At 48.1% G+C, this 72,089-nt stretch overlaps 1 protein-coding gene across 1 annotated transcript; it reads right to left on the bottom strand.

Moving 5' to 3' along the window:
• Positions 1-43,740: 43,740 nt before the first annotated feature.
• LOC149334402 (BPTI/Kunitz domain-containing protein-like) lies at positions 43,741-57,183 on the bottom strand. The gene is made up of 4 exons (XM_089555127.1): positions 56,928-57,183; positions 48,410-48,598; positions 47,943-47,993; positions 43,741-44,327 (listed from the first exon to the last, which is right to left on the bottom strand). The coding sequence occupies exons 1-4, from the start codon at positions 56,968-56,970 to the stop codon at positions 44,134-44,136; spliced, it is 477 nt and encodes a 158-aa protein (XP_089411253.1). The 5' UTR covers positions 56,971-57,183; the 3' UTR covers positions 43,741-44,133.
• Positions 57,184-72,089: the final 14,906 nt, after the last annotated feature.

The raw sequence follows: 72,089 nt of genomic DNA, 5'->3' as shown, positions 1-72,089 counted from the left end.
GATTCCCCTAAAAACATTTGACCAACACTTTTCCCACTTCGAGTTATTGATCAATTCGCTCTCGCCCTACCATAACCTTACCGTCCAGGTTAGCTCAGTTGGTAGGGGGACTGCTCCGGTGAAGCGGTGGTCCCGGGTTCGAACCCCGGACCAGGACGAATTTTTCTTTAACTACGAAGTTTCTGAGAAAGCTGTATAGCTTTCCTTTGTAGCCGTATGGCTGCGCTTGGGTGGATGCCAATGAGTAATTACTCCCTTATTATAAAACACATTTTGCAAGTAAACACATTTTGACATTTCGATGTCACGTGTCGGCAGATTTCACAACACGAATTTTAGTATTGCCTTCCGTGTCTACAGCTCTGTTCACTGCATTCTTGTCCTGGGGCGCTATGCCGGAAGGCCCGAGTTTGGCGCTCGCCCGAGTTTCATCCGAGTTTGCGATGACGGCAGTCAGTGAACGAAGATAGCGCGGAACGTGCGCAGGCAGCGGACAATAAAATGTAGAGATAAAGCCAGGTAAAGGCGATACAAGCGCACCCTGCGCGCCTGTTTCACACTTCAACCACAATACTCTGCGCAATACCAGACCGCAGCGCTACCTGAAGTTATCAGCGCCATATCAGCAATCGCGAAATCGTGACTTCTCTGCTATCTATCCGCACACTCGCCGCTAGCTGTTTGACACGCCTTTTCGGGCGCGTCAAAGGCGTGTCTTCTCTTTCAGGCTCTATCTGTCTCTCCATTTCCGAAGACGAACAGTGCGCACTAGGTGCACTCTTGTATCAACCCTTTCTCTTGTCTCGAATACGTTAAAAGGCAACAGATAATATTATGAACATTTTGTTCTTTTCCAAATGTATTTTAAAATCTGAATCCAATAAAGCGTTGTTGAAAAGCATAGCTTCAGGAAATTAACACAGATTTGACACTTTCTGCTGCTAGAGGCGATAGTGAGGCCATAGCTTGCAGCGTGGCTTACATACGAACTAGAGCGGCAGTCCACCGTGTCGAAAACGAGAGAGCTCCTGCGCTGACACGCCGCCGGTACCGCTGCCTTCGACTGGAAAAACTGGGCAACTACTACACGCTGAATCGGTCTTATTTTTCTGCCATTGCGGTAATATATTTTATTGTGCCGTATATCAAAATATAACAGTCATGCATCTTCTGGCTTGCATCATAAACAAAAGCAAAAAGCTGAACTTCACTGCACTCCCGCGTCACTGCTGCTCTCTGCAGTGACCTCAGGTGGAGCCCTCCTTGGCGAGTAGTAGTAGTAAAAACATTTATTTTTTTTCAAAAGGAAGAGTTAGGGAGTAGAGGGATGGGGATAGATAGATGTGGAGCTACAGTGGTCGGTCTTCCCTAGTCCAGGATACCGTTGGCCTCCGCCGCTGCCTTGGCCCTAATCTCAGCGGTAGAAATTGGCCGTGCGAGCGGCTGTGATGCGGTGTGAGAAAAAAAATTGCTGTTTGGCTGTATTCAATGATTCATTACGTATGCCTGTTGTGTATGACGCCTTTTTAGTGCACTGCGGATGCGAAGAGCGTGCTACCCAGCGACACAACTCATCCTATGTCATCAGACGCTGACTAAAAGCTGTGAAGGGGGTGGCGCGCGTATCTGCGTAGTATTTGTTAACGTCGCGCACTTCAAGGTTTTGCGGACTGGTTTGGTCACTAACGTCGATCGCCGTTGTATACGGCAGGGACATCGCATTAATATCATTCGGGCAGGTGAGGGATCCTGTTTGTAATAATGGAATCGGACATATAACAGAAAAAGGTGTTACGGTTGTGAAGTACGCAGTGCTTGCGTGCTGGAAATTACAAACACTTTATTCCACTGGGTCTGGAGCAGCGATCGTTTGTCGATTCCAGATGTGTTTGACACATTGATGCTGAGCTTTATCACTGATGAAAGGACGGCCAAGCCAAACACCTGTGATGCGATGTTGTTGGAGTAGGACGTGCTCCAAGCACCGGTTCGTCGTCGTGCTCCGTGTTTGACGCATTGCAAGCAGGTGTGACGCGCCTTCAGCGTTGTGCTGTGTCTGACGTGGTTGCAACAGGCTATAGTGTTGTGCAATCTTGGTATGCGAGCGAAGAAATCGGCGGCTTTTGCCACGTTGCGTGTCCTTCGCAGAAGTGCTTAGATTAATCAGCGATGACGTCCGTTTTGCCTGTTATATTTTGATGGTCAACATCGTCGGTGTCTGTCAGCAATCAGCACAGCCGCGCAGCATACCTGTAGCCGGCAGGGATGTTGGGAGTGGCCCACCCATAGCGCGTACGCCTATAATTTATGTACGGAACGCCGGGGGCGTGACCAATAGTTTTGATTGACAGGTGAACTCGGAGCTAAACTCGTGAACGGTGAAGTGCCCCGAATTCATCTCGGGACTGTCATGGCGGCAGCAGCAGCAGCCTGGGTAATCGCTTCCTCTGACGGCAAATGTCAGTACGGCTGGCTGGACCCGTTTACTGCCTTGGTCGACGACGAATTCCAGCGACATTTTCGCCTCTCCAAAAAATCGGTAGGATGGTTGTGTAAATAGTTAGGCGACGACCCGCGCCTGCGGAGAGTGCGTACCGGGCTTCATTCGCTTTCGGTCGAAGAGCAAGTCCTCTGCGCCCTCCGGTTCTTCGCGACCGGGAGCTTCCAGGGGAGCGTCGGCGCAGACCGCTTTATTGGACGCCCATAAAGCACTGTGAGCCGCTGTGTGAGGGACGTCTCCGACGCGCTTATCGACGCGGCTGTGCAGAAGCGGTGGCTCGCTTTGCCCACGACAGCGGCCGAGCGTGCGTATGTTGAGGAGCGTTTCCTTCTGCGCGGCGGCATCACAGACGTCGTGGGATGCGTCCACGGGACCTACATTGGCGTAAAGGCCCCTTCGAAGTCCAGCCCTGACATGATGAAGGCCAACTATTTCACGAGGAAGGCACATTATGCATTGAACATTGCAGTCAGTAAAAAATAATTGTTCTCGCCAAGTCCTTTGGGCTACTGTACAGCACAGTGCCAAAGTCGACCCTAGACTCTTTTGGCGAAGACTGGATCAGCCGCTAACCGGTTGCACAGAACAATTCATAACATGCCAGGTACCTTAAGAGAGGCCCACAAAAAAAAGTGGGCTCCTCGCCAACGGCGAAATCGAAAGTTGCAGATGGCCACTTGTTAATCGGGCCACTGCAGAGCACTCACCACTGTGCTAATTAATTAAATCCGACGAATGAATGTCATCTTTCGCACAAACCTCTCACTTGCATCTAAAAGGTATAGTCACAATGCTGCAGAATCGGGAAGATAACAGCCACTGCTGACCAAAAGCCGGTGCGAGCTCATTGACAACGAATTTCAGACAGCTCACATTAACGCGGTATGCATGAAATGAACAGATGCATGCAGTTCATTTCAGAACACGGCATAATATTCAAGTGATTCTGAACAAAACGAGTTTTCTCAATCAAGTCACGCGAAATTCAACTTGGGATGAAAAAAAAATGTGAGATAAAAAAGTTTCACCATGCGGGATTTGAACCCACGCGCTCGCATTGCCTGTCGACTCTCCGGAGCGACGCGTTAGACCACACGGCCACAGAACAGCGCGGAGCGATACACCTCTCTTTATTTTTTTTTTTGCGGACTACTTCTGTAGCCTTCACAGCGTTGCACATGTACCTAGTCGCCATTGGCGGTCAGCTGATGACGGGCGTTGCTAGCGTTCCCTCGCGGTACAAAGCAAAATTTAATAATGCATAAATCACTCCAAAGCGCTTTAAATCCAAATCTTGCGCACTATAAAATGCTTATAAAGGTGTATTAAATGCATTATAAAATTCAACAAACCTCGTTTGTCTAATTGTACACGCAGTGCACTTGGTGGAGCGACACACAAATGAAAAGTGCACCGGCGGTTGACTTACGTGACCCGTTCTTTGTAGACCGCCCAAGAAGCCGACGAGGTGGCTCTGATGTGATGATAAAGCACGGAATATATCCAGATAACCCAATGAAGTTTGAGGCGTGACGAGGGTGGAATTTTGTCTTGCTACCATTAGTTCACTCATCTGAGGGTGTCGCCAGAGCTCGGGAAGATTCCGAGTTTCAGCAAACTCGGGCCTTCCAGCATAGCGCCCCTGCTTAGACTTTGGTGATCGTCGCGAAAGGGGGGGGGGGGAGGGGTGCTTGTTGGGCGGTCACATGATGTTCAGATGCAATTGTATACCTAGGTTCTAAGCTAAAATGCGCTACTTCGCCCTTTTTTGTCCAGCGGTGGGGGATATTTAGCAATCGTACCTGGAGCCTCTGTTCCTGGCCCACTGATTCTGTCTGCCGCACTGCTATATCGCATCATAGCTTTAGTCGTCCTCAGTTTCTCTTATGCAGAATGTTCTATCAGTTCTAGGAGTTGTCTTCGTTAGGCTGGCGCAAAAAGTCTCCTCTCCGGCACTGCAAAGTGCGTTCCTCAGCAAGCTAAGTTACGTTCAAGTGGGATTCGGAATGCATGCACATTCCGTGCCATCATTACGGCAATAAGTGTTTTTTACTGATATTCGTAGGAATAAGAAGAAATTAGGCGTATCTTATAGGAGAAATTTAAGTGTAACATTGATTTCTAAGGCTTATAGTACAGGTTCTAATTAATGCGATGAATTTGACGTGTTGGTACATATTTTTCACAGAAAGCAGTGCAAGAAAGACATGGGCAAGGACGTCTTTTTCCTGTTTCGTCTTTTTCCGTGTCTCTTTTGCGTTCCTTTTTCTGGAAAATATAGCTTCTGAATTGCCTAAATTTATTTACAGATAATTGCACGAAGAAAACCCATCCCCAATACAGCATTAATCGACTGAACCTCAGCAATAAATCTTATAGCCTATCCCGCCGTCCAGAATATCTATAAGCATGAAATGTGTCCAGGAAAGGGAAGACTCATATTAGGTGAGCTCATAAATTGCGGTAATTATTGTCAGGGTAATGTTCAGAGATTTTGTCCACTGGAAAAAGTCGCAATGTCGTCACTGTCCCCGTCGTGCCGTCAAGCGCTTAAAGGTGTTTCTCAAAAGCTCTGCGCGCCTGTGGCAAAGAAATATGGTCGGATGGGACGCGCGGTCGTTTCCAGCCTGGTCCCGAGATTAAAGAAGACCCACGTCAGCGGCAGCCACGGAACAGCGTCTAAAGCTCGAGAGCATTCGATCACCGTCCTGCGCGACGGCGTCAGACATGGTTAGTGGCCCTTGAGGAACCGGCTTCGAGCCCCACCGCGGCGGCCGCGTTTCGATGGAGGCGAAACGCAAGAGGCGCCGATGTGCTGAGCAAATGCGAGTGAGTGAGTGAAAACTTTATTAGCTCTAGATTCGGATTGTGTTCGGCGGTTTTGAGATGGCTTCGTCCATCTTGCTCAAAGGTCGGTTGCCCTTAGTCCAGGGCTCCGCTGGATGCTGCTGCCAGTTTTGCTCGCCGAATCAGACCTTCTTGGTCGACCCGACGATCGCTGGAGAGCACTCCCTCCCATTGCTCCGCACTCGGGTTTGTTATCACTGGTACCACGCTTATCCTCTGGCATGCCCACGTTATGTGGTACAGCGTGGGGGGTTCTTGGCACCAAGGGCATTTGTCATTGTATTGTGTTGGATATATTTTGTTGAGTACGTGTAGGTTCGGGTAGGAGCCCGTCTGTAGCTGTCTCCACGCGACAGAGTCCTCTCTGCTAAGGGAGTTGTCCGGTGGTGGATACCGCTTTCTGCAGCCCTTGTAATAATTTAGAATCGCCGAATAATCTTGGAGTACAGGTTCGTTCCCCTCGAGGTCGCCTACGTTGGATGCTCGGTAATAAGTGTACCCTCGAGCTATCCTGTCCGCCTCTTGGTTCCCTGTTACTCCCGTATGTCCCGGCGTCCATACTATCGTATGCCTGATTGGTTCTCCGTTTGTTTGTCGTTGTGTTATGTGGCCCCCAGAGCGCAGTATGCGGAGCGCTCTGTGCCCTATTCTGCCGCGTAGGTAGTTGCGGCATGCTGTTTGTGAGTCTGTAAGGATTTTTAGAGACCGTTTAGACCGATAGCCCTCCGCTGCCGCTAGAGCGACGGCCGCTTCCTCAGCCTCGACTATCGTACAGTCTTGTAGTGATGCGCTGGTGATCTCGCGTAGGGTTGAGTCAATCACCGTTGTTACCGCATTGCTGTTGTGCTGCCCCGCTGTTCTGGTGTATGTGGCTGCGTCCACGTATACCGTCGTTTCTTGGGGTGCTAATGTCTTTTGTAGGTATTCAGCCCTTGCCTCTCTGCGTGCTTTGTGTAGGTTGGGATCCATGTTCCGGGGTATTGGCGTTACTTTTAGTGTGTTGCGATATTCGTCCGGAATTGTTTCTGTCCTCTGTATTTCTTGAATTTGATCGGCGCGGCCCAGTTTCTTTAGGAGCTCCCTGCCAGATGGGGTCTGTTGTAGTCTGCGCAGTTGGGAGACTAGTTGTGCCTCTCTCAATTCATCGAAAGTGTTGTGTAGTCCTAGGGCTAGGAGCTTTTCAGTTGAAGTGCTGTGAGGGAGGTGGAGTGCGGTTTTGTAGGCTTTGCGTAGAATCACGTCCGCCTGTTGTACCTCACTCTTGATGGGATTATAGTAGGGAAGGCTGTATGTCACTCGGCTGACTACCAGGCTTCTGACCAACTTAAGTGTGTCCTCCTCTCGCATGCCATGACGTCTGTGTGAGATGCGCGTGATCATGCGGGCCACTTGTAGAGTGGATGCTTTGAGTAGGGCGAGAGTGTGTGTGCAGCGTTGGTTTGACTGTATCCACATCCCCAAGATTCTGATGAGTGTTTTTTCCGGTATCGACGTCCCGTCGAGGTAGACGTTCAACTTTAAGTCGTCGCTAGTGGGGACTGTGCGATTTTGTTTTCCTCTCCAAACTCTTAGGAGCTCTGATTTCTCGGTGGAGCATGCTAGCCCTCTTTCTCTGACGTAGTTCTCTACGCAGGTGGCTGCCTTTTGTAATTTCTCTTCTTTCTCTCCGAGCGAGCCTGTGTTGACCCAGATGGTGATGTCGTCGGCATACATGGCATGGTGTATGCCGTCGATTGCTTTTAACTGTTTTGCCAAGCCAATCATGGCTATGTTGAAGAGCGTAGGGGAGATGACCGATCCTTGAGGTGTTCCTTTATTTGGAGTAAGAAATTTGTCTGATCTGAGCTCCCCCAGGCCAATCGTTGCCGTTCTATTTGAGAGGAAGGCTTTGACGTAGCCGTAGATTCTCCTTCCGCAGTTCAGGTCGTTCATGCCCGTAAGGATAGCCTCGTGACTGACATTGTCAAAAGCCCCCTTGATGTCCAATGCCAGTATTATGTTTTCTCCGCTCTTGGGGACGTTCCCAAGTACTTCTTCTTTGATTTGAAGTAGTACATCTTGAGTCGATAGTTTTGCTCTGAAACCGAACATGCTGTGGGGATACAGTTCGTTGTCCTCCATGTACTGTTGTAATCTCAGCGTCACCACTCGTTCGTACAGTTTTCCTAGGCACGATGTGAGCGAGATCGGTCTGAGGTTCTCAATTTGTAGTTTCTTGCCTGGTTTAGGAATCATGACAACCTCCGCATGTTTCCACTCCTCGGGGACGGTCTCCGCTTCCCAGTGTTTGTTGAGAAAGTCCGTTAATTCAGCGACTAGCTCATCACTGAGGTTGCGGATGAGTGCGTTATTGATCTTATCTGCACCCGCGGCCGTATTTCTGGCTGTGTTTCGAATCGCTGCGTAGACCTCTTCTCGCGTGATGGGTCTGTCCAAGGTGTCGTTTTCACTTCCTCGATAGCGCTCTGCGTAAGCTGCTGGGTGTGTGTCCCCGAAGCACTTAACGCGTACTTTTTCCAGGAGTGCTGAATCTGGTCCCTTGAACTGGTGGATTAACCGGTAGATGGCTTTGTTGTTTTCTGCCTTGGTTTTTGTTGGATCTATGAGAGCCTTGAGTATATGCCACGTCCTCGATGTGCTCAAAGTTCCGTTGAGGGAGTCACTGAATTGTTGCCAGTTTTGCCTTGCCAATTGCGCCGCGTACTCTTCTGCTTTCGCTGTGACTTCTGCGATCTTAAGTTTTAGTTTTCTGTTGTACTTTTGTTTCTTCCACCTCTTGGTGAGCCCGCGTCTAGCTTCCCATAGCTTGAGCAGCCTGGCGTCCACCTCGGGTGTCTGCGTCGTTCGCGCGATTTCTTTAGTGTACTTGCGCTGTTTTTCTTTCAGCATGTTTCCCCACTCTTCTATCGATTGGATCCCTTTCGCGGCGAGATTCCCGTCGCATGCCTCGCGAAAAGCGCTCCAATCCGTAATTTTTGCCGATCCCAGCTGGCGCTTTAGCCTGTCTGAGGTTACTTGTGTTTTAAGTATATAGTGGTCACTGCCCAGATTTTCTAACAGGTTCTCCCACACTGCCTGTTCCGCTCCCCGTATGAATGTGAGGTCGGGGCAGGTGTCGGTACTGACGCTGTTTCCGATTCTGGTTGGAGTGTCTGAGTCTGTGAGGAGGGTGCAGTCAGTGTTTTCTGCTGCCGCTGCTAGTGCTTTGCCTTTTGGGTTAGCTGTTTGGTATCCCCAGCTTTTGTCCATGGCATTGAAGTCTCCTAGTATGATTAGCGTGTTGTTTTTTGCTAGGTTGCGTGCGCCATGGAAAAGTTCATGGAATTTTGCTTTCCTCTGTTTTGGCAAATGCGAGTGCACGTTGAAGACCCCCAGCTGATCGAAATTGTTCCGGAGCCCTTTACTGCTCCATCAAATCCGAATTTCGATTTTTTTTAATAAGGGAAATGACGCGCTCTTTTACTTCTGGTTATACACCTCAACCGCCCCGTCAGAGAAGGGAGGAAGGGGGAGTGAAAGAAGAAACAGAGAGAAAGACGTGCTGCAATGAAGGGCGCTCGAATAATTTCGGACAGCTGAAGATCTTTAGCAGGCAATGCCATCACATAGCACACGAGCGCCTTTTGTGTTTCGCCTCCATCCAAATACAGCCGCTGCAGTCGGGTTCGAGCCAGGGTACTCTGGTTCTGTTGTAGGTGGTTCAGCGGTTAGGATAAAGATAGGCGCTACAAAACGGGTACATAAAGGTTTGTTTACTGACAACGCTTCATGTCCACTGAAGACGACACCCCACCTTCACCCCCCCCCCCCCCCAAAAAAAAAAACAGTATGTACGCATTGATTCCTTAAGTGAGGAAGCGTAAGCCTATCTCAGACTAGACCGCAAATTCTCTTTTTTTTAGAGCGCAGCTCATTGGTTCCCGTTTCTGCGTTTTGCAGCGTCGACGTCGCCGTTGTCTGTTGTAACCGGCAGTGGACACCTTAGTCATGCTTTAGCTGCGAAACCAATGAAGCGGGAGCTTAGAAAGCAGAGGAAACAATGGGTAAAGTGGTTTTTGAGGAAAAAAAATGTCGCACTATCTGTCTCGCACACCTCGGTGGACATCTGCCTCGTGGAACAGTGGAGACCTCAATCGTGTTTTCAGCTACGTGGCGGTAGGCACAGATGTGTGCTGCATGCTTTGGCATTGACAACGCTGTGCTAGAGACGCGGCGCTGAAGCCTAAGGCCGTCGGCGTTCGTTGTATTGATTGGCGTTGGCGTAGACAGCGTTTTACACTCCGATCATTTTAAGGAAAGAAAATGCGCATAAGTGGCTCCCTGGGACAGTGGACGCCTGAATGGCACTAATAGATGCGTGAGGTGATGAGAGAAAGAGATGTGGGCTAGCCGCATGCGTTAGCGCTGACAACGGCGAGCGAACTCTCGCGATTAACCATTAACTGCCACCTGCCAGGGTGGCAGGGTGGGTGGGTACTTTAATGTAGATATAAAGACAAACAAACAGAAATTCCTTACCACTCATGTGGAAGATCATCCCTTTCCTCTCGCTCGTAACGCCGCCCACGGCTGTGACAACCTCGCGAAATACTTGCATACGCCTCTTTGAGAACCAGGCTTTGGTGCAGGAAGTCGAGCATATATTTATCTATTTCTCCGACCCCAAAGCTTCCTGCATGACAATCAAGAACTGTTAGTGGAGTGTTTCTTGAGGAAGGAATATGTGTGAAAAATAGCAAGTTGTCTGCAATAGTACATATATGTCTTGCACGAATTCTCTGCCTCAATCTATCGAAAAGCTGAAACAGCTGATGTGCTGCGCTGAAATTTCGCATTAGGAAGTAACGTAATCGTCGGAAATTTTTTAGTGCCCTAACAAGTTCTAAACACTATTAGTGCTGACTTAACTAACGGATGAAGAAATAAAGAAGACGACGATTTAAAGCAGGTATCTCTAGAGGATGTCGGCATAGCTGAGAGGTGTTGGGCATGAGGAAACGAAGGTATTTGCTTGCTCCTGAGGTCGTTCGAATCTCGCAACTGGCTACGGTATGGCACAGTTTTTTTGTGTTTAAAAGCATTTGATTCGGAATTTCGAAATCTTTTTAACTCTTCCTGTTCATATTTAAGCTCAGGTCCCCGCAGTTTGGAAACGATGCTCTGTTCAGTTTCTTGAGAATCACAGCTGGAATAAGAGCTATAGTCATGCCACTATTAAAATGCTACCACCAAATTCGGTGTTACACTGTCTAGGAGGAAAGGCAGCTGGAATGTGGACGAACGTATTGGACGACGGATCATTAGCTAGCAATTTACACGACAGAGTATTACCAAGCACAAGCAATAAATGTGTGGATAAATGCTTATGTAAAGAAAGAAAGAAAGAGAGAAAGAAAGAAGGAAAGAAAGAAAGAAAGAAAGAGAGGAAGAGAGAAAGAGAGAAAGAAGGAAATAAAGAAAGAACGAAAGGAAGAAAGAAAGAAAGAAAGAAAGAAAGGAGGAAAGAAAGAAAGAAAGCAAGAAAGAAAGAAAGACAGAAAGAAAGAAAGGAAGAACGAAAGGAAGAACGAAAGGAAGAAAGTATTTATTTAGCATAAAACATGAAACACAAACACACAACTTCAGGGACCCATCAAAATTTGTTTAAGGGTCCCGACAAAGACCTGTTCTATCAACTGCACCGGAAATTTATCCATTGACCGTAATCCCAAAGGCAGAACCAAATTCCTACTCATGTTCCATGAATCTTGTGCTTAAGCAAAACAGCTGAAATGTGTGTATGATAGCTAGTCAGTGTTAGCTCTTTAGGGACAGCGACTAGAGCTCTCCTTCAACGTTTCCTCACGTAACTTAGGGGGAGTGCCGCAGGCAGGCAGCGCGAGCGGTCGCACGCCACGTCTGCTCTACCAATGATCGCTGTTATTTGCGGTCCTCAACTCTTTCCCGTAGAAAGCTTGGCACCATCGCCTCCGGCAACCTAAGCGGCATCCGTGGACACCACATTTGCCAAGGTGCGCTGAATTTTGTTCCATTTTCAGTGCTTTGAAGACCTCGCCCCATCTCTGCGGCGCTAAGCCTGACGGTGGCAAGGCCTGCGCCGGCAGCGTTCGGGGTTTCCTCTGGGATTCCTGGGCAATGGCGGTCCAAGGCCGAGTCACCGGATACGATCCCACCTCCATAGGGATCGTTAACATTGAAACCGTTCAACATGAAAAGCCTCTTCCCAGCGAGGAGGAATACCTCCAAGACATGGTCCGCGTATGGCGCGGACGCAGGAAGACTAAGGCCTCCAGGGACGCCAACACGGACGCCGGCCAGCAACGGGTGGCGGGACGCTCTGCACATGTGCATGGCGAGAACGCGGAACATGCAGCTGTGCAACAAGCAAAACAGCCCCGGTGGCGGCCGCAGCACACGCCCCGCATCGGGAAAGACGAAATCATTGTGGTGCTTAAGCCACGAGAAACCATCGACCTGAAGGCCACCTTAGGACCTGGACAAGCCGGCGCTGCCGTTCGCAGCATCCTCGGCGACGCCGCAAGTGTGGGGCTTGCAGTGTGGCCCGTGTGGGAGCAAAATGTGCTCGTGTGCACACTGAAATCAGTGGAAGCTGCGGAGAAGCTGCTCCGGGACGTCATGCTGCCGGTCGGAGGCCGCACGCTGCTATTCCGGGGCCACCCTAAGCAATCCGGCGAATTCTGCAAGGGCGTCATCACCGTCTCCCCGGACGAGACATCTGAGACTGTCAAGAAAAAACTCAGTGAGGACCCCAATGTACTATCCGTGCGCAAACTGGGCAAAACGCAGGTTGCTGTGGTCACCTTTGTGGGGACAAGGGTGCCGCGGACCGTGCTTTATAGTTGCGAGCGTCTCCCCGTCCGCTTCTATAAGAAAACGATCCCTGCCTGCCCTCGCTGTGGCACGGTGGGGCATCGGGCCGACGCCTGCCCGCGGCCGCAGCCTGGACGCTGTGAACGCTGCGGGGCTCAGGTTGTTGCTGCTCCTGACGGTGGCCCAGCTGAACATCAGTGCAGTGCTCCCCGTGCTGCCTCATCTGCGGAGGCAGCCATCCCACCGGGGCGCCTGGCTGCGCGGGCAAGCACCGCAAGGTCGTCAAGCCGGGACGCCCACCCACCCCAAAGCAGAAGCAGACGCCGGGACCCAAAAAGGCCCAGACGCCCACGGCCGGACCCAAGCAGGCTCCGGGGCCCAAGCCCGAACCCAAGAAGGCCCAGTCCGGGCCGCCAAAATTTGTGAAGTCCGGGAACCCGACGAGGCCACCGGTCCTGAAAGCCGAGGATTTCCCACCTCTGGTACCGCGCCAAAATCAGGTGAGCAGTTGGAGTGGGTTAGTCTCTGGGCCCACCCCCCCTCCCTCCCCCACCGAATCCGCCCTACAGCGGCAGGTAGAGGAGCTCAGGCGCCAAAATCAAATTCTCGCCCGTAAAATTCAAGAATTAGAAGCTAAGCAGGCCGGGCAGTCCGAGCCCATGCAGAACGCTGAGCCCGAGGATAGTGATGACGGATCCTCAGTATCATCTTGCCTAACTAGCGTCTCGCGGCAAACCGCGGACACGGTGGTCGATTCGGCCCCCGCGGACGCCGGCCGCTTCGAGGCCCTGGAGCGTAAAGCGGAGCAGTTGGAGGAGCGGGTGGCAGCGCTCCCGAACCAAATTATGATTGCGGTCCGCGAGTCCTTTCAGGACATGTTCAAGTCCGCATTTGCTGCAATGCTTCCCGACATTGCGGCCCAGGTGACTGACTCTGTCCTTAAGGCGGTGCAGCCCTGGGTCAGCTCCCAAATAAAAAATTCTCTCTCCTGCGACTCCCCGCAGCTAAAACGTAAAATAGCTCCTCGACAGGCAGCGGAAAAAAGCGGTCGCGGCCCGATAGCCGCGGCGTTGATGCAACCCCTACCTGGGGCTGCGCCGGCCCCCGAACCGAGTGGCTACCCAGCACTGTAAAATAAAAAAAAAACATCAATATGGCTGGCAAACCTTCTCAGAAAGCTAAACAATTAGACCAATTCGAAATTATTCAATGGAACTGCAGGGGTTTCAGAGCCTGCAAAAAACGGTCACATCTCCAGCTCTACCTGCAGTCCCTTGGTGACATGCCGGCGCTTCTTGCTTTGCAAGAGCCCGGCAATGATGCTAAATTCTCTGGGTATAGCTCGTTTCAGGGGGGCCCCTCGACCTGCATCCTGGTGCATAAAACATACACCGCGATTCAGGTCGATCTTGATCTGGAGACTGAGCAAGAATACACCATGGTGAGGGTTCTGCCTCTCAGGCGCCGCGACCCGTCAATACATGTGCTTAATGTGTATTGCCCCCCGCATAAGCCGCGTGTTACTTTCAGCGAAATTTTCTATCGTGCTCTCAAGTCGGCTGACAATGAACCCCTGGTGATCATTGGGGATTTCAACGCACCCAGTCTACATTGGGGCTATCACTTCGAGAAATCCAGGGGACGCAAGCTGGCGGAGCTCATATCCACCCTTCGTCTTACGTTGCTCACGGATCCGTCTTGCCCCACACGTGTGGGCAACTCGGTCACCCGTGACACGTGTCCTGACTTATCTCTGGTTAGGAACACTACAAACGCCACATGGGAGAACCTGGGGGATACCCTGGGCAGCGACCACTGCCTTCTCCGCATCACGCTTTTGGCGAAGGCAGCCCGTAAAAAATGGGGCCAGGCGAAAATAACCAATTGGCACCAATTTCTAATTCAGGACGTCCCTCCGGTACTATTCTCCGACGGCTATGCGGAGTGGGCAACACAGGTCACCAACATACAGAAACAACACACGCAAACACTTCACACCACCGACGAGATCCCCGCAGTGGACAATCACCTCCTGCATCTGTGGGAGGCGCGCCGGAGCTTAACAAAACGATGGAAGAAACACAAGACGAATCGCAAGCTTAGAGCTCGTATTGCACAACTTACGGAGCAGGCTGCGGCATATGCCGCCCAGCTCACAGACACCAATTGGATAGAACGCTGCAACTCGGCAGCGCGTCAGATGAGCTCGAAGGGGACTTGGCGTCTCTTGCGCAGCCTCATCGACCCTTCTCAAACGAAAGGGGAGACGCAAAAACAGCTCCGGCGGGCTCTGCACGGGTACCAAGGTACGACGGCGCAACTTGCGGACACTTTGTGCGACAGGTATCTCTGCCGCACAAACGACCCGGTTGGGCCCGAGTACACGTACTCCGGCAAGCCAAATCAGGATTTAGACGCTCCTTTTGAGTTGCATGACCTTAAGGCGGCCCTGGCTAAAATGCGCCGAGGTGGGGCACCGGGTCGGGATCGCATAACAGTGAAACTGTTGGCGAACCTCTCCGACTGTGCATATCTCCATTTGCTACAATACATAAATCAGATCTGGGATGGGTGTCCGCTCCCACTCGAATGGAAAACATCCCTTGTAACGTTCATCCCCAAAGCAGGTAAAGCCGTGACTACGGACAACTTGAGACCCATCTCATTAACCTCGTGTGTGGGAAAGCTCATGGAGACGATGGTTCGGGATCGCCTCTCTCCATACATGGAGGGTAAGGGCCTCTTTGCAGACACTACGTTCGGGTTCCGCCCGCACATGTCTGCACAGGATGTCCTACTCCAACTACACAGGGACATAATACGACCCACAGCCATGCAACAAAACGACAAGGCCATTCTCGCCCTCGATCTTAAGGGGGCATTTGACAATGTTAAACATGGTACCATACTCTCTAACTTGAACACCACTAACTGCGGGGCGAAGGTCTTCGCCTATGTCAGAGACTTCCTCTCTGCGCGTCAGGCACTCCTCCGGATCGAGGACGAGGAGTACGGCCCGTACTCTATGGGTACACGAGGTACACCACAGGGGGCGGTGTTATCACCGCTCCTTTTCAACATCGCCATGATGCACCTGCCCGGCCGACTGGCTCAGGTGGATGGCATAAAACACGCACTCTACGCAGACGACATTACAATCTGGACCACCGAGGGGAGCCTTGGGGAGATAGAGGACCGCCTTCAGCAGGCCGCCTCCATAGTCGAAGCATATGCTGCCGACTGTGGTCTCCAATGTGCTCCCGCCAAATCAGAGCTTCTACACGTCAGGACAAACCACAAGGACAATACGTCTCTACACATATCTCTGTCGGGCGGTCCCATCAGAGAAGTGGCGGAGCTCCGGATCCTGGGTCTGTTCATCAATAACAAACTTAGGCCGGACTCTACTATAGCGAAACTCAAGAGCATAGGTGAACAGGTAGGGCGCATGATCCGCCGTGTTTCCAACAAGCGGGGTGGTCTGCGGGGCAGGGACGCGCTATGGCTCGCCTATGCCTTCGTGACCAGCCGGATCCTCTACGCCGTGCCGTACCTACGCACCACCAAACAACAAGACGAGCGCATTGACGCCATCATCAGGAAGGCAACAAAGCGAGCACTGGACCTTCCGGTGGCTACCTCCAACGCCAAACTGAAGGCGTTGGGAGTGGTAAACTCCTATCAGGAGTTGCGGGAGGCCCACCTCGTGAACCAATATACGCGGCTATCGCAGACGGTGCCTGGGCGCCGCCTGCTAAACCGCTTACACATCCAACACACATGCATACCAGAGGGGACGGAGAACATCCCGGTGCTGTGGCGCCACATGCTCTTGGTCGCTCCGCTCCCGCGTAACATGGACATGGCTTCACATGAAGGCAGACGACAAGCGCGGGTTCGCACGCTTGAGAGGCAATATGGCTATAAAGAGGGCGTCTATTACGTGGACATCACAGGGCCGTCGCCCGCGGGATTCTTCACGGCTGCCGTAGTCCACCGGGGAATGAATGTCGATGGGCTATCTTTTCGGGCCCCAAATTCAACACGAGCGGAGGAAGTCGCAATAGCTCTCGCTGCCGCCGATCCAAAATCGAAAACGGTTATCACGGACTCTCGCCGGGCCTGTGAACATTATCTTGCAGGCGAAATATCACCTCTGGCCTCGCAAATTCTAAGACGCGCTCTCGCCGATCCAACTCGCACAAAAGTGATCTGGGCTCCTGGCCACCAGGGTCTACGAGGCAATGAGGCCGCTGATGCGGCCGCCCGAGCGCTCACACACCGGGCTCCTCATCCTAGCTCTCATGGCTCAGAAGCTCATAAACCGCTTCTGCGGTTCCGCGAAATCCTAATTTATTATTGCGACAGCCACCGTCTCTACCCGGCACCTGCCAAGGGGCTGAGTAAGGCGGAGGAGCGAACTCTGCGGCGCCTGCAGACAAGAACCCTTCTCTGTCCTGCAATAGCAAAACACTTCGATCCGAACACAGATGGGCGCTGCCCGCACTGTGGAGAGATCTGCGATATCTTTCACATGGTGTGGGCATGTACTCAGAATCCTCAACTTCCCCCCTCCCCCACCCCCACCCGAGAGGCATGGGAGACTGCCCTCCTCAACTGCTCCACACTGGAGTCCCAAAGGGCTCTGGTCAAGCGGGCGCGAGACGGGGCCTCGTCATGCGGTGTCCCGGACTAAGGATACCGACCATGCAGCAGGGTTATTTTTTTTTTAACCCTCAAGCTCTCTTTGATTAAAGTTTTTCACCACCACCATCACGTAACTTAAGACGAACAAGGTGCTCCCGTTTGGTATTAAGGCGGAAGCCTTTAATGCCTCATCGTTGTAAGCAGGAGCTGTCGACAAGAAATGTCACGCTTTTCAGTTGGTCGAAACGGTCGTTACGTCACAGTGCGCGAATTTCAAACGGGGCCAATTGTACTTCGGCTACTAACCATGCAACCAATAAAGGGATCGTATAGTGATGCTCCAAGTAAGTTTGAGTTTAGTTAATTGCTTACTTAACCAATTAGTCCAATTAACCTTTCTAGTCAGGCCAGATAAATAAATGAAACAGAGTAAGAAATTGGCCGAGCTTGGGAATCGAACTCCGGTCTCCGGAGTGCGAGTCGAGCACACTACCACTCGGCTATGCCAGCTTTTTTTTTTATTTATTGCCTGACTTCGGCAAGAACCACAGTACACAAATACACTTACAGAGCGCAATGAGCAATAATTAACAACACTATCCGCCCGGGGGTGCGTGGCTTCATCATATTAAAACTCCTTAAGCGTCACCAAAGGCTCGACTCTTTCGAGCCACTCGGGAGCTTCAGGAGCAAGTTTCTGAACTTCCATATACTTATGCATGCACTCCCGAAAATAGATCCGTGCTGGCCGTGCATCAGGATCGCAATGATATCCTGCCATTCTGGAGCGCCAAATACAATGGAGGCCCATTAGCATAATGAGGTCGAATGGTGTCCCATCCTCACTCTCTACAGGCAAGTACCGAATACCATGAGCGTCGAGCGGAAATTCCTTTTTTAAAGTCCGTTGCAAGATGTCCCAAAAGTATACCCCCTCCCAACAGTGCAAAAAAACGTGGTCTATTGTTTCTGGTTGTTTACAAATTAAACAATGTGATCCCCAAGGTAGAAATAACTGCTTCCTTTCCAAGAATTCCTTTACTGGTAGTGTTCCGGTATGTAATTTAAAGAAAAAAGTTTTTGCACTTGGCGGCACCTGCATCGCCTTCACACGCTTAAGTACGTCGCGTCCCTGGCCTCCATTGTATAAGGCCCTGTACATAGGTTGTGGAAGAACTACATCGCACAAATCTTTATACAACTTCTTCCTGCTAACAGAAGATAAATATTCATACGAAAATCGAACAGACAGGAATCGAACACTCGCGACAACCTCTCTAAAGTAACCAAAAATACGTCCCGAGAACCTTTCGGTTGTGACAACAAAGTCCGGCAGTGCATTTCCGAGCCTTAATTGGCACACAGTGCGCAAAAACGGATCGCTTACATCGCGCACAAAACAAAATCTGCTTACAATCTGCCGCAGAAATAAGTGTCCCAGACTCAGGCCGCCATCCTTCACCCGCCTAAACAAATTGGTCCGGCTACAGCGTTCCCAGTCCGCCGCCCACACAAAAACGGCAAAGATCCGGTGCAGTTTCTGTACGTTCATCCTTGCACAATGCAACACTTGCATCACGTACCACAGCCTAGACATAAAAAACAGATTGCACACTGTGGCCCTTGCGAAAATTGAAAGGTGTCGCCCTTTCCACCTTTCCACCTTTTCACGCGTGGCTTGCGTCTGTGCTTTCCAGTACGAATCGCTATCGCGATAACCGTCCAGTGGAACGCCTAAGTACTTTACTGGGGTCGTCACCCAGGACACGTTTGCAAAATTGCCGGGCTTCGTTGGCCATTCTCCGTGCCAAAGCCCCAGGGACTTTGACCAATTCACTTTACTACCGGTTATCTTGGTGAATTCTTTTACGCATGCCACGGCCTCGGTTATACCTTCCCGGTTCACTGTGAACACCGCGACATCATCCGCATAAGCCAGCAGCTTAACTTCTGCTGCCTGTAGCTGGAATCCTCGAATTTTTTCACTTTCCATGATATTCAAACACAACGCTTCAATGTAAATGCAGAATAGAAGAGGGCTGAGGGGACAACCCTGGCGCACCGAACGCTGCAGGCTAATTGGGGCCCCCAAACTCTTATTTACAATTAATCTTGTCGTGCAGCTCCGGTACGCCAAGGCCACTCCCTCACAAATAATGGACCCTAAATTCACATGGTCGAGTATGCAGAACAGGATATCGTGCGAAACAGAATCGAATGCCTTCTCAAGATCTAGCTGAAGGATGGCTACACAGCTATTTGTGTAATCACAACATTCCAGCACACACCTCGCTTTATGAATATTGGAAACAATAGAGCGTCCCTTGATCCCACACGTCTGGTGGGGACCGACTATATCCTGAATTACTGACTGTAGTCTACAGGCTAAAATCTTCATGAAAACTTTATAATCCACGTTTGTGAGGGCGATAGGACGATATGCTGTGACCTGCTTTAACTTTTCTACTCGATGGTTTCGAATGAACAAAGGTGCGTCTAGTGAATACGGTGTCTTCGTTCACTCCCATCTTCCTCCCTTCCCGTTACGGCGAGGTTCAGGTGTGCACCGAGATATGCGAGACAGATACATTTCCTTTCCTCAAAAAACAATTTACTGACGAGCAAAGGGTATTTGTCCGCGTTTCGCGCGAATTTTGACGGGTGTCCACCGAAATATGTGAGACAGTTACTGCGCAACTTTCTTTCCTCAAATACAATTTTCGACTAGTGCTACTGATATATGCGAGACAGTTAATGCGTAATTTCCTTTCCTCAAATACAATTTTCATTTTCTTCATTACGGCCCCTCTTTCTTCTTTCACTCCACTTCCTCCCTTCCTGTACAGTGCGGCTCAGGTGTCCACCGAGACGACAGAGAATTACTGCGCCATTTACTTTCCTTAAAAAGCGTTGCGTTCAAAGGGCAAGGCATCGCGCCGAACGGGTGGTGACGTTCAATGGACTCCGTGGCAGCGCTACAACACGCTGTCGCGTTCCACTCCTAAAGGCGAAGCTTAAGCGTCATTAATTGGCAGTTGATTAATGCACCAACAAAATGTGAAGTGAACAACCGTGTAGCAGAATGCAGCACTCAGGCTTTCGCCTTTAAGCACTTTAGCCGCTAAAGTTCCTCGTAATTTTTTTCTACGCGGGAGCGGTGTCTCCACCAGAAGCCAGGGCTCAAGTGGTAATCTTTTGTCACACGTTATGAACATTTAGAACTTTCAGCTCTACAGACGAACGATGCAGCGAGTAAGGGTAAATAATTTTACACTGCAGCGCTCGTCCATGGCCAAGGTATGGGCCTAAGTCAAGAATGCGTGTGAGTCGGCCAGCAATCCGGCCAGAGGTTGAATGTCTATTTTTTCGCTTTTCTGGAGCTTATACTCATGTATGTGTGCTGTCTTTGCTTTGGGTTTTCTTCAATCTTAGGTTTTAAGTTTAGGTATATGGGAGTTTAACGCCCCAAAGCGGCGTTAGTGAAGGGCTTCGGAAATATCGAACACATGCGGTTCTTTAACGTGCACTGACATAGGGTAATACACGGGTTTTCTGAATTTTGCCTCCATCGAAATTCGACTTCCGCGGCCGGGATCGAACCAGCGTCTTTCGAGTCAGCAGCCGGGCTCTATATCCACTGAGCCGCCGCTCCGGCTTTTTCTTCGAGACTTGCCTGCTAATGAGATAACGTTGCTTAGTTTGCAAGCATCGCTGATTATGGTATCAAAAAGTTAAATTAGTTCTTTACCTCCAACTATTTTTCAGGCATCACAATCTATGATGACGAAGTATGACGCTTCGCTTCTTATGCCACTGGAAAACACGTACGTGTTTCGGACCGCGCCTCTTAAAAATTTATTTACAAACCTTCCGTTTCCTAGCCCATTTGGAGTAAGAATATACTTGAAATTACTATGTCATGAGCATGTGAACGCCCAAACTCCCGGGGCTCGAAAGCTTAATTTTGTTGCGAAATTTTGCGAATGATTTCAGTCATCTAATGAATAAGGTATACGACGCACAAAAATAAGTAGGTTTCTCTCACGTCTATCATCTTTTCAGGTGTTCAACAGCTAAATTAACAAGCCGGTTAAATCGCCTAACAAAAAGCCCTTGCAGCTCTCGTTGCCGGCAACCTATTCAAACATTGCCACGAATGCGAGTGGACATTAATTGTGAAACAAAAGTGAATTTTTTATGTATCCGCTTTCATACATTAGAAAACTTCCCGGACTTTTGGAGGTGTACCCGAAACCATAACAACAGTCTGGCTTCTTGCTAGAATGGAGCTATAAGCCAACAGACCTTCGATAATTGTCTTCATAGGTCTGGCAGGGTGCAAGATTGGTGCTATAGGCTTATAGACCTTCGCTAATTCTCGTCATAGGTATTTTTTTTTTCGTTCGTTTCTGCAGAGAAATTGAGTATATGCGCAGAAGCTGAATAGAAAGCCGGTAACACATAGGTGTGTGCCCACTAACATTAAGGAATGTGTTACGCATCGACGGCGCACTGGAGCCCCGAAAGAGACGCTTTGAAATTGGCAGACAAAAGAGTGCAGTGGTAAACAATACTGAAACAATTGTAACCAGTATAGCGGATGGCCGGTTTCCGCATAAGAATGCTTTAGCGGTGGTAGCAATCGGAAAAACGTGCTTTCTTGGAAATAGTGTCTCAGCACTGGGTCTCGAACATACGCGTTTATGAAAGATCGGAATTCCTGATTGAAAAACTATGTGTAGTAGATCTTGGTTATTATAAGTTGCTGTTTCTCAGATATTTCATAGGCTGTGGCTATATAAATTAAGCCCTCGTTCGAAATCGTGTGAAAAACATCTGATTCTGAAATTAAACTCTAATGTCACGGTCAGAAGCAGTCTTCAGTTTCTTGCGGTGATGGCAGTTCCGTCGTAGCTGAAACAGGGGCAATTCTTTTTCATGGTGGTGATTCTTATATCGGTCTGCAATATTTTTTTTTTAAAAAGTAAGAAGAATGTTTTGGTGCAACGAGACAACAGCGTTTACGTAGCCTAGAATGTCGTATCCTTTGAGAAATACTGCAGACAGGGGGTTCTAATCGCATGAGGGAACTGGAAATTAAACAGCGGAGTTGGGTGCCCAAAATAACATGTGGCGCTGTTATAAGTGTGCTGGTCGCAAGGTAATGAATTAAGGTTTCCTAATAGTGAGTGTGTAAGGAACAGCAACATCTCCCGACTGTCACTAAGGTGAGCATTAATAACTATCATCATTATCACAAACCCTGCATATAATTCTGCGTTGCGGCTTTCTGTAATCGTTCTGGGAAGCTATATCTCCTTGTAAACAGCACTTGGAGGAACGTTTCCTTTCGCTAGGTATGTCACAGTCAGGAAACGTCTACATGAAATGCGACGCGAGTTTGACGCCAAGGCAGAGCCCAATTCTGGACTCCTCGAGAGCAATTCCGTCATGCGGTCGCGCGCTAACAGAAGAAGATGGCCGAATGTGTCTGCCCTGAAGGACGTAAAAAATATCGGGAAGTAAAAAAAAGGCCGAACAGAAGGACGCAGGCAAGCGCTACGCGACGCCGAGGCGCAGCGCTTGCCTGCGTTCTTCTGTTCGGCCTTCGTGTTTCCCTCGTGATATTAGTGCTATGAAATCATGCGCTCATCAGGCCTGACCGTGGATCTTGTCAGTCAATCTACGGTCTTCAGCTGCTGCCTTGACACAGCGACGTCGCATCAGGTTTCTTGCGTGTGAAATAAATAAACAATGAATATTGCTTCCACGGTGTTTCGAATCCACGGCGGCGTGAACAGATGAGCTTTGCTGGCCAGCGCAGAAGAGCAGGTAGCTATCACCGCTGACGATTGCGTCTCCTCTTAAACTGCAAGAAACTTTCGCACTCTGCATTCCACATTTTCGCCTTCATCAACTTCCATTTGCAGCGCGAGGAAATCAGAACAGCTTAACCTCGATGAGAGCTTGACCGGAGTCAAAGATCGTTGCCAGACGTGTCGGTCACCGAGCAAAGTGAACGCTAAAGTTTCATTGTCTCGAATTTTATTCTATCCGCTGAAGTTCCAATAGCGAGAATAAAACATCTGGGGGTCCGCTAGGTGGCGCCGCCCTGGTTAGCTGGCTGCCTACCGCGCTCTGCTTTAACCTGCCCCTGGCCTGGTCCAGGGCCTCGCCCGCCCCTGGATTTACACTCCATCGCTTCAGGAAGGCTCCCGAAGCACGTGGAAACCATCGGCATCACGGCCCGCTGCCGAACTGGCCCTCCAAGCGTCTCCAAAACTGTGAAGCGGCGCGGCGCCTCGCTAAATCTAACGCGCCGCGCCTCCACCGCCGCAATGCAGCGTCTGACCAAGCCCCTGCAGCCCAGACCCACCGATGCCGCCACCGCGGGGCCTGTTCCAACCACGTCGACAGCCGTCTCTCAAACGGGTACGTTCAACGCCGCCCACGCAACCGAGCACATTCCTGCCGCACTGCACGCCTTGAGCGACGCTGGGAGCACCGGATCGACGGCCGCGGCGCAGCCGGCAGCGTTCGTCGTCGGCGCAGCGTCCACACCAAGCCAACTCCACGCTACAAGGGACGCCAAGAGCTTCGGGGCCATAGACGCGTCGCAGCCGGCTGCGTTCGTCGCCGCCGCTGGAGCCGCTGCACCTACTCCAGCCAAAGGTCCCACTGACACCAAGATCTCCAGCCCGGCACCCGCGTCGCACACTGAGACTCCGGCTGAGGACTCAGACATGGACCTTACGACGTCCCCGGCAGACGACACTCCTTCCCAGGAAATCGGCTGGACCACCATCGGTGCCAACCGTAAGCCTGCCACCGCAGCCCGACCCCGCGCCGAGCTCATCACAGTTGCCATCCAGCTTCCCCCTGGAACCCTCACCCCCAAGCTACCTCTCTACGACGTACTCGCCGCAGTCGCCTCCGCTGCACAACTTTCCTCGAAGACCAGTGCCGACATCACCCTTCAGGCCAGGCCAGCCCAAAGCCTTGTGTTTCTAAAGACTCATTCTCCTCTCACCGCCCACCTCCTACTCTCTGTCACGCATCTTCAGCTTCATGGTAAGCCTGTCACCATCAAAACTTACACCCCCCATCCTCCCATCTCATGCCTCGGCGTCATCCATAACGTCGGGGGCCACTTCACTCCTGATGACCTCATGCATGACCTGGAATCTTTCAAAACAGATATTCTCGCTGCTCGCATGATGGGATCCACTCAATCAGTGCTCATAACGTTCGCTGGCACCGTCATCCCCCACTTTGTTTATTTCAAACGCGTTGCCTTCCGGTGCCGTCCTCATAAACCTAAGCCTCCCACCTGCACCCGTTGTCTCACTCTAGGCCATAGCGCCCACCAATGCCCCCAGCACAGCGTTCCGGCCAAGTGCCGTCGCTGTGCTGCTCCTCTACCCGCTGACCCTTCCGCTCATGTGTGTGCCCAGCCCTGGTGCGTTCATTGCCAGGTGAACACCCACCCCTCCCTCGACCCCACTTGGCCCTTCATCCTTGCTAAGCAACGCGAGTGTGCTAAAGCTGCATACCTCCGACGCCTAGCTTTGCGCCGGGCCACTCAACCCACCAACCCTCCCCCCTCCCCCGCCTCCTCCTACTCCTCCTCTAATCATGAATCTCCATCATCTCCGATCACGTCACCACCAGGCTCCTACGCCGCCATAGTTAAAGGATCCTCGGTGCCAGCGTCCCTCTCTTCCACTACACCACCCTCTCCATCCTTGACTGACGAGAGCCGCTCCTTCGACCTCCGGCTCGCAATGCTGGAACGCCAGCAGCGAGAGCAGCAGCGCATTTCCCACGATCTACAACAGCAGATACATGCCTTGACTCAAACTCTCCAGACAACCACCTCCTCTCTCACCTCCCAGCTTAGCAAGCTAAATGAGCACCTTGCCACGTTCACCACTCCTTCCTCCAGCGCCCAGGTCGCCCCTTTGGCTGACCTTGTAGAAACCACCACACAGGCACATCACACTCGCTTGGTTCAGCTGGAAACTTCGGTTCTCCAGATCCTTACCACCCTCCAAGCACAATCAAAGCATATTGGAATCCTTCGCATCTATGCTCCAATCCGTCCATGAGTCACTGCCCCCGGCAAAAAAGAAGGAACGCGTACCATCGCGTTCCTCTCCACTATCATAATGGCGTTTGGCGAGGACCTCGAGATTGTGCAGTGGAACTGCCGAAATCTTTGCCACAATAAGACCCCCCTCCACCAGTATCTACTCACCCGCCCCTCCCTTCCTCATTTTCTCCTTCTCCAGGAGACCCGGACGGCCCGCAATGTCCCAGGCTACCGCGCTACCATGCCACTACGGCCACACCACTTGCGTCTATTTATGTACGCAGTGACGTGCTCGTAGAGCAAATTGACATCCCCTCCACCCTCCTTAAATATTTAGTTGGTGTGGTTTATTACCACCCTTCTTCCCGCATCTCACTCGTCCTTTTGTCTTTTTACAACCCCTCTGTCACTTCCTCTTTATTCTCTGCTCTGGGCAAATTCCTTCACTCTCTTTCTTCTACCTCCCATCTCCTCTTTGGTGGTGACTTTAATGCCCCTCACACACTCTGGGGCTACCCACAAACCCTCAAACCCGGCCGCCTCCTCCATTGTCTGGCCCAGGAACGCCACCTCACCCTTCTTAATACTCCTGGCTCTCCTACTCGAGCGGGCACTGCCTCACAACGCCCTACGACACCCGACCTCACTTTCTCTCGGGGTTCACTTATCTCTGTTGCTATGACAAGTGAACCCCGAGAGAAAGTGAGGTCGGGTGTCGTAGGGCGTTGTGAGGCAGTGCCCGCTCGAGTAGGAGCACCGTAGGAGTTTTAATCGCAGCGAATGCTGCGATTAAAACATGATATCATTGACTCCAGAACCAAGGATGCAAAGGTTATCCTAGGTCTCGATCTCAAAAAGGCATTTGATAACGTCAAACATGAGGGAATATTGAAAGGACTCAGCCACGCCGGAGTAGGCCACAAAACCTATCGCTACATAAGTGACTTCCTCACAGATAGAACTGCGAGCATAAGCTTCCAGGAGATTAAATCCGGGGAAATAAAGCTGGGAAGCAAGGGAACCCCTCAAGGGTCGGTGCTATCACCCATTCTCTTTAACATGGCCATGAGAGAACTCCCGGGCGAACTTGAGAAAATTGGCAACCCAAACTTAGAATATAGCCTGTATGCGGACGACATTAATCTATGGATCAACCGAGGAAGTGATGCAGAGATTAACCAAACCCTACAGGCAGCTGCCAATATTATTTCGATGTATGCAGAAGAAAGGGGCTTAGAATGTTCACCCGAAAAATCTGAAATATTCATATATAACGATAAGGCTCTGAGGAACAAACCACCCTCGGAAATTCAGATTTCTGTAGGAGGAAAGGAGGTGCCCAAAGTGGACACAATCAGAATCCTAGGCCTTTATATGCAATCAAATGGAAAAAACATAACAACCATCAAAAAGCTTGAGAGCCACGTGATGCAGACCCTCAATCTCATCAAACGTGTCTCGAGCAAAAGAGGCGGTCTTAAAGAAAAAAACCTACTTAGGCTCATACAAGCTTTCATAATAAGTAGAGTCAGCTACGCTACGCCGTACCTAAATCTCAAAGCAGCAGAGAGGAACAAGATCGACGCTCTCATAAGGAAGTGCGTCAAGAAAGCTCTAGGCCTGCCCATGTGCACATCCTCGGAAAAACTCCTATCACTGGGCGTACATAACACGCTTACAGAGCTTGCAGAAGAAGTCTATACATCACAGCTAGAGAGACTCAGCATAACACATGCCGGAAGAGCCACACTAGCCAAAGTCGGACTCAAAACAGATAGGGGAGCTAGACAGAGGGAGGATATCGACATGGAGATTAGGAGCAATCTCAGGATTCCCCCCTTACCCAAGAACATGCACCCAGAAATAAACAAGGAAAGAAGACAAAAACGGGCACAGGTGATAGACCGCATCTACGGTGACAAGCCTGAGGAGGAGGTCGCCTACGTAGACGCAGCGGGTGATATACATAGTCAGTACACGACCGTCGCGGTAGTGAACGGAGCGGGTAGCCTCATTACGGCCGCAACCGTCTTAGGGACAAACACTGAGACGGCGGAGGAGGTCGCAATAGCACTAGCTTGCGTCGGTTCCAAAGCTAAATACGTCATAAGCGACAGCAAAGCTGCAGTCCAAAATTTTAGTAGAGGGAGAGTCTCTCCCCTCGCTGCCAAAATTTTAAGACAAGCGACATTGAATAGAACAATCAATATAATCTGGACCCCCGCGCACGAATCTGTCCGTGGCAACGAGGCGGCCCACGAGGTGGCTCGAGATCTCTACCACCGAGCTGCACACGACGGTCCACCGCTCGTAGATCACGGGAGAGAAGGGCGACTAATTTCCTGTCAGGAAGTTACAGAATATTATAGACAACATCGCAGGCACTTTCCCCCGCCTAGCATAACACTCAACAATCAACAGGCGGTGGCGTGGAGGCGTCTACAAACAGATGTCTACCCACACCCAATTCTATGCAAACATTTAATTCCTGAAATAGAAGATGATAAATGCAAGTGCGGAGCGAGAGGGTCCCTCGACCACATAATATGGGAGTGTAGCCAATCCCCAGGCAGGGCGAAGAACATTAATAGTAGAGACGCCTGGGAGACCTTGCTCCGGAGCTCGGACCCTGAGCTCCAGCTCACCGCCGTCCGACTGGCTGAAGAGGCCGCCGGGATACAAGAGATCCCGGCCAGCATCTGACGCGACTACCCCATGCGGCCGGATCTCTCCTGATCCTCCTCCCTCAACTGAGGGTATGGGACAGGGGAGGTCTGGGTGAGGTAGTCTCATTCTGTTGGACAATAAATGTTTTTCACTCACTCACTCGGGGTTCACTTTCCTTTCACTGGCAGGTGACAGCCGAAACTCTTCTAAGTGACCACTTTCTCATCCATATCACCACCTCTCTCTCCCACATCCCTCGCTGTCATCCGATTATTCACACTGACTGGCATGCTTTTCGCACTAATCTCACCTCCGACTCCTTTCAATCCTACGACGACTGGACGTCGCGCATCTCTGCAGCGCTCACGTCCAGTAGCCGTCGCGTTCGCTCTCGTTACCCAATCCAAGACCCAGATCCTCACCTTCTCCGTTTATGGCGTCACCGTAAACGTCTTCAACGCTCCTTTCGCTCCCAACCACACAATGCCCAACTTTCCTCCCGGATCACTGCTTTGCGGGCCGAGATCGTCGCCCACTGCGCCTCCCTCGAGCACTATCGTTGGAGTGCTCTTTGTGACCGTCTTGACTCTGCATTGCACTCGCGATCCACATGGTCTCTCTTCAAATCCCTCCTTGGCACTAAGCCTGCCCTTGCTCCCACTCTAGCTAAAGCCCTCACTCAAGGAACTCCCTCCGATGTTTTTGATCAGCTCGCCTCTCTCTATCTCCCGCCCCCTCTGGCACCCTCCTACCCGGTGTACTGCGGTGGACCTAACCCCGATCTGGACCAATCCTTCACTCTCCGGGAGCGCGAATCGGCTCTGGCTGCTAATGCTACACGCACGGCTCCCGGTGAGGATGCCATTACATACACCACACTTCGCAACCTTCCTGACTGCGCCAAAGAATTCCTCCTTAAAACCTACAATGATGCATGGGACAGCGGCTGCCTGCCCAGTTCCTGGACCTCCTCCCTCATTTCTATGATTCCAAAGCCGGGCAAGCCTCCCTCTCTCTCTAACCTCCGCCCAATCTCCCTGACATCATGTGTTGGTAAGACCCTTGAGCGAATGGCCCTGACTCGCCTCTCTAATTTTCTCGAGACGAGGGAGTTCTTCCCTCATTCTCTCATCGGCTTCCGACGCCACGTCTGTGCACAGGACATGTTTCTGGTTCTCCAGCACACGTTTCTGTCACCTACCCCCACTCAAATTCACGCACTTGTGACCGTCGATGTTCGCAAGGCCTTCGACGGTGTTTGCCACGACCACATCCTTTCCCAACTCGCCTCCCTAGACTGTGGCTCCCGCATGTACTGTTATATCCGCTCATTCCTCTCTAAACGTGTCGCTCGCTTTCGAGTCGACACCTATCTGTCCGACCCCCACAACCTCACCCGAGGCACTCCTCAAGGTGCTGTTCTCTCTCCTACCCTTTTCAATCTTGCTATGGCCCCTCTCGCCTCCCAGCTAGCTGAAATTCCCGACCTGCATCATATATTTTACGCCGATGACATCACTCTCTGGTGTTCATCTGGCTCTCCCGGTCACGTACAGGACACCCTGCAACGTGGCCTAGATCTCATCGACTCCTTTCTCATACACCGCTGGCCTCTCTCCTGCTCCTGAGAAATCCGAGCTTCTCCTTCTCAACCATTCCTCCTACCAGCGCTCACACAACCACTTCGTCTCTCTCCACCTTTCTGGCTCTCCCATTCCTGTCGTCACACAGTGCAAAGTTCTTGGCTTCCCTTTGCATGCGGCTAAGAATGTGCAATCCCTTCACCGCGCTGTCACCACCTGCCACTCTGTAACTCACCTCCTGCGGCGCGTGGTCACTCGACGCTCAGGTCTCCACGAGGCTCACGCGTGCCGAGTTGCCCACGCGCTGGCCCTCAACAAGGTCTTGTACTTTGCACCCTACGCTTCCTTCACTCAGACTCAACTTAACGCTCTCGAGACTACCCTTGTGGGCCTCTACAAGGCAGCTCTCAACCTCCCTATCACTACCTCTACCACTAAGCTCTTTGCCACAGGCCTCTTCCATCCTCTTCGTTCTCTTCTCAGTCTCCATCGTGACTCGCAGCTTGCCCGGCTTTCCCTTACCCGTCAGGGTCAGTGGTTATTGACTCAAGCGGGTATCTCGCCCATTCCAATCTCCCCGTTTACCTCTCCTATTCCCACCCCCGCCCCCAATCTTCGTATCCTTCCCCTCCCGACCAACATGTCCCCCGTTTTGCACGCCGGACGTCGTCATGCGGCCGCACAGCACCATTCCCCTCTCTTTGATACCCAGGGTGTAGCTTACACGGATGCCTCCTCCGTGGCTCCTCGAGGTTCCTGCGGCTACGCCCTGTACCATCCACACCTCCCTGCTCCTGAAACACACACCAGCGGGCCGTATCTACACCCTCCAGACGCATTGTCCCTCGAGGTCCTCGCCATTGCGCATGCCCTCCAGTCATTTTCCCTCCTTCCCTCTCTCCAAGAGTACACAGTCTATTCGGACTCACAAGCCGCTATACACCACATACAGAAACGCACCCTGACCCCTTCTCTCCAACAGGAGGTCGAACGAGCGGTCTCCGCACTGCAGCCTTCCATCGTTTTCCTCCGCTGGGTCCCTGGGCATTCAGGAATTGACGGCAATGAGCTGGCCCATCAGCTCGCCCGCGACACACTTTTCCGGGCACCGTTGATCCCCTGGCCCAAGCCCTCGGAGGACGGTGGGTGACTCACCCTTCGCCGCACCATAAAACAGGTCTACCTTGAGCTCCGCCTCGACAAACGCCTTTACCCTCCCCCTCATCCATCACTCACGGTGCCGGAGTCTCGCCTTCTTCGGCACATTCAGATGAATGCAGTTATCACCCCGTCCCGCCTCTTCCTCTATCGCTATCGATCGGACCCTTCCTGTCCCAACTGCCCCTGTATCTATGCGGACCTGGCCCATTGCCTCTTCTATTGCCCGGCTGCTCAGCAGTCGGGTTCCTTCCCCCCACCCTCTCTATCCATCACCACCTGGCTCGACTGGCTTGGCGCTGAAGGGGAAGAAGAACAGCGGCTTCTGGTCGCCCAGGCGGTCGAAATGCTCGGCCTGTAAATTATGGTCGATTAAAAGTCTTTTACTACTACTACTACTAAAACATCTGCTTATGCTTGGTTTGGTTCACGTACTGACGGTGAGAAAAGCCTAAAGTTGCTTAGGATTTCTTATGAATGAAAAAATTCGCGCATAAGCTTTATAAACACTGCACCCTGAGAATTAATTATATCTCCCTGGAGAAAACAGCGCTCCTTGTGAACATAACTGTGACAAAATGTTTCGAAAATATTTATAGTCATTACTCATATGTTTGTGTAGTTTCTTGCGCTAGACAGATATCTTGATATTGTACTCACTTATTAGGACGTGAACCAAATCTCTGTCCAAGTTCTGTTCTCACTTCACTTTGACTCCTTTACTTTTATGCGAAGCATATTAACGTAGGTTTCGGGCCTTGGCGCGACGCCCGGCGGTGGCCACCATTGACCTTGAAGTGAGATCACATGATGTGACGTCACGTGATGACGTCACACCGGCTGCAGATGGGGCCTCATATCGCGCCGTCGGACGTCGCCCGGCGGAGGCCTCCACGCTTCGGTTCGCGCCGTCGCGCGCGACGTGGCGGCGCCACCATCGCTGCATCACGTGATATGTGACGTCGCGCCAGGGATGAAGCGGCGCGCGTTTCTGGTCGGCGGGGACCTCGCTTCGCAGAAGGGCCTCCCAGGCTTCTCTACTCTTAATATTGTCCTCAGCACCCGGGGATCCAGGGCATTGCCAAATTATATGATCGAGGGTCCCCTCGCTCCGCAGGTCTTACATTTGTCACCTTTTTTATCGTCTAACGTGGTTTGAAATAACCAGGCAGGGTTAACGAAATTTCCGGCCTGTAATCGTCGCCAGGCGATGGCCTCTGTATTGGCTAAGTTTGGATCTGGTGGTGGCATTAGACGCCTGCCTAATCCTGTAGTGCACGGCGATTTCCGCGTATGTTTGCAAACGTTCGTCCATCCCCTGGGGGTCGGGTGGCTCTACAGTTACCCGGAAGTAGAGATCTCGGGCTGAAACGAGCTGTCTGCCTGGCGGCTGAAGCCGCGAAGAGACAATGTATCTTCGCCAGTCTTTAGTCGCGGAGGTCCCGTCCCCCGTCCCCTAGGCCTGCGTGCCAGGGACGGGGAGTAGGGGGCCTCCTACATCGGTGGAAATAAAAGTTGTTATCATCATCATCATCAAGCGGCGCGCGCCCGCCGTCGCGTCAGTCTTTGTGCCCGCAACCGCGCCAGCGTCTTTGCGCCGGGCGTGTATGCGGTCAAGATGCCTCCAAACGCTAAGGACGTTAATAATAAGAATGCAAAACGAAGGCTGCTTCGCATCCACTGGGGCTTAACCTTGATAAGCCTCCAACTTTTTGTGTTTCTGTTAACGTTTCTTCTGCAGCAACAAACGGTTTTATTGCTGGAAATCTTGGTTTTGACTCTTTTCTTTCAGTTTCAAGGTGTGCGCATATAATATTTGTCAGCCAATAATTGAAAACGTTTACTTCATTGAGAACGTCCTAATGTAGCTAATATAATTTGTTGATACCACCAATAAAAACAAACAGCATATATGTCACTTCTAGGTCGTGTTGGTAAAGAAAGAATCTTTGATTAAAAATTGAAGACCCGCACAAAAAGCCTGGAAAATGTTGAACATATCCAGTCAAAAACAGTAAAATCCTGACATTAATTTTTTCGTTAATATGCCAAAAATATGTGCTGAAAGTTACAAAACTCTCCTTATTATACTATCCAATGAACAAAAAAAAAGAAAACCAGTATCTGGTGCGTAGTGCTTTCGGCTGCTTCTGTTTTTGATAATGATGAATGTTTATGGCGTGTTAAAGATCAGGTAGCATGGTCGGGCCGGAAAGGGATTGAGGGAGGTCGGAGACGAGGATGCCGGAAAAGACAAGGAGAAGAAACTTTATACAATTAAATTTACATTATTTACAAGGGAGCTCGATGACAAGACGCTCAATCCTGAAACGCTGCATGAGGAGAGCACATGATGAGACCATCTGATGAAAAGGCTCTCGGCCGTACCGCTGCCGATGTTTGAAAGTGTTTCCTTTCCCTAGGTTCCCTAGATGGGGGCCGGGCCTGCCGAGGAAGGAAGTTCTCTGTGGCACCAATCACACACACACACACTCCTGAGGGATCACACCACCGTCCCGTGTTGTGAGAGGGAGAAAGATGCCATCCACGTAGCGCAGACGCTGGAATGTCCACGAGTGGCGTTCCCGTTCATTTCATGCGTACGAACGTGCGTTCGCCCGCGGTGTAGGGGAGACGCTCGCTCAAAACTTCATCCGGGCAGACGGACGCGGCTTCCTGCTGGTAATCAAGGCCTTCATCCAACATGCGTTTCGGGGCTAGTCGGCGTTCCGCTGCAGCCACGCCGTTTTCTTCCACCCGACGAAGGCGAAACGTAACAGGCGCTAGACCATCTTTCGCCAAGGAGCGTCATGGCACAGTTTTTTGGCCTCGGCAAGGTTTGCCGGAGGCCTATCTTCCAAGCTTATCATCTCGGATAAGCCGAGCACTAGACCGCGAGAATGCTTTTACCCATTGCATCACGTTTGTGTGTACGACGGCACTGGTGACTGAACCCCTGTTCGAGGCAAATGCTCAGCCCATTACTCCACAGCTTACATCATTGCTTTGGGCTACTCCACGGTGTAGTACGTGCCAAGACAACCGCGGCCCAGGTTGCACAGAACTTTCCGGTACAGTGCTTGCGGCACGGAATCTTCGCGGGATATTCACAGAGACCCTGAAACCAGTGAACTTCCTCGTTAACAGCGTAATTGAAAGTTAAAAAACGGGCGTCTGCCGAGAGTCCGAGCTGTAAGAACGAATCATCTAAACCGGATTTAAAATTAGGTGACCGGAGTTCATCACGTAGCAAAAAAAAAATGTCAACTGCACCAAAAGGTTGAAGTGTCAATGCTGTGAAATCGCGAGAGCAACGTCGTAGCTGAGGAAAGTCATTACGTGAAGAGGACGCCACCTTGGGCTTCATGTTTGCGCAATCGCTTCGTTTTGATAGATTTCGCGCTAAGTGTAAAAATACTCCTTCAGGCCACAACGAACATATTGACCTCAAAACCCTTTTAAAACATACTGAATAGCAGCGTTTCTTGACCAGAAGCGGCCCGGATAGCTCCAAATTGGTCATTTTTCTTGAACGTGCTAATCGAACTATTTGAATAGGCGCTCCAAGAGAACAGTTAACACAGAACGCATTTCTACTGGCTACTCAGTTGTTAACGATTGCGTATATGCTGATAAGGCCTCAGTGACCTTTAAGTGGAAGGTGGGTAGCGTGCTTGACCTTTAGTGGTTCGCACGGAGAGTAGTTCATTGAACTCACCGCAAGGAATGAAAACGGCTTGTGGCAGAGATGTCTCTATTTGGTACTTTGGCCTCTCCTAGCTCTTGCCAGCCCCGGTCACCGTGCGAGTGGTATCTTTATCGTCCGAGAGGTCTTTTTTTTTAGGTAGAGAAAATTCTGTGAACGCTTGTGCAAATTATTAATCTTGCTGCTGGTTGTTTCTTTCGACTGTTTACTGATTACCAGCCTCATTTGCATTTTTAGGTAATAAAAAACGTGGTAACCTACTAATGCATATGTGTTTAACTTTCTGTTCGCTGCCCAGTAAGGTCACATGTTTTGTGGCGTCTTTGCACGGCCTGTCCAGACAGGGTCCGAATCATTCGCTGCGAAAGGTGAAACTGCTCCTCTAGGATCTGTAGTGACGAAACCCTAGAAACCCAAGCCTAGGTTACACCGGATGCTAGACATGACTGGAAAGACTGCTGAGCACAATGGCCCGAGAAAAACATAGAGATAATGCTACGGGGAATTCATTGCACACAGTGCGATGAAACCACCTGTGATGTGCTGCCAAGAGATAGCTGAGGATAAGGTATTGCAGTGGGAATAGAGTATCCAAGCATCGCTATGATGGCGGAGAACATGAGAGGTGGGGATTGGCTCATCTGCTATCTCATCGAACAAAAATCTAGGAAACCAGTACCCTAAGAAAAAAAAAACGTTTTTTATGCTGCTCACGACCAGAGCAGCAGTATGCTTCTATTCGGCATCCTATATCCGCCATGGTTCATTTTCTGTAGTTGGCATGTACACATATGTTTTAAGGCCGCACTATAACAGATACATAAAAATGCAGCAAAGGGAATATTGCAGAAAGATCTGCGTGATTCCGGTATATTCCTTGCTAAATTGAAGAGTTGGATGAGCGAGTACATTAAGCACAAGTCAATGTTAGTTGATTGGTTCGACATGAACCCTTGTTCATCAGCCAGGAGCGGAGAATATCTAAAATGCCGGCCACTTTGTATAACTTTTGGGCCACGAGGTGAGAGTAGGGAATTACCTGAGGGCTTTCCTTGTTCTTACTTTCATTACCTTCCTTAACTAAACCATCCACTGCTGGCTCCTTGTTCTTAATTTTTCGCAACACTGTTTCTGCCACTGCAGATAAAAGGGTTAAAATAAAGCCGGGAGAGTGTGCCTTGGTTTTGTGTTCACCATGCGGATATGAAATAACTTACATCCTTCCCAAGCTTTTCTTAAATTACTCGGTCTAATCCCTTTAATAAGCCCAAAATGGAAGTCACCTAAAGAAATTCGCTTGCAGAAGAGGCCATGTTGTGCTCAGCATGGAAGGTATCATGAAGTGCAAGTTTAGGTTAATAAAAAATGCACATTAAAATGATTACATCCACAGACTTTTGTAAATCGAATTAGTTGTAACAGACATTAGTGCTTCATGAAAAAAAATGTGATCTAATGGTTTGTTTTGGGACTCGAAGAAATTGGGCGAAAAAAAATAAGCACAATTATAAAGCTGCATTCCACTGCCGAACCCCCCGTTTCAGTCATGGGGCATGGAGACACCATAGACGACTACCTTTAGTTCAGCAGGAAAGTTTTTCATTTATTTACCGATTTTTTCCCTTGTATTCTATGATAACCAACGAGTTTAGCCGACAGAGTTTGTTGGAGCGGGCAAAAGGCTGGAAAAGAATTCAGTGCTCGGAATGCATAATCATAAATTATGTAAAAATTGTTCTTGCAAAGTGGGTGTGGCAAAAGTCGCGAAATAAAGCAACCGATATGATGATTGCGACTCCATTGTTCCTCGATCGCTCCTAATGTTTTCCAAGCTAGAATTAAAGAATCATCGACATTTCACATCATTTCACATCGACACGTTCAGTTCTGCAAGTCTCTCTATAACAAGAAACTTCCAATGATTGTTCTTTTGTTAATTAATAGAGGTGAACATCTAAAATGGAATAAAAATCATATGTGTGTGGGCCCTCACATAAATATTTGTTGCGGACGAAATTATACGGAGCACGGTGTTGCCTTGTAACATCTGAGGCATTGCCCGATTGAAACTGACAGCTGTGGTACACGCAGGCTAGTGGTACTGGCTAGTCTGCTTTCTCATAGACAAATTACGCTTTTTTTATGTCCGATAAGAAAAGCGTGATTGCAGTTAGAACGAAACAGCCCGCTGCGTTTAATTATCTCTGTACATGCACTTGTAGCTGCACTTACATCTACATTCTCTCCGATTCTCTGAAATATATTTGAAGTTTTTCAGCTAAACCTAGACATCAAAACGCGTTGGTGTCACTGTGCCTTTGGGGACTGGAGAAGTTTATTCGTACTTTCTTTGACTACAAAAATACCTATTTCAGTGGTGGATGCGTCTGCATTGTCATTGAGGTCTGAAGTTTTCTTCCCCTGACATATCTGGCAGCTGGCTGTCCGCGCCTCTCTTTCTCTAGACGTTCGCTTCATTTACATCCCGCGGTTCTACTACGATACTGAGGAAAAAAAGAGCCATTCCGGCCATTAGTGTACATCGTGGTCCACAGCAACGGCAGCAACATCGAGAAGCAGCGTCAGGGCATGGATGTCTGCAAGTCGGCGGCACCTGGAGATCGCGTGCCATCGGCAACCTAGGCACATGCTTTGAAAATTCGCGTTCGCTTGATAGTGTGGGTTAGGAGAGGGCCACGAACTTGTACTTTTATTATCCTACTAATAAGCATATAAATTACATCTGCGCTAACTGGCCAGCATAGGGCAAAAATGAAGGATTGAGGGTGAATCTAACCTAGCTGATATTGTTGTGCTATACGACCTAACTTATTAAAGATTGTCTCGCTGCCGAAGCTGAAGAAATATTCACATGTATCAGAGTGCTGTGTATATGGAATCTTCTTGAAAAGCACTTTGTGGGAAAACCTCAAGTTACTGTGTTGAATTCGCGCGAATAATAACCGCCAGGGCCGTTTTTCTCTTATAAGAAAATAAAAATGAACAAGTTTCTGGAGTGAAATTGTTTTACAGCCGATCGCATTCATTTCTTGAGTTAATAGTTTTCGCAACAACATTCTATTCTCCTTTCGGCGGTGGTAAAACATGTCTTTCTTATTCGTGACACTCTGATAAGTTTTTAACGCACGAAGCCTTCAGGTTACGAGAAACCTATCTTCAGCGGGCTTTAAAGAACGTCCTTCTGCTTGTGTGCGTTGATATTTTTCTTACAGCTGCCCACCATTCCTCTAGCGCGGCAGTGTAGCGATTGCGGATGGCCGAAAACGTCCTCGAAAACGTTAGGTGCCAAATGAAAACACAATGCTCAAGACTGTTTGTAACTACCGGCCACTTCTGAGAACCGGGATTACCCTCGGCAACCGGCAGTAAGTAAACATTCCTTCTTCATTTCCATTAGGGAAAGGGTGACGCGCCGCTTCTTCAATGGCTGCAGATATACTGCGTGGTTGTTCCGCCCACACGATCCCTGTTTTGTTTCTATTTTATACGTTTAAGTCTTTCCCGAAAGATCTGTTCATTAAAAGTCTTTTATGCCCGGCTCAAGAAGACTCTCTCCTATGGCTGGAAATTCTAGACTTGCGGAAATTAACTAATCGAGAAGCGTGGCAGGAACAGTAACCGGAGCCTTTGATGCGTAGTTCTCTAGCGTTGGAAACGGGAGCGCTTCGTATAAGACCACGACAGCCGAACCAACAATATGGGAACTAGAACGCACCTTGTTTAGCACCAACACAAAGAAAAAAACTACCATGGGTATCTTCCGGAGAGCACAGGATAGACGCGAGGAGGGCGCGAGCTTCCACCTCGCCTTGAGGACGTGCTTTTTTTTACATTTAAATTCACGCGGCTGATGTAGACTAATTCAAGCATTTGTGGGTTGGCTTCGAACTAAGCTGTGAGCGTTGAAAATGGCCTCAACAATAAAGACATTGTAGCCTGAACTAAATATCCCGCCCCTTTAAACACTACGCACTGACACAGCTGAAGTAACTTGAGATATGCAAGTCGGCTGAACGGTGACACCACAGGGCTGAGCGAAATCAGCAGCAAGTGGATGACCTCATTAACAGTGTTTTCAGTTCTGGCATAGAGACTTTGGTCGCTATCGCACAAAGCAAGATTTAGGCGCCCAAGTTCACAGTCGTTTGTCGCACGCTCTCTTGCTTGCGTTCGCGATATCTACAAATTTATACCACTTCCTATGCAGTGGGACCGGGGATGCTAGCATGTTTAGTTTTTATTTCGGGGTCTGCCCTCCTTTCGAGATCAGACGCAGCGGGCATGATTCGCGCACTTGCGCGGGACGTAACGAGTGCCGCGTGGAATTACGGCCAATTTGCCAATTCACGTTTAAAATCTTTCCACCATGATGTGAAGCTCCGGCTACCATCCGGCCTACCACGACGTGAAGAAACTTTACTGTGTCGCCTGTGGCTTGGTGTAGCTTTCACCAACCATTACTCTTTCTTAATCGGTATGGATGATAGCCCTGCATGCCTCATTTGCAGGTATGACGAGACTATATCCCACCTTTTTTGGGACTGCCCTGCCTCCAACGCCGAAAGGCAGTCTCTCAGCCGTGCGCTGGAGCGCCTAGATCCACGCCCACTAACGGAAATGAAGATCGTCGGCAAATGGCCGCGGCGATCATCGGTGCTGAAGGCCTCCAAGGCACTGCTCCGCTTCTTGCGAACTTTTGGCCTGCACAATAGGCTGTGACTTAACGACCGTTGACTTGCCATGTGACTTCAATTTTTGCTACTCTCTTTCTCTTTCATTTTTTTACCCCCTCAACCCCTTCCCCCCGTGTAAGGTAATTCCCGATAATTCTTCCGGTTAACCTCCCTGCCTTTCCTCTTACTCCTCCTTCTCCTCGGGGTCTTCCCAAATTATGTCTTCTTGCCGTGGCATTCTTCTCTCTGCGGTGCAACGCCGCTTTAGACAAACAGGATCATTTTGCTTTCTAGTGTCGATGGAGCAAGGCTTGAAATGGTCGGTTACAGATAGTTTTATCATGTACTCCGCTCACTCCACTAATCCAAAGTGTTCTTTGTTCTTGGTGAGAATTCTCGTTGCGGTTTCCAGATTTTCTCCTTCGAGGGCCGAATTACAGTTTGCGCCGAAACTGCTCCCTTGCGACAATCTTTTGTTCCGTAATTTTTGGGACAGCAGTGTGAAAAAATGAAGAAGAACTGCACAATATTTCTGCCGTGCGATTGAGAAACCTGGCATCTTGTTTTAGGGCACTGACAGCGCGTGCGTAAAAACTGCATCACAAATATTGCCGGACGAAATTGATTGTGGATTCAGCCTAAGTAGAAATACTCCTGTGATGCCTGCTCGGAACCGATTTGGACTGATGCCGCTGGGTCGTTTATGCCAGAGGAGGAGGAGGAGTCTTAAAAACTTTCGTTGAGTATATATCTTGAGAAAAACAGCGCTTGCAGACAGAGGACCAGAACAAGAAGGACACACAACTGCGTTTTTTTCAAGATGTACCCCAACCAACTCGCCCAGCAACACACGTTGTTGAGCATATATTCTCTTTCTTCGTAGAATCCTCAGTCCAGGGCTGCATGTGCCAAAGTGATCCCGCAGGCCCCCTAGAGCAGGTGTCGCTGTTCCTGCGGGTTTGCGCTGGTCTGAGCGGTCCCAGGTACTTTAAACGAGAGACTATTTTTTTGGTACATGTCATGTTGAGAAGTGTTCGAAAGTATTCTGAACGCCGAATCTTCACAAAATTGTTAGTAATGGCTGGTAATGAGCTGTTTCTTGCCACTGCTGCTTCTTCCAGCGCCTAGCAACACATTTGGATTCCCTGTCATGCTTCCAGGGATGAACTGTGAATAAAGCGACGATGGGCTTCTTAAACGTAGGGGGCGAAGGAGGACAGCCGAAATTTTTAAGTTCCCACATTTCTGCCTTTAGTTGTTATTAGCTCTTACTCCAGCGTTGCAGCGTACGACCTGCGCAGATAGAACCCGCGCCCCTTCGGAAATTTTTATGTCGATTTCTTCTATGCATAGGTAATAAACCCAGCGTAAAAAGAACTTGATGTTACCAGAACTTATATAAACACCTCGGCAGAGACAAGAGGCAGCGGGCCGTTATCAAGGACACCGAGCACATACGTACTTTATTCTTCCATCCGCAGAGATCGCGTTTAATAAGTGGTTAGAACATCGCGGATTGGCAGCAACCATTTCTGCTACCTTCACATATATTGTTAGTAAAGCAAGCAGATAGAGGGCGAAAAAACATGATGGCCTGCAGTGTAGGGCAATAGCATTCCCTCAGTCATTACAAATTTAGGCCAATTAGAGTTGCCTGCTTTGAGGTTGTTGTTTTTTTTTGAAAGACACCATAGGAGAGTAGCAAACATAATTTCCTCTCTTAGACCATGATTTCCTTCTAGGCGCTGAAATGCGGTCCTGCCAAACTCGTTGCTGTCTTCGGCTTAGCGTTGAGTGACCAAGATTCACGTTTTCCTTGAGCTGCGAGGATAAGAGACTAAAGACAGAGATAAATATAAAATACGTTGGTTCGAATCATATATAGACTGACGGCAAATCTTTGGAGCTATTTCAGAAAAGAAAACATTCAAGCGCTGGAAATATCAGTTACAGCGTAGAAGATAATGGAAAGAGGTACACGTTAAGACCTAAATGGCAGAAGCCAACAGTAACTGAAACCAAGGAGCATAGGGGATATTTTTCATTTCGTAGTTTATATGTATTATACATATAACGACAAAATTTAAAAAAGACATCCATTATTTTCCTTGGTTCCGGCGACTGTTGGCTTCCGTCATCAGTTGCAGCGGCCTAACAACGCATATACAATTCGTGCATGGCTGCTAAAAAGACTTAAAATTGTTTCAGAATATTCCTCAGAACAAGAACCGTCTAGTGTTACGCGCACGCATACACAAGTGTGGAAGCACGCAGCAACTACACCACGAACTGAAAGAAAGGCAATCCAAACTCGTGAAGTAACGTTGGGTAGCAAACCAAACCAGTGAATACGTCGCACCAGCTTGTTTTTGATAATCCACTGTGCAATAAGAAAACTCTATTAAGCCCGCTGACTCTTCCTAATACATTCACTGCGGCCGCTATATTTAGAGCCCTGACCATTACTCTGCATGACCCTTGAGTGAGTCGCCGTTAAATTTCCTTAGGTTTTGCCTACCTGTGGGCCATTGGCTAAGCCCGCATTTTTTAGCCATCAGGAGAACGTAATGGCTACGTAGCCCGCCTGCATTTCACGGGCTGTCTGAAAAATGCAGCTTTCCCACGGCTTCATCGCATCGCTCAGTAATCGTGGTCGCACACCTACCACGTGATCCACCGGTGGCCCACAAGGCAGTGAGCGTATAACTAAGCATTAACTCACTCACAATCATATAAACATTCTCGGTCATTCAGAACAAAATTGTTGGTGGCTTTCGTACACAGCCCCAGTATCACACTGTATCTTTTTTTATCGCAAGGAATAAAGTGCTCACCTCGAGGACGTCGCCTGGGCTCAAATAAAGGGGCACTTAAAACGCTAGCTGTTTTGGCGAGTTTCTCTCCTGGCTGTTCGTATGAGTTCCAAGCGTCAACTAGATCATGAATAGGGCTTATGAATATGTCGCGCAAAAAGGAAACTCTTATAATGCCAGCGTTTCCAGCGTCTGAATTCTCAACCGTCTGAAGGTTTCGAGACTTGGCATCAGTTGAGCTGGGAGCGAACTGTTTATTCAGATTGTGTGTAGAATTTATCACAATGAATGAGGAAAGCAATGATGGAGGCCTAGAACAAACTTTTCGCCACGGGGGCTCATTAACGCTCACTGGTACTTCAGAGCACACAGCAGTTCTGGAATTCCGTCTCCATCTGAAGTCGACTCAGGAGCTTGGATTCCATCCCGCTTCGGCAGCCAAACGCCAGTACCATTTAACCTCCGCTGCAGGTAAGCTCAGGTTGAAGAAACTTACGAATTGAATCATGTGTGTATCTAGTGCGTCCATATGGTGGTCATTCATGAAACTCCCTTAATGAAATTAAGATGTTGCGAGTGCTGTCGAAAGCTCCCCAAAGACGATCTTACACCTGCGTATTACTGCGCAATTGTTTCTGAGTTTGCTTGAAATTTTCTTTTCATTTCACTCTGAGCGCTTTTTTATCGCCTTTATAAATTAAAGGCGACAGTGACAGTACGGTATACCGACACGCAGCTCTTTCACTTGTCTGACAATCAGCTTAGAGGTGAGAGAATACTGATAGGCATCACATCCACAGGAACGCAGAAGTAACTGCAACAAGTAGAGTTTGCACTGAACGCTTTCCCGCTCTCCATGAAGAAGCGTACCGTCGTCAGCATGCTTAACACGAACGCTCGAGCGCTTATCTTCCATTGACATTAGTAATTCTGGGGGTTGGCAGTTGCGTCTGAGATAATATTACGGTGGAAACAGAGCACAAGCTGTCTTCAACCGATGCAAACACGCCGTGCAGTGTGGTCTCGGACTCGGCGCCTAGAGCCCAGGGGCTGTAGTATCTGTGCAGGACGCGCACTTGAGCTTTCGTGTTAAGCGTGATGCCGACTCAACACTTACCCTAGGGTGGCTTTGGCCTACGCGAATGTTTTGTCAACGAAGAGCACCTCCTCGACGAAGCACGCATCTTGTCACTCCTTGAAGAAACATTCCATGGGCGAGAAAGTGAAAGAAGAGGTATCGGTCTCTAAACGCCGCGCCAGCGATGGAAATAAAGGTCATTTCTTCGAAATAGTGGTGGGAGTAAATAGGACGTCAGTGCACGTTAAAGAACCCCAGGTGGTCGAAATTTCCGGAGCCCTTAACTACGGCGTCCCTCACAGCCTGAGTCGCTTTGGGACGTTAAGCACAGAAAAACAAAAACGATTATTGTTAAATGGTAAAGAAATCACTTTACAGCGCCCCATGTCCAACATTCTTAGACAAAAATTTTGATAACTGAAAAATTGTAAGATATTATTACAAAAATATTGAAGATAATGGTCCATTCTTCTGATATTTAGCAAAATAACTTTTTATAATATTTTCATCGATCGCATCGAACAGTTAAGACTGCCACAAAAAACCAATGCTGGATGCTTTTGATCACAGCAATAACCTTAATAGAACAAAATTGCACACTGGCGTTAGGTGATCTCCGGATACATTTATTGTTTTATAGCACTGTACAACTTTAAAAACAACAGTTGTTAACACTGTGCCATGGTCCACGGCGTACTGTATTACTCCGCTAGCCAGTCGAAAAAGTACAAGAAATCAGCTTTACAACGTTTGACTTAATTAAACAGGCCAGGTGCCAGAATTGTACAGCTTATAACTTTTTATCCTGAATAGGTGTTTTTTTGTAATAACGAGAGTAGTTCAAACAGCGGACTACTTTTTTTCGATGACGAATTGTGCGCGCCGGTCTTGAATGTGGGCGGAGCTTCAATGAAGACTTAAGCTGCATCCGACTATAGTGAAACCTAACATTATTTGAAAAATTTGCGTTCATCAACGGTTTCTCGCTAGAAAATGCTTTCGTTCAGAATTGCTGGGTATGATAGCGAGCATTGTACATTCTCCGCGTGAGGCCACTTATTTTCGAGAAATCATCAGGCAATGTGACAGCTGAAGATGCAGCAGGAAAGAATTCAGCAATCATGTGAGCGTAGCAAATTTTTTAATGTCGTTCCGGCGTAGATAAGGCGACCAGAATTGTGAGAAGAAATATAGGTAACTCCTCATGCAATTTAAAGACAAAGCCTAATCGTTATGCCTACCCCGCTAGATGTCTCCCTAACCTATTTCCATTGTAATAAATGCCCTGAACAGACGGTCATCACTGCACTGCACAGATTCTGGACAGGCACAATGTAATCGCCATTTATTGCTCAAAATTATATAGTGATTGTGGACATTTGCAGCATTTAAATGTCCCCTCACTTCAGACTTGATCGTACCCCGTTATTATTGTCTCATACCCTGGACTGCATCGGACGCCATTCTTCTCGAAGGCTAGGCTACGGACTGGTAACCGTGGTACGTCCTGGAGCGCACTATTTACCGGGACACGATTTTATGCAGTTCTCCTCGCATTCGCTCAGCGTCTCGAAGTTGTTTCCGTTGCTGCCACAGCCTCCGTAGGTGAACTCCCGACACTTGTTGGTCAGGGCGTGGTAGTAGAAGCGCCGCACGAAGTTAGTGCAAGGGCCAGGGTATGCTGGTCGACCACACACATGAAGCCCACGCACTGTGGAAGGAAACATCACAGATCAGTCACAATGCAGTCGCAAAAGGGAGAAAAAGTCTAAGGAATTTAAGCGGGACGCGCTTTTCCTTTCCAAGGATGGCGGTACATACCAGTAAAAATGAGTGAATAATAAAGTTGGCATTGAATTAGCAGCATGTAATAATATTATTGAGTCCCTAGAGACAGACGGATGACGAGAGCGACTATATAAGCTGCTCGAACAAATTGATTTTCAGGTGCCGATCCATGTTTGGTGATGAGTGTCTATCTCTAAAAATTAAGACTGAAAATTTCGTCTGGACGAAACAATCACTCAGAAATTTCACTAAATATGAAGAAAGCGTAGCCAATTCTTTCTCGCAGCTTAAACAAAGTGACACGCCTCATGAATACAAGAGGGCTATGATAAACAGAATGTGTTTACTGCTGCTGAGTTTCCGGCAGTTTGTACCTTGTCCCCAATTTTAACACCGCGTACATTTTATGCATTTTTTTGCAAGATTTTTGTGCACTTCATAAAAATTTTGGATCAGCGCCAAAAGATCTAAGGCCACACACACTCCCACAAAGGCACAAAGTGGGCGAGAGGCGTTCGAGGCATTTAGCGGCGTACTTCGTCGCACATCCCACCCGAATCAGAATAGTTTCCCTCACAGTAGGGTCCAGGTCCCAAGCTAGTGCAAGACTGCTATCGCAACAATCTTAAAACACCTTATTTAAGCACCAATGAGGTTATGGAGCGCACAAATAAAGCCCCGACGCCGGTTTGACGGGTCCGCGGCCACGTGTGCCTGGAAACATGCAACAAGCATACATAATTATTGCGTACATGACCACCTATATTCACGTTATACGTCCTATGATGTGAACATAATTAAGTTTATTGAATACAAATGTGAGAAGGTACCTCAGCAGTTGTTTGGCATGATTCACCTTTTTTGTGAACTGAGCAAATTTAGTGTTTCGAGAAAAACTTCCATTCTTGGATAGAGCATTGGTGCTTCTTTTATTGCCTTCCTTAGCGCGTTCGACTCTGATTGTTCTCCGTCTTTCTGAATTCCCCGATCGTAGAAAGAGCAGCGGCTCAGGCAGATTGAAGCGAAGCTCTGCATGCTGACAAGATTAGGCATAAGGGATGAGGAGCATTCTGGCGAGATTATTGTACCGATGGAGACGCGCGAACGCATTTGCGTAATACCCCTGGCTAAGAACATTCATGGGGATCGACACGAAGGGCGGAGGAGGGCCAGTGCGAAGACGTTAGGCAAAATGTATCAAGAGGACGAGTGTGTCGTGTATGCTAATGCGACGGAATACAACCTCATAGGTAAATACGCTTTGGCTGTGAACGCGGCCAGCATCTTCCGCTGGGTAGCATCTGCGGTTGTCACGGGCCGAGTGGAAAAGGCCGCAATAGCAATAGAGGTCGTTCACGTAGGCACCAGCACCATTTTCAGTAATTCCAAAAGGGCCCTTCGCAACTTTGCGAGGGGACGTATCTCCGCCACTGCGCGCAAAATTCCTAGCACGTCTCCAAACGATAGGAAGGAAAAGGATCCGGTACGAGCCCTGACACATGCCGGCGTCCTGGTAGAGGTTTTTGTCAAGGTCGAAGTTTTGTCAGCCCAGCAGATGTCTCGGACGCGGGCCACCACGGGATGAAGCGCTGGATAGGTTTCAGGCTACAAGCAATTGTTGTAGGGAGCTTGGCATGTTTCGCATGTTTCGCTCCGCCGAGGACAGGCTACCACATGGCGGCGGCTGCAGACGCGGTCGCAGGCAAACCCGTGGTTGTGCTCGAATATTTTTGCCGGTCTAGTAAATCTGTACTTTCAGTAGAGATTTACTCAACTGTGCGCCGAGCCAGCCAGCTTAGACCACATACTGTGGGAATGCGCAGAGGATCCGCCTCTGGCAGATCTAGTCGCATCTCACTCGCTTCAACAATGAGAAGCTGTTCTCGGCTGCCCGGACCCGGATGGATGTCCAGTCTCGGCCCTCGGCAAGAGCGCAAGGGGTCGCCGAGGGACTTCAACTTTTAGCGCCTTTAGCTCCTGAGGAAACCTCAAGAGGATCACCACCTCTTACTGACAGTTTTTTCGCTCTCTCTCTCCGATCCTATCCTTAATCCTTTCGTCCAGGCTACATTCATATGTATCCGCCACTCTAAGTCGGCTACAACGACTTTCCTAACATCGAATTACAGCCGTACACAGACGCGCGCGAAGCGCCGGAGGGGCGTTCGAAAGGAGTGCTGGCGCCTTGTGACCGCAGGTCCCAAATGATGACAAGGAAGGTTGCACGAGCCCCGGGGCACTGAGTGCTAACACAGGGTGCTCAATTTATCACAGAGAAGGGCGGCAATTGTGCGTCATCTTAAGGTGTATCTGAAATCGCTTGCTGTAAAAGCGCATAATATGTAGGGATCTACCCCACTCTGCGGAGCTCTCCGCTGCAGGAAGCGAGCGCGCTACCGACTACGGCTGCGGCTTTCACGTGATCTTCTTCGACACGGCTCGGGCTGCTCTGACGGCTCCCAGGGGGTGAGGGCGACAGGGACATCCGTTAGCACCTCCACCAGAAGTCACGTAGTGGTGACTGCAGTCCGTGGAACAGGAACACAAGCAGCGAGGATGTCTTCGAAACGGAACTCTTTATTGGGGCTGACTTGCGCCCGCAAAGAACTGAATCACTCGGCGGCGGCGTAGCAACAAGCGTGCTCGGCGGTCGTCGAGCAGAATGCCCGCCGCTCTCTGCCATGCTCTTTTTAAAGCTGATAGCGAAGATTCGAGATAAAGCTTGGAAAGTTACTAGAACATTCTGGCGCAAACTAGAACCGGCTCCGCCTGGATGCGATCAATCGAGATAAATCTAGGCGCGTCTTGCGTCACAAACGAAGCGATAAAGCGGCGTGTCGGCAGCCTTGAAGCATGAACAAACAAACACACCAAACAAACGCTACAAAGATTCGCGGCAATATATAGGCACATTGTTGGTTTGATGAGGGCCTCTTCCTTGCTTTTGGTGCAGGCCTGTTTTTCGTTTATGACTTCATGCGCCGTTTTCACACTGCCATACAGATGTGGGCGTGTCTCGAACGGCGTTCTACATCTCTAGGCTGTCTAAATATGACCTTGGTACGTTAGCAACTTTTTTTTTTACGGGGACGGCAAAGAGACCAATAAACAATTAATTGAGCCCGGTTGTGATCTGTGTGCGAGTAAATAAGTTTGAAAAGAGACATTGCGTAGGCGCCTGATTGAGCGAACAGTGGCACTCATCTGATAAGTGATGATCTCGACACATTCACACTATGCCCACATCTTGTCCCTGTCTGACGGAACGCCAGGGGCCTGCTTAGCCCCCTTTAAGCATTCCAGATGCTCTAGAATACAAGAAACGTTCCCTGTTATTGTGTGTTCAGAATGCCTGGTACGGCTGAGAGCACTTGACTCAGAGATAAAGCGATTATGCACACAAATAACGCGCAGTTTGTTTCTGTTTCAATTAGCGCTTTCCGTTCTTATTAATTCCATACAACGAAAGATTGCCCACAATTTTTACTCTTCAAACTAACGATTCAGTTGCATGATGTAAACTCAGGCGTTTACGTACCATCCTTTCCAACTGCATTCAAAGCTCCGAGTCCTCTTGGCGAAAAGCTTGCTGCGGATAGGAAAACGAAAGTTATAAAGAGCATGCAGTGCCTGTAGAGAGGTGCATAAGTTCTCGCAAGGTGGTGCTTTAGTCTCTTAGTCAAACGGGAGGAAGTAGCTCCCTCTACACTGCTATCATTGTGTTTAGGCTACCTGTAGGCACACCTTTTGTTGCATAATAAGCAGGGCTAATGGAAGCGTAAAAAAAAAAAACCTTCAGTCAGGCCACTTGACTGGAAGCTGCAATTAACCTCAGCTTCTTAGCGTGTTATCAGTCTCTTGCGTTTTTTTGGCATTCTCAATGTGTCTAAATATCACGCATTAATTTCGTGCGAATGAATTCGGCCTAGTCAGTGAGCGTACTTTACTGAAGACAGCGGGCCATCTCTGTCAGTTTGACAGGCCCACAATAATTTAACCACTCACGCTTTTGCTTCGAGCACGTCCTCACGCACTCTTCCTTGGTCTCGTATTTGTTATCATTGCCTCCGCAGCCGCCGTAGTCGAAGGTCTCGCACTCGCCTGTCTTCGCATTGAACCACCACATCGGCAGCAGCGCCCTGCAGGGTCCGCTGTCAGCCGGCTGGCTGCATTTTCTCTCAACGCTATTCGTCGCTGCAAGCAATAAAGATAACTTCTGCTGTTGCCGAAAATAAAATAGCTGTGAAGAGTAGGGGGAAGTTAAAGAGACCATTTCCAGGTTTCGACAGCTCATCTAAAAAACCCATACGTATACAGGGTGTGATGACCGTTTCAGCGAAATATTAGTGCCATACGCTCCCCGAAACGCGGTTAAAATTGAAATAAAACCCCATTAGCCCTTTTTTTGACAAACACGATCTCTCCTCGTCTGCTCAGCTTAAACTGTGGTACCTCTCTCACATCCTCAGCGAACTTCTTTTCACTTGTTCATCCTATTCGTTCACACGCAGTGACGGACGACGTCTGGTGTGCCGCTGGTTGTTCTTACTCTTGTTTATCTCGCTGCTCGTTTACTGCACTGGTTCATTTACGTCTCTGCGTGGCATGAGTACTACTTCACTGACGTTCACCGGTGGGCGGTGTTCCGGGCTGTGCACGCTCGGTAATTGGCCGATTCTTGGGTGAAAGTCTAATTGCGCAAATAAAAGCGTCTTGTTTCACTACTTATGTGGCGTAAGGGATTGCATTCGCGTCTTTAGAAAGCATAAGGAATGGTATAATTCCCGTTTCTACTGACACACCTTTGCTCGTTTTTTTTAATCAATTTTCAATAACCCGGAAATAATTTGTCACATTCCCATTGAGTGCGGTTGATTTTTAAGTTTTTGGGTGAGGCCATTTTGAGCCAGAAGAGCGGGTTGTCGGGCTAGTTGTTTCTGCATAGTATATAAGTGAAATGCGAAACAGCTTAGACAGGACACAGAAAGAAACACATACAACAGTTCACGAGCGCAACTACCAACTGTTTAATGGGGTGAAACAACAACAGCATATATACAGAAAAGCAGAGCATGCGTAAAGGTAGAGCAGGCACACACATCACAAAGACCTCAATTTTATACAAACGAATCAAGATATGAAACTTCAGCATCATAGATCTGCAACGAAGCATCACTTACGCAGCGATCAGATAGTTTTTTAACATGGAAGGCCTGAAAGACAAGCCGGTCTTTGTGATGTGTGTGCCTGCTCTACCTTTACGCATGCTCTGCTTTTCTGTATATATGCTGCTGTTGTTTCACCCCATTAAACAGTTGGTAGTTGCGCTTGTGAACTGTTTTATGTGTTTCTTTCTGTGTCCTGTCTAAGTTGTTGCGCAATTCACTTATATACTATTTTGAGCCAATATCGCTGTTTGAATTACCAGCGCACAAATTATTTACCAGTAAGCTCTGGGGGCGCATAAGATTCAAAATTGCAGTTGAGATTCCTCTCGCGCAAGTACTCCTTCTATATCGCCGATATAGGTTTTGTGAAACTGCCCATTAATGTGGTATCGGTCACTCTTCACTTCCCATTCATACGCAGCGGGGTGTGCTCATGCTACTCCTGCTGCAGTGGGGCAGCAGTTAAGCGATGCCCCATTGCCCTGACTGACGTTAGTGGGGTCCCGATTGCTCGTGGTAATCAACCCCTCGTTGCCACTCACTAATTTAACTGCACCTACCACGGTGCAGTGCCACGGACCTAGAGACAATAACACCACCTCGGTTTTACACAATTCTTAGCACTATGCGTAAATGTAAGACCACACTGTTTTATTCAACAGTACCAAACCTCCAGTCACTGGCATGCAACATGTTCGTACATTGATACAGCTTACGCAAAGGCTTACTAATGATCCCTTTTTGAAGCGGCTATCCTAGTTTCATTATAATAAGTTTGCTTTGCGTGCGATGCAATACCGAGCATACCTGCTCCTCTACTTTGATATGACCTCTTATATCTTGTGTCATTAGGAATGGGAAACTGTGTCCAGTATTTTTAGCATAATAATATTATGGAGTACGCTTTCTGCTTGAGATATTAACGAAGTGTCGAATATTTTTTTCGCGGAGACCGCTTTTGGTCGTGATAAATAATGAGCATTGGGTAGGTTTAGGTTTCTGGGGTTTAACGTCTCAATGCGACTCTGGATATGAAGGACGCGCTATTAAAGGGCTCCGGATAATTTCAACTACCTAGGGTTCTTCAACGTTCACCGACATCGCACACTGCACGGGCCTCTAGTATTTCGCCTGCAACGAAATGCGACCGTCGCACCCGGTATCACACCCATGCCTTTCAAGCCAGCAGACGAGCACCATACCAAATGACCCACCAATGCGGCTGTCATGGTAGAAAAGTCGCAGATGTTTTGGAATATTATTCCTCAATAATATTAAAAGAACTAATCTGAGAGATTATGATAACGCAAATCTAATGAAATTAGCTGTAAATTCTATTGCTCAAGCCCTACCGCTTTGTACAAATTGCGGAAATTTTATTTTGTGCTAAGTGTATTTTAATTTTATTAATTTTGTTTTTTAGACATGATGATTATAAAGGCCTTGAAAAAAGTAAGGTTCATTTATATGCTCAAGAAATAATCTCGCAAAAAAGCACTTTCTAATGAAACTGAACATCATCATCATCACAGGCCTCGTAACGTGCACCGCAAGAAAAAGGCAACTCCAATCCAGTTCCAATTAAACCTGTCATATGCCAGCTACCCCCACTTTCTTTCTTTGTGTTTGTGTTTATGTCTTTAAAATTCTTCATCTCATCCACCCACCTAACATTCGGCCGCCCCCTGGTACGCTTCCCTTTTTTTGAAATCGTCTCCGTTACTCTTAATGACAAGCGGTTATCTTGCCTTCGCATGACATGCCCTGCCCAAGCCCATTTCTTCATCTTGATTTCGACTATAGACACCTGTTTGCTCGCTGACCCGTTCTGCCCTCATCCTGTCCCTTAACTTTACAGCTAACATTTTCCTTCCCATAGCTCGCTGTATTGTCCTCACTTTATGTTAAACCCTTTTGGTTAGTCTCCACATTTCAGCCCCATAGGTGAGTGCCGGTAAGATACAGCTGAAGTATCATTTTCTCTTGAGGGATATTGGTGAACTGCCATTTATTCTTTAGTAAAACGAGCTTCTGGGCAAGTTGGTTACTTTGCTTCCACATCACTGCAGCGTAAAGAAGACGAGCACAAAGGAAGAAAACACTTACGACACGGACAAACGCTGCACTCACAACTGATTTTATTTCGCCAGCAATGGGAAATATAAAGATTCCGCCGCTAATGCGCGCGCAGGAAAGTACACATGCCATGAATAACAAAGATACATTATACATCAGATACATCTTATCGTGTGGCAGAGAAAAGATCACATTCCGCTTTGTACAAATGAATAGAGGTATCGCTTACACAAAAATCACCCTTTTTCTTTATATGGTACGCTTCTAGTAGTTCACGTGCAGTTTGATCTTTGCTTTTTCCTAGAATCTTTGCACCGTCAAAATGAGGCGAACAATCCTGGCAAGACCTGCAATGTTTTACTAAGTTAACATCTTCATCGTTCTCAAAATTCCTTTCATGCTCCCTCAATCGATCATTGACACATCTGCCAGACTGGCCGACATAGGCTTTTCCGCATGACAGTGGAATTTCATATACCCCTCCTGACTGGCACTGTACATGGGGCTTGGTATGCTTTTTCCCGCATCCAGATTTTGTAGCCTCCTTACCGGAGATACGAGCGCACAGTTGGCCAAGCTTTTTCGGAGCCGAAAAAACGAGTGGCACCCCAAACCTATTCGCTACTTTTTTCAAGTTATGCGAGACTGCGTGCAGGTAGGGGGCAACTTCCGGACGCACAGTGCGCTCAACTTCCCTCGTCTTCGTGGACGTCGTGCTCTTCTTTACCTTTTTCAGGAGGGTTTCGGCAACAGCCGTCACGATCGACTGAGGGTAGCCCGAGTCCAATATTCGTGCCAATTGGCCGTCAAAGCTGGTCTGCATTTCATGTTCGCACGATTTATCTAGTGCAGATTCTAGGCATAAGTTCACAATGCTTCTCTTTATTATTTTAGAGTGTGCAGAATCATATGGTAAAAGTCGTTTTTGCACACGTGGAGAGTACCGCCAACACACGTGATCCCCACCGAACTTTAAACGAATATCTAAAAACTGCAGACATTTCTCTTTTGGAACTTCGCAAGTGAAAGTCAATCCCTTTCCATGCTGTTTAAAAGCGTCTAAAATCTTGTCAGCAATAGCGCAGTAGTGTAAAGGGCTCTGCTTGTCCAATAAGATCAAAAAATCGTCAACATAACGGTACACTTTTGTGACCTCGTCCGGTTTAAAAACAGTTGCTAAAATCTCGTCAATACTGGCTAAAAAAATATCACTTAGAATGGGTGCTACGCAAGACCCATTCTAAGTGATATTTTTTTAGCCAGTATTGACGAGATTTTAGCAACTGTTTTTAAACCGGACGAGGTCACAAAAGTGTACCGTTATGTTGACGATTTTTTGATCTTATTGGACAAGCAGAGCCCTTTACACTACTGCGCTATTGCTGACAAGATTTTAGACGCTTTTAAACAGCATGGAAAGGGATTGACTTTCACTTGCGAAGTTCCAAAAGAGAAATGTCTGCAGTTTTTAGATATTCGTTTAAAGTTCGGTGGGGATCACGTGTGTTGGCGGTACTCTCCACGTGTGCAAAAACGACTTTTACCATATGATTCTGCACACTCTAAAATAATAAAGAGAAGCATTGTGAACTTATGCCTAGAATTTGCACTAGATAAATCGTGCGAACATGAAATGCAGACCAGTTTTGACGGCCAATTGGCACGAATATTGGACTCGGGCTACCCTCAGTCGATCGTGACGGCTGTTGCCGAAACCCTCCTGAAAAAGGTAAAGAAGAGCACGACGTCCACGAAGACGAGGGAAGTTGAGCGCACTGTGCGTCCGGAAGTTGCCCCCTACCTGCACGCAGTCTCGCATAACTTGAAAAAAGTAGCGAATAGGTTTGGGGTGCCACTCGTTTTTTCGGCTCCGAAAAAGCTTGGCCAACTGTGCCCTTGTTGAGGTTTTAGCGGGGTCGCAGCGGAGCACCAGACAGAGACGACCAGCGTGGCAGGCTTCTAGTTCCGGACTGCCCGTGCCGGGCGTGCGCCACGAGCACGCGCTGTCCGTCTTTATTTTCCTCTAGCGCGCGCTGTAACGCCGATCTCAGCGCCGACGCTTTATAGCGTCGCCGGGCGCTACAGGGCCCCCCGCCTAGACGGAACGGCGAAATGTACGCGCCGACGGGGTACGGATGGAGGTCACGCGATGGAGGGAGGGTCCGGTAAGTTCATGTCAGGGTCCGGGAAGAGCCGTCGGGTGGAGGGCGCGGATTCAGGTGGACGAGCCTGGCTGCTGCGCAATGGGCGAATGATGCAGGGTGCCGAGCTGACAAAGCATATTAGGGCAATGGAGGCCATGGTGGGGCCGTCACCGACTGTAGTGCTGCCCGCTGGCACAAGTGTCATTGGTGCTGGACCGTTGCAGCTGATGTCGGCGGGAAGCTGGCACACAGAGTACGCCGTCACAAGCAAGGGAGCTGTCGAAACGGCTCCGTGGACAGATGTGGTCTTTAGCGTGGTGTCGTGTCGATGCTGTAGCGCCAGCTTCAAGTCGTCCAAATAGGTGGAAATGGCTGGCTTACATGGCTCAGGTGCCCCTGATGTAGGGCGCGAGCAGTGCGGTCCGGCCACTAGGGTTGGCACAGGTGTGACCGACGAGACAACGGTGACAGCTGTGGTGATGACGGAGGAAGTTGCTGGGTTCAATTCCAGGTGCTGGGGTAAAGCGGGAGTGGCCGTCCGGAGCGACTGGCCAGTGCTGATGCGCGTGTGGGCATGGTCGGGCTTGAGAGCAAGCGCTGGCACTGGGTCAGGAACTGTTTCAGGCAAAGTGGGGCTGGAGGCAATCGCCGTGCCTGTTACTGCTGTCATTGGGTTGGCTTTCTCATCCTGCTCCTGATGACGAGTAGTGCTCTGCGGACCTTCTGAGGGGCTGGGAGTGTGACAAGCAGGCTTGGTCGTTGTCGAGGGCTCTTTAGCATCAGCGGGCGACGGCTTCAACCTCACAGAAGAGGCCTGCAAAGCTGTTGGCGGTAGTGACGAGGTAGATGGAGATGCCGGAAGCCTCGGCACGGCTGCTGCCGCAGAGTCGTCTTTGGCTGCAGGAGGCTCTGGCGACAACGCCACTGAAGCGCAAAGAGGCAGGGGCAGAGACGCGGGTACGATAGTAGTGGGAGAAAGACGCGAGGCGAAGCTCGTGCGGATCCCACCTGGTGTGGCGTCGAGAGAGACAGCCGGGCTGGAGACGCTGGACGGGAGTGGCGGCGATGCGGCGAGGGGCTGCTGAGGCGGGCCGGGTTCATATGAAGGCTGCGTGGGCGCGAGCGAGGCCGGTGCAGGGCCAGAGGCTGGCGGCGGCGAAAACGGGTCCGCTGCGTCGTAGAGCGGCGGCGGAACGTAGTAGGCGCCGAAGTACGCCAAGACGGCCGCACGCAGCTCATCGCATGGCCGGCCGCCGAAAGCAGAGTAGGTGAGCCGACGCAGGAGGTCGGCCGGGAGGATGTCACAAAGGACTTCGTGTTTGAACGGCTGGATGGTGATGCCGTTCAGGTACATCGCAGCCTCCAGTTGGGCGAACCACCCGCCGACGCCTGCAGGCCGGAACGCCGGGAGCGGCGGGTCGAAACTTGGGTGCTGCCAGTACGCCATGCTGGAACGCCGCTGAGATAGAAGGCACGGTTCGCCAGGTCACCACTGTTGAGGTTTTAGCGGGGTCGCAGCGGAGCACCAGACAGAGACGACCAGCGTGGCAGGCTTCTAGTTCCGGACTGCCCGTGCCGGACGTGCGCCACGAGCACGCGCTGTCCGTCTTTATTTTCCTCTAGCGCGCGCTGTAACGCCGATCTCAGCGCCGACGCTTTATAGCGTCGCCGGGCGCTACACCCTCGTATCTCCGGTAAGGAGGCTACAAAATCTGGATGCGGGAAAAAGAATACCAAGCCCCATGTACAGTGCCAGTCAGGAGTGGTATATGAAATTCCACTGTCATGCGGAAAAGCCTATGTCGGCCAGTCTGGCAGATGTGTCAATGATCGATTGAGGGAGCATGAAAATAATTTTGAGAACGATGAAGATGTTAACTTAGTAAAACATTGCAGGTCTTGCCAGGATTGTTCGCCTCATTTTGACGGTGCAAAGATTCTAGGAAAAAGCAAAGATCAAACTGCACGTGTACTACTAGAAGCGTACCATATAAAGAAAAAGGGTGATTTTTGTGTAAGCGATACCTCTATTCATTTGTACAAAGCGGAATCTGATCTTTTCTCTGCCACACGATAAGATGTATCTGATGTATAATGTATCTTTGTTATTCATGGCATGTGTACATTCCTGCGCGCGCATTAGCGGCGGAATCTTTATATTTCCCATTGCTGGCGAAATAAAATCAGTTGTGAGTGCAGCGTTTGTCCGTGTCGTAAGTGTTTTCTTCCTTTGTGCTCGTCTTCTTTACGCTGCAGTGATGTGGAACTGCCATTTATTCCCTGCGAGACCCGTTGAGATGCGCTCCACCCAATTCTAATTCTTATAGTTATTTCCCTCGGGTGATACGGATCTGCTCTTACTAGCTTCCATAAATATATCTATTCTGAACCACTTCTGGACCCTCGCTACCAATTGTGTACGGATGCTTCTTTGTGAGACATTTTAACATTACTTTGTCTTCCTGAATATTAATTTTTAGACGCCGCGTGTTGCTCTTGCTGTCTAAGACACTGGTCATGCTTTGCAATTCATCCCCTGAGTGACATGGCAAGGCAATGTCATCAACGAATCGCATATTGATTAGGTACTCTCCATTAACTCTTATTCCGAATTTTCGCTAATCAAAGCCTCCGAATACCAACTGTAAACGGGCTGCGAATAGCACTGGCGTGATCAGGCTCCCTACCTGACACCCTTCTTTATTGGAAGTTTATTACAGGCTGTATGGAAGACTATAATAGCTGTGCAGCTGTTATAGATAACTTCCAGCATTTTTACACAAGGCTCTTCTACACTCTAGAACCGCAAAGCCTGCATGACGGTGACGGTTTCAGCTGATCTGTGAGGGTTATATTTAGAGGTTGCTTATATTGTGCGCATTTCTCTATCACCTGATAAGTGTGAATACGGACTATTGCCGAATATCCTTTACGAAAGCCTAGCTATTCATTTAGTTAACTGAGACGGCAACAACCGTGCGGAGTTGAAATATCTCACTGAAAATTTAAGCGCGTAAGAAAACATAATTCTGCTATATAATACGCAATAAATCACTGCAATAATTTTTTTCCTGCGTGCAAAAACGACAAGCCGTAATTATAGAGATGCACAGAATCAAATGCGGGTAAACTCACCGAGCGCGGTGCTGACAACGGCAACGAAAATGTAGACCTTCATGCTGGCTGCCAGGAAAAATGCTCGATGGCACCTCTTCGGCAGGTACCGTCTTTTATATCCACAAATGAGCAACCTGAGAGCGGAGTTTGCGCCACCGGCTATTGTGTACGCTTTTATTATAGGTCAGATAAAGCTTTATACATAAGAAAGTCCGGTCCGAGAGCCACAATAACGTAGCCACTAATTTCTCGTTGTGTCGATCTGACAGTTCTCATTCGCGGCTATCGCCTGTGACGCCAGTGTTAATGGCTAGCAAGCAATGAGGTTCGCCGGAAATGAGCGATGGCCAATAGGGAAAATGTTGTATTGGATAAAAGGTTGGTGATAAGAGACGGAAGCTGCAAACAGATAATTTTTGCCGCTACATCCCGTATCGCGGCCACTTAAGCGATGCTGAGATCAATACTCACGTGAATGCTGCCGGAGTTTTGCCAAGAGATAAATTCAGCGTGAAAATAAACCGAATAAGTAGCAACTCCTCAATGGCGACCAAGTAACGTTGTCCTAAGAGAGTACAAGTTATCACTGAGAGGTAAATCGATCCCATGAAAGTTTTTATGTTAAATTATTAATGCCCCCTGAAGAGACCAAACAACAATGATAAAAAATGGCTTTGTAACTCCGTTGCGAACAGCGGAAAAGAAAACTTTTTTTGACGGAAGGGCAAATAGCAAATGCACATTGCCGCGGCTGTGTTATGGGAAAGCATTTCACGTGCACCTTACGCCAGAAAACAAAGTTCCTAGCATCACACCTTCAATAGTTACTTTACCAGTCACTCTAGAACAAACAATTAGAGGCATGATGCAACACTAATTTGGTGCATCCGACCTCTGAAAAACCTGTTTTGAAGTTGTCAGAAGCGTGCTAAAAGTTTGTTGCGCTGTTTTCAGTACACGAACAATTGACATAAAATTCCGCTGCAGTGCTGAACGCTATTCAGAATTAGTTGTTTCACTGCTTTAATTTTTATGTCCTTACCCATAACTGGTCGTCATGGCGAAATTATTATTGCGGTGTTGCTCGCCATATAAGGCAGGAAATTAACAGTTGAGATAATATAAAGCTCATTTATTAAATGAACACTTTTTAACATTTCTAAGCAATTAGTCGCGCGTCTACACATATCACTACAGGAATTACAGTGTTGCTTTCCCTGCCCGTCGCTCGGTTCACAGAATTGTGGTCCTGCTTAGACTTTGGTGATTGTCGCGAAAAGTGGGCGTCGGGCGCCCACCCTCTGTTGAGTTGCAATCGTATACTCAATTTCGGTGCTCAAATACGCTTCAGAGCGATAAAACATTTCCTAGCGCTCCACTGAGTCAAGTGGCCGCTGACATTCAGTAATCCTACCTGGTGCCTCGGCTACCGGCTCACTGATTCTAAACGTCGCACTGCTATGTATCACCTCATAGCTTTCATCCTCCTGAGTTCCTCCTACGAAGGACATTACATAAGTGTTTTAACAAGGTGAAACGTTGGGCTGGTTGGTGCATGATCTTGTGGCGGGAGCAGCGCAGCACGAGGCAAAGAAGAGATACTCGGGGCACGACGATGGCGAGAGGCGGACAGCGTAGTGTCCCGCCGCTCTCTTCTTTGCCTCGTGCGGCGTTGCTCCCACCACAAGGCTCTATATGTACTTGTAGTTTTCTTCTTTGGGCTGTTGAAAAAACAGCCTGGTCTCTGGAACCGGGAAATGGGTTCCGCAGCCAGCTAGGTCAAGATTCAATTCAAATCAGTTTATTTTACCAGAAGCTTGGAATGATATCTGGGCTGAAAGTTCTAAGCAGACACGTACAAGCGCTAAAAAACACGGACAGAGAAGAGACTTGGACAACACGAGCGCTTACTTTCAACTGAAGGTTTATTGATACACAAGCACAATTTTATACACCTTGCTGCATGACGTCAAACTGATAGCCCTGCCGACATCACGTGGCTGCTCCCAAAAACATTATTTCCTTTTTAGTCAGTGTGACAGATGGTGCGCTGACGCAGGATGGATCGGCTTTTCTAATCAAATATGCCTCTATTATCTCTCTCACATCCTGACAACTATGTTTGGCCACAATCTTGCTTGCACTGAAGACAGGTTTACATGGTTTCTTATTCTTTACAGCACAATCATGACAATGTTCAGAAAGATTACCGTCTCTATAATTGCCTACCTTCCTCCTGTGTTCCAGTAATCTTTCGTTCAGACATCGGCCAGTTTGACCGATGTACCTAGAGCCACACGATAGAGGAATGTCATAGACCACACCAGAAACACATGGTACAAAAGGATCCCGGTGCTTGATACTGCATGGTTCTTTAGGCTTTAGAAAAGGATAAGTCAACTTGACTAGTTTTTCCTTCTAAAGACTAATCCTAGCCTTCGCTTGGATTCCACTACGTTACCCTCAAGGACCAACTGTTATCTTGCCTTCCCATTACATGCCCCGCCCAAGCCATTTCGACTCGGATGTGAGTTCATTTCGACCAGGATATCATTAGCCCGCGGTTGCTCCCTCACCCACTCTGCCCGGTTCCGGTCCCTTAACATTACACCAATAATTTTTTTTCATAGCTCGCTGCGTTGCCCGTAAAGCTGAATCCTTTTCGTCTTCCTCCATGTTTCTGCCCCATACGCGAGCACCGGTAAGTTACAGCTATTACTTAGTTTTCTCTTGAGGAATATGGGCATAAAAACGGCTGCAACAAAACGGTTGCATAAATGCCTGTCTGTTTACTGACATCGCTTCGTGTCCAAGCATGATAACAACACTCAGCGCACTGAGTTCGTATGTAACCCTGCAGTGACAAAGGCTAGGCGTGTGAAGTACTAGACCGCAGATCAGTTTATATGCTTTATGTTACGCATTCTTCAGCCGCTTCAGATTTTCTTGCTGAACGGCTTGCCCAGCGTCCCTCCCTACTGTTGCTCCCAGCTGGAATCGCTGGGCTCGCCTACTTTGGGCTTAAGGAGTCGTTCTGCTGCCTTCTCAGCTTCGTAAGCGGTTGCATAAAGCCTCTTTTAGAGTTTGACTAATACAGGCAAATTCCACGGCAGCGTAGGGAGCACTGAGCATTTGGAAGTGCAGAAGAAACTCATGGAGGGCGGCGATTTAGCCTCTATAGCAACGCCTCAGAACTATTAATGTTGCCGAGCATCTGGAAGCGCAGAACAAACGGATGAAATATTAAGAAGACAGTATTTTAGAGTTCGCAATGCGAGAGGGTGTTGACGTAATCGAGAGGTGATGGACGTCACAAAATGTAAATAATATTCCATAACTTCTTTTCATATATTGCAGTTTGTGTATGTATCGGTGTCCTTTTCCCACTTGTCATTAACCCAGCAGTGTATAACTTTCAAATGCATTTGTTCACTTTTAATTGTTTTTTCTAGTTTCAAACTACATCTCTGTGTAGCAATCCGTTCAATCGTAAATATTATAAATTCTTTCTATAGACGCTTTACAGCGCAGGGGCATGGGCGCCGCCATATTTGGTCACGTGACCATTACGCCATCGCTGGCCTTCGGGCCTTCTCGTTTCGACGGCTGCCGGCACGATGGTGGCCGGCTGCAACGACTTTTCTTCGGCTCTCGCTGTGGATAACGAGCTGCCGGATGGCACAAAAACTTCGTGTGAGTGCGCATAGAACGAGTTGGTGTTGAAAAATGTCTGCTTGAACCAGCTCACTTACTCGTCTCCTTCAGACTGCCCGGATCGGCTCGAATGTGTCAACAGACCGCGGTCAGCTATCTGCACGTTAATATTTATTGAGGCAATTCACCTTCTAACGCTATTGGTGGACTGCATAGCTTGTTGAACTGCAGATTAAAAGCGAGCGAATGCCTGAAAGCTTGCTTTTTAGAGCTCGATATTTTTGCCGAATGGAGGATGTGTTCACAGCTCTCTCAGCACACTGCACGCGACTTACAACCGAACGTACGAGTGCGTGTGATCGCCGGCCGATTGTCCGGATATTTACTTTATCGTCAGTTAACATTCCCGCTTCCAAAGAAAGAGAATGGATGTCCTTCTAGGGCTCCTTCAGAAGCTCGGCGACCTTCGACTGTGCTATCTTGCTAAGTAAAACTGAAAATTGCTCTGGAGTTCAGCTCCCACAGATGTAGCCAGCCGGAATAATATCAGAAATATGCAATGTCCTGTCATGATAAATTTCACTGCGATCCCATGCATCAGCGCACTTCTGTAGAGCTTTGCACTGGGCTACAGAATTGTATGTCGAAGTGCCTCCTTTGAAGACTTTTGCAAAAGCTCAGTTGCCGCTTCAACCGTGCTAGCTTTAAGTACGCACGACAGTTTAGTGAGCATTGTGCCGACGCCGAGGAAGCACTTATTGCAAAGGTCTATAAAAGCTCCGATCATTCGAAGTATTGGATCAATGTTTGTCGAAGGTGAGAAAGGCGACAGGCATGTACGCTCGTTCTGCCATTCCCGCAGCTACTGCTGGCGCTGAAATAAACTGGCGCGCAGCGTTTGTGATTTGCTTATTTTCTCGTGGAACAACACATTAACGTTTTTTTCTGTTTGGAAGCAGCATGAACTTGCAAGACAGCTCCTCCAAAAACGGCAGCAATTGTGTCGGTTTGTAACAAGCGCGTCTATTTTTCCGACGCTACATCACAGGGATATTAGCTCTAGATATTAATTCAACAAACAGCTAAATTCATTCACAGCTAAATTAATTCAACACTTTGCATGACATCCGTATCGCAGCTTGGTTGTTTAAAAGTCACTTGACGTTCGTACACAAGCTGCGCAGCAGCGTTTCGCACTGCGCGGCGATGCTGCTAACGCCGGCTCCGAAGGCCAGAAGTGGCGGACCTCCAAGTGGCGCCATCTGTCGTGGACAGAGCACAGTGCTCTCTGTAAACGGTCTATAGTGTGCTCGTATGCGACCTTGCACCGTTGTATGTATGTGTTTTATTTTATTTATTATTTACTATTATTTTATTATTCATTATTTTGTAATGGCTCTTAGATGAGCCACAGGCATTTTCAAGGTGTTTTTTTAGCTTTTGGCCTGTGGCTCATTCTAAAGACTGTATACACATTTGTGAAATAAAGCTTGGATTAAATTCAATTCAAAAAGTTATTTGCTTGCTGCGTACATGGTTCGAATCTCGCAGCTGGCAATGGTATGTAGCAGCTTCATTCTGCCGAATGGCATTGTTTTCATGATCTAAACCCGGTTCCCACCGGTTTCGAAGGATGTTCTCGTTAGTTTCCTTGGGGTATGAGCTAGAATCTCAGCTACACTCATGTAACGCTTAAAATGTACTACCGAATTCAGTGTTATAATGCCGACAAGGAAAGGCGGCAAGAATGAATGTATACGGTCCATTTGCACGACAGAACCTTAGCTGTCAAACCTGCTTCAGGAGTGGATAAATGCTGAATTAAAGATATGTTCCGTCAACTGCAGCTGCAATTGATCCATTGACCGTGTTCTCAAACGCATAACGTGACACCTACTTTGTTTCCTTGACGTCTGTGCATAAACAAAATACCAGAAGTATGTGCAGAAGAGCTGATCATCCTTTTAGCTCTTCATGGACGGCATACGTGAGCTCTGTTTTGATGTTACCCACGTAACAGGGGACGAACAAGATGTTTGCTTGTGGCATATTTCTTGGTGCCAGCAGTGTCTCCTGCTGAACTCAGAAGCCTCTTTCGTACCATGTCACGAATCCTGAACTTTCAGCTCTACACACGTGCGATGAGGCAAAGAAGGTTAAATATTTTTACACTGCAGTGTTCTTCCATGGCCAGATTTTGGGCTTAAGTCGCGAAGTTGAATTAGTCCGCCAGCAATCCGGTCAGAGGCTGAATGGGTGACTTTTTTTGTTATCAAGAATATATGTTGCTGAAGAAAGCAAAAAAGGCTTTGAAAAAATTCTAGAGAGCCGCACAAAAAGCCGGAAAAAGTTGAACATATCAAGCCGCAAAATAGGAGAATAAAAATGAATTTTCATTTTGTGCTCTAAAAATAGTGTTGAAAGTTACTGAAGTCATGATATTGTACTTTCTGGTCACCAAAAAAAAATTGCTAGAGAGCAGCTCTTTGGGGTGATGATGATGAATGTTTGTTTAAAACTCCGGGGCATCTCTGGCCAAGAAACACCAAGTCGCAAGTTTTCTCGTCTACACAAGATGTGGTCAGAAGTCTATTTCCAAAGCGTATCACCCCATATAAGCCGAGCACCAGGTCTGGCGAACGCCTGTACTTATTGCATTACCAGTGGATACCCGTGGCACTGGGTATCAAACCCTTCTTCAGGAGGATGCTCACACCATTACGCCACCGTTCTGGTCAACGCTTTAGGGCTACTCCGCACTGGAGTGCCAAGGCGGACCCCTGGCCGTGTTTTAGATAAATGAACGCTACAATGCTGTTAGCACGGATTCTTCCCAGTGCCTACAATGAGGCCCTGAAAGCAGTGGATCTCTTCGGCAAAGACGAAAACTAATGTCACAGTCGGGCCCCTCATGATAATCCGGACTGGGTGGGGCAATCATCTCTAACGGAAGTAAAATGAGAGAAATGAAAGTAATCTTTTTGCACGAAGCTGTCGCTTGTATTTAGAGATTTAATTGTCGATACTGGGAATTGGCGAAAACACCGTGACTGCGAAGCAGGGTCAGCGCGTGACGAATACGTCACCTTGGGTGCCATTCTAGCATCATCGTTCCTTTTAAATTACTCCTTGGTGCGGATGGCGGCAAAACTAACTTCAAAACTTAAGTTCAGCCCTTTTGCAATATACCTTAAGAAGTTAATTTTTTTGATTAATCAACATCATCTATTTTTCACAAGAAAAAAAGGTGGCGAGAGAAAAAGCTGCCTTGTTTTCAGCGTGACGAGGCTCCAGCCTCCCATACAGCAGTCACGTGTACAGCTCAGGCAGTTTCTTCTAAATAGGTAAGAAGCCCCATGATAAAACTTTTCAGCGAGCAGTCATATTCAAAATGCGAGTAAGCAAATAATCAAAACGAATCATATTTGCACAAAACAGATGCGAAAACAGCATTACAGTTCGAAAGAAAATTTAGAAAATCCAGAAGCGATCCAAACTGCTCACAAAGATGGATTGGGCTCCATAGTTCACATCGAAATGTTTGAATAGGCGCAGTAAGAAAAAAGCAAGCACGGAGTGTATTTGTACTCACCTGTCAATTAAAGACACGTGTCGTTAACATTTACGTAGAGGCTGTTACGTACTCAATGAAGTTAAACTGGAAGGGAAATGCAGTGTGCTGGAGCTTCAGAAGTTCGCATGGACAGTACTACACTAAAGCCACCGCAAAAGCTTCTGAAACGGCTCTTGGCAGGCATCTATGTATTTTGTCGTTGGGCTACTTCTAGCTCATGAAAGCTCCGATCACAGTGCAAGTGGTACCTTTACTATCACAGGGTGGTCTTTGTTTACGCTGAGAAAAATTACATAAATGATTGTGCTAACTGCGCAAGCAAATTGCATTTGCTGCCGGCTGTTTGTTTCTGCTACTTATTGGCCGTCATCCTCAATGGTGTTTTGATCGCGCTTCGAGCGTCACCTTCTTGATGCAAATAAGCTTACTTATTATTTTATTTATTAATTGATAGAACATGGTAGTCAATCAATACATATGCACTTCGGTTTCTGTTCAGTGTACCTTCAGGACACATGCTTTGTGGCGCCTTTACACACCTTTTGTAGAGATGAATCATAGGCTGCGAAAGGTGGGAGGAACTGCTCCTCTCGGTTCTCAAGAGACGGAACCCCAGAGAAACTATAATTCCCTGCATCGTAGATTACACCGGACGCCAGATATGACTGGAAAGAGTTCTGAGCACAATGGCTCGACCAGAACACTCAGATAATGCTACGGGGAATCGCGCACCATGTGATGAAAACACGTGTGCTTTGTTCGCAAGAGATAGCTGATAAGGTATTGCAATGGGACTAGAATATCTAAGCCTTTCTATGATTGGCGAAGAACATGAGAGGTAGGAATCGGCCCATCCGTTATCTCTCGGAGCAACAAAAACGAGGAAGGCACTGCCCCATGAAAAAGAAAACGTGCTGTCTCCTTATCCAGACCAGACAAACAGTATGCTGCTGCTCGGCATCCTATATGCTCCATAGTTCATTTTTTGTCGACGGCTTGTCCACAAACGTGTTGAGGCCGCACTATAAGAGTGCCATAGAAATGCATTAAAGGTAATATTAGAAAACGGTCTGCGTGAGAACATAAGGACGACATAAGGGCATGGCGTAAGAATATATTCTTACACCGTGGGAGGAACACACGTCGACTCACACAATTTACACAAGTATCTATTCTGCACGAGATTTCTAAATAGCAGGTGAATATAGAGCACTAGGAAGAAACACCACAAGCAAGGAATGTACCTCAGCCGGTTTAATATAGCGCCTGTGGTGGTGCCAATCTCATAAAGACCTGTAGAAATTGACGTTACACGTAATGCGCTCAACTGAAGCCCGTTTGTTGTTTTTATTACCTCGCATATTTTTTTGTAACTCATTTTGCTAGCCCACGAAATGCAGAACCCGTGCTCTAAAAGGCAACAACGGAAGAAAGGAAAGGCGAACTCTAGCTTTAGTGGCCTAAATAGAATTCAGGCTTTTTGCACCAAGAGCTATCGCTCTTACTATTAAAAAGAAGCTAAAATTACACCGAGATATTAATTTTTTATTTCTTCTTGTGACAGTGCCTACAACAGTGATCATCAGACAATGCTCCTCAGAGAGCTAGCGTTGTTTTTTTTTTAAACATGCTCTCGGAGTATGTGACATATTCTGTCTGCCGCAGGCTATTTTCCAGGGCAGGACTTTTCACGCAACGGTCCTGGTATCCGCTGAGTGTCTTGAAGTTGTTTCGTTGCTGTCGCACCCTCCGTAGGTAAACTCCTTTCACTTGTTTGTCGAGTAGTCATAGCAGAAGCGAACGTTATTCCCCGTACAAGGACCGTGGTATGGCGTATACCAGCACACATGCATCCCAGGTGCTGTAAAAACAATTTTAGTGATGAGCCACGATGCATTTGCATCCAGAGGAATAATAATCAGTGTAGTCGCGAAATGCTAGACACGCTTTCACTTTTCAACAGGGCATATTATTGGAAGAATATTGGACAATAATGTAAAGAACGAGCCAGAAATGGTGCTATTAAAATACTTAGCCCTCGATGAATGCCATACAAATTATAATATCAATGCCTCACAATTAAAGGGTACCAGCCGTAACTCCTGGTACCGAGAATACTTTAATTTTTTGGTTATTTCTGAATGAGAAAGAGAAAACATTTAATTTCTCTAAGAGTTCAGAGGGATCCCAATATAGCATCCTGAATCCCATTTTTTATCTTAAGTATCGGATTTTTCTCGCGTATTAGGAAATGGAAATGCAGAAACGCGTCTTTTGTGTGGTATTCCAGGGGAGAGGGGGGGGGGAGACAGCTTCTGGCAAGTATAGCATCTCAGACAAAGTCCGCAGCACTCATCACCTGTCTGAGGTCTGTCTAAATGAATCGAAAACGAAATGCAATATTTTCGATGAAGCAAGTATTTATGCTGGATTAAGGGACAAAAATAGATTACGGCTCTAAACAACTAGTCTAGGAAAACTTTCCAGCACTTCAGGAGCTGTCCTCTCTCAAATTGTTTCATCACATCAACTTATTAGCTGTACCTACTCAAAGGTCAGAGAAATATTTGCCGCATATAACCTAAGTTATCATTCACTTCCTGTCATCCAGAAAGAAATCAAAGGTAGTTTTCTGGAACTCAGCTATTGTTTGTCAGTGCGGAAAATAAGAGCCAAGAAACCAACGACTGACATAACTTAATGTCTTTTGCAATGGGGAGTTGTGCTCGCGATGGAAAACGTGAATACACGTTGAGCGCAGAATACAGCAAGGGCCAAGACAGCAGTAGACGACACGGGCGCTACATCTACGTCTACTTGTCTGATTTCGTTATTTTCTCTCGCGCCCCATTTTCGTGCGTGGTGAGCCGCTGGCCCAGACCAAGCTGTTGTTGCAACATAAGAACTTGCATTCTCTGGGAGGCACAAAATTACTTTTTATAAAGTTAAGGTAGTCAAAGTGGCGATAAATATATAGGAAAATTTCTAAAATGCTAAAGCATGACTCCATATCACTTGATTCTATCCACAAAGGAACCAAAATGGGTTATTCTTGTGATGATAACAGGCTGTATTTCACAAAGTATAACTCTGGTTAATGATTAGTTTATCAATCTTACCTTGCGTTTGTCTGAAAAACGCCTTCACTGTACGCAAGAGTACTTACCACACAAAGTTTCGTGTCAGATTTTTGTGCAACTAAAATAATGTGAAATCATAATGGCATATTTCTTTTTAGAACCACTAGTCTCGATTAGATTGTTCTTCAGCAATTACTACAGTGTTGTCTCCTTCATCATGACATGAAATTTCTTTAGCAAGTCTTCTGTGGCTGCTTGAGGGCTTGACGGAGCTTCATGACGTTGTGAAAGACTACCATTTTGTGAAAGACAAGTTACTAGCGAGATCTTATTTCTAATGCTATCTCCTTCATCGCGTGTTCATCTGCTGGTAGCATTAAAGCAAAAGGTAATACCTTCTTCACGAATGAAGCATACGAAACCGCTTTTAGACTGTGTGAGCCTACATTGAAAGCAGGCGACAGCTATACATAACAGCCTTGGCTTTGAATAACCTACAGTTATCGTTTCATCGGCATGCAACCAGTCAGGGGAAAGAGCGTCATAAAGATATGGGAAGCCTAGGTAGTGATCTTTTTCATGTGTGCATAGTTGTTAGGTCATATAAATCGTACATATTTAGAGAGGTTACGAGAGAAAACAACAAAGTTCACATATTCTCCCGCGTCCTCCATATCCTGAGTTGCTTTGGGACGCAAAACCCCATGAAACTAAAACCAAGGCCACACATTACCTGATAAATATTTTTCATCTAATTAAACATGAAGCAGATTGCGAAATGCAGCGTTCAGTATGTGGCAATGAAAGAAACCGCTGAGCAAAAAGGATAAACTTATGCGTCCGGGAATCCATTTTTCAGTACTGCTCAGAAGTCCAGTAATGCAACCTGACTTCGAAAAAAAAAATTATTGAAATGGAGCTATGTTCTCTGCACACATTCTAGCAACGTAATGACTGCGTTTATATTTCGTTCCGTCGGTTGTTCTGACATGCTTGCAAGCTGCAGTGAGTGGGAAGCATATAGCCGAATTCGGAACAACAAACTTAAGACTTACGTTCGTCTTCTACGATGATTGGAAATAGCATCCTTATCATTTCATGGCGTAATAAAGTTTCAGAATCAGACTATTCATGTGATTCACAAAAAAGAAGAGCAATTTATGCCAAATAGTAGTTATTTAGCAATAGCGGAAAATAGAAAAGTTCCCAAACTCACCGAACGCTGTGCTGACAGCGGCAAGAAAAATGTAGACCTTTATGTTGGCTAGAAGTGGTGAACCCTTGATGGCTCGTGCCAGGCAGCTGCCGACTCTTGTATCGACTAGAACAATGGCGTAAGAGCGCTGCTTGCGCCAGCCATTGTGTGCATTTTTCAAGCATGCTAGATAAAGCTCTCAATGTAGCTGAGCCCTCCCCATGGGGCTCATTTTTTATCATTTCATTTTCTACTTATTTCCTTTCCAACATTATCAATGACAGCAGCCCTCTGCGAGATCGCCATTGATAGGTTTCAAGCAATTTGTTTCGCCGGATCTGCTATCAGAGGCGAACTCAGCCAATGACGAAGAGGCAAAATGAGCGAATCAGGCAAGAACACACCGCACCGCTTTCCTTCTACAGCCATATTGTAATATTTGGTACTGAAGGCCCATTTGAAACAATGAGCTCAACACTTGCGAGAACGATGTCTTACTCCCGCCAGAAGTTTGTTCCACGAATTAATATTATTTATTATTGTAAGAAATTTGCTCCTGCTCACACTTGCCGGCATTATCTCCCAATAAAGAGAGGAATAGGGAGTGAAAGAACAATGGCTACTTCACGGCCTCGCGAACTTCCTTTGTGAAACCAGCCTATCGAAAGTGCGAATGCCCCGTTCGAAAAGCATCCACAAAGGGTTTTATTCCTCTGCAGTAAAAATTAAAATGAACTTTTCCTCATCATTAAGTACACCAAAATAGTGCGGAACTGTTGTGCACGTTGCAAAGGAGAGATGTTGAATTGCTATCTTCTTGTATTCCTCACTGGAAACCTAGAAGTTGCCACTGTGAAGACTATTCAAATGTTTAAGCTATCATTAGTAATTTGTATTCCTCACTGGGAACCTAGATTTGCCGGTATAAAAAGTATTGAAATCTTGATACTTTCATGAGTATTTTAAATCATATGCCCAGCACCGCTTTCCTCTTCTCATTGACGGCTTCGGCAAAAACTGGCGCGCATGTGCAAAGCCGTCAAAGAGAAGAGGAAACTGGTCTGCACCATAAACCACGAGTGCAAGTTCGTTCCTTGCACTGCTGGCGTTGTATACCGCATACCCCTCTCCTGCGGTAGATGGTACGTGGGTTAGTCTGGACGCTGCCTAAATGACCGGCTACGAGAGCACCGCACGCTGGTGCATTCGTTGGCGGGGGGCAGCCATTTGGCCACGCATTGTAAGCGGTGTCGGTGTGTGCTGGCGTTTGATGCCACGTGTGTGCTTGGTAGGGGAGGCACAAGGTTAGGCCGTGAAATTTATGAGGCTTATCACATCAACAGGGACGGTGATAACTGTGTCAGCACGACATCACTTGCCTTGACCAGAAAAGAAGCAATGTATCTCCGAAGCAGTTTGCCAAATTTTGATTAGTTTGTGCTCGTTTTAACCCAGTGTGCGCATGTGCCACAGAAGTGTTTTTAAGTACCTGTTTGTCGTACTAAATCTTCCGTTGATGTTTAGCGCTCGTCCTGTCTCCTTCTATGTCTTTGTCCTAGTTTTATTGCACTAGTCTTTTAACTAACGAAGCAACGGGACACCTGCCATAGTAAAGTGCAGGACAGCTCACTTTGTCGTGGCAGCTTGCATGGGAAAGCAGGGATGAAGATTTAGGTGACTATCATTCTCAATAAAGTTTTTCGGGTCACATGGTATATGCGACCGCGCAAACAAAATAGATACACTAGAAGAGCAAAACTGAAATATGCACTGTGCCTATACGCCAGAAGAACTGAGGATTGGGCGAGTTGGTGGTGATCCATTGTAGAAAAACCAGCGCTTACGAACACGGACAGAGGACAAGGGAAACAGACTGACGGCGCTGAGTTGGTCCAGGTTGCTACACATAAAAGAAGCCCAGGTACAAGAAATGAACTGCAGAACTGAGGATTGGGCGAGTTGGTGGTGATCCATTGTAGAAAAACCAGCGCTTACGAACACGGACAGAGGACAAGGGAAACAGACTGACGGCGCTGAGTTGGTCCAGGTTGCTACACATAAAAGAAGCCCAGGTACAAGAAATGAACTGCAGAACTGAGGATTGGGCGAGTTGGTGGTGATCCATTATAGAAAAACCAGCGCTTACGAACACGGACACAGGACAAGGGAATCAGCGCCGTCAGTCTGTTTCCCTTGTCCTCTGTCCGTGTTCGTAAACGCTGGTTTTTCCACAATGCCTATACGCCACCATCTTTACGCACACTAGGCGGTTTTAGTATACCGGAGACGTATTAGCGTAGACTTGTACTGGTTTACCGGATGCCGGCAGCACAAGCGCACTGGGCGCGCTTGGCCGCAAGCATGCCACTGCGCATGTGCATGCAGGAGGCGTCAGGTAAACCCGTATACGTCTACGCTAATACGCCTCCTATATGCTAAAAGTCTACTATCGATGACATTCTTGCAGTCCACTTACAACGACGCATACACGCGTACGCACGCATGAAGGTGCCTCACTTGTAGCCACATCTCACACCAGATCTTTACCCTCCTAACGTGTCTTGCGGTTATGTCCATTGGATAGCGTTCTGTGCGCGGTCTTCAGTTCACATCTATGGGAGAGAATAAAGTGTTCATCGTTGCTCTTTCATGTTTAATCAAGAGTGAAGCTTATTTTATTATAATGCAGGAAATATTCCAGGGATTCCTGCAGCCGCTACCATGTGTTATAAACACTTTCTTTTTAAAACATTGTGTGACTGCTATTAGCTGTGAAGCATTTGCAATAATCGACTGAGTACGATGAAACATAGTTTCCCGTCGAACTCAATATTTCAAAGAATTCGAAGAAAGAAAAGAGGTTGATTTGCATTCTTAGGGCCAAATGCAAATTAGGTGCGCCAGCAATTCGATTTCCATTTAGGTTTCGGTGTTCAGATCTAGTGTTCCTGGGCGACAATTATTCGGATAAAGATACAAGAAAATTGGTTTTCAGGAAAGGAAGTGACGCAGTAACTGTCTCACATATCTCGGTGGATACCTGAACCACGCTGTAAGGGAAGGGGTAAAAGAGGCAGTCAAAGTAGAAAGGAAGAAAGAGGTGCCGTAGTGCAGGTCTCCGGAATAATTTTGATCACTTGGGGCTCTTTAACGAGCACTGACATAATACATGGGTGCCTTTTTTATGTTCCATTCGGTCATTCCCTCCTTTACAGTCACCTATCCATAGGAGTCACCATTCCTAACGCAGTGGTGCAGCGGTTAATAAACGGGCCACAGTTCTTGGCAGGTGCTACCATCGGTGGGACTTGGTTTGGACTGCAACCCAGGTTTCACCTATCGAGCAGCTTCTCGTGATTGAGCTGCCATCTGACACGGTCGGCAGGTTTGCTATGTATACAAGGTGTTTCACCTAAGACTTTACTCAGGTGTTAAAAATGGGCTTTTTGAGTTAGAAGAGCGATTTTAAAGCATAGCATTGCCAGCGGTGTAGTACATCAGAAAACAACTGAGACGTGCTAACTAGCAGGATGGTAATACTGAATAGTTAAGTTTTTCTCTATTACTGTTAGGCTCTTAATTACTCAAAGGTGTGTAGCCAACCGCAATTAATATTCAGATCAGTTTTTATAATTTCGAGAATGTGGTTACCCTCGGTGCTGCGGCCGAACAAAGTT

This window comes from Amblyomma mixtum, chromosome 8, assembly GCF_055824585.1.
Source record: "Amblyomma mixtum isolate Tamu chromosome 8, ASM5582458v1, whole genome shotgun sequence".
NCBI lineage: Eukaryota > Metazoa > Arthropoda > Arachnida > Ixodida > Ixodidae > Amblyomma > Amblyomma mixtum.
The sequence above is the reverse complement of the archived record's forward strand: the minus strand, read 5'-3'. Positions and strand labels throughout refer to the sequence as shown.

Excerpts from the sequence above, each read along its gene's own strand:
- LOC149334402 (XM_089555127.1), bottom strand. The coding sequence starts at position 56,970 with ATGAAGGTCTACATTTTCGTTGCCGTTGTCAGCACCGCGCTCG. Across the intron at positions 48,599-56,927 it reads CGTTGTCAGCACCGCGCTCG|CGACGAATAGCGTTGAGAGA; the intron begins GTGAGTTTACCC and ends TATTGCTTGCAG. Across the intron at positions 47,994-48,409 it reads GACGTGCTCGAAGCAAAAGC|CAAGCTTTTCGCCAAGAGGA; the intron begins GTGAGTGGTTAA and ends TCCTATCCGCAG.